The sequence below is a fragment of the Labrus bergylta genome, chromosome 19, assembly GCF_963930695.1.
Source record: "Labrus bergylta chromosome 19, fLabBer1.1, whole genome shotgun sequence".
Lineage (NCBI taxonomy): Eukaryota > Metazoa > Chordata > Actinopteri > Labriformes > Labridae > Labrus > Labrus bergylta.
Window position 1 is genome coordinate 1,766,144 of NC_089213.1, and position 65,393 is coordinate 1,831,536.

The 65,393-nt window shown below is 41.6% G+C and overlaps 5 protein-coding genes and 1 non-coding gene across 10 annotated transcripts in view; 4 read left to right on the forward strand and 2 right to left on the reverse strand.

Annotated features, from left to right (window-relative positions):
• LOC109980478 (major histocompatibility complex class I-related gene protein-like) overlaps positions 1–814 on the reverse strand; it is a 9,081-nt gene extending 8,267 nt beyond the window's left edge. The window contains exon 1 of the mRNA XM_065948061.1: positions 656–814. Coding sequence (XP_065804133.1) covers positions 656–713 — 58 coding nt within the window. The 5' untranslated portion in view covers positions 714–814. The remainder of the gene's footprint in view (positions 1–655) is intronic.
• Positions 815–6,793: 5,979 nt separating this feature from the next.
• Positions 6,794–14,288, forward strand: LOC109979531 (tapasin-like). Its single transcript, XM_065948296.1, has 8 exons — positions 6,794–6,992; positions 9,121–9,306; positions 10,097–10,345; positions 10,437–10,796; positions 11,565–11,888; positions 12,284–12,385; positions 12,609–12,637; positions 12,796–14,288. The coding sequence occupies exons 1-8, from the start codon at positions 6,932–6,934 to the stop codon at positions 12,805–12,807; spliced, it is 1,323 nt and encodes a 440-aa protein (XP_065804368.1). The 5' UTR covers positions 6,794–6,931; the 3' UTR covers positions 12,808–14,288.
• Positions 14,289–17,155: 2,867 nt separating this feature from the next.
• daxx (death-domain associated protein) lies at positions 17,156–27,882 on the forward strand. 4 transcript variants are annotated; one of them, XM_020661299.3, is made up of 11 exons: positions 17,156–17,494; positions 19,686–19,931; positions 20,675–21,151; positions 21,331–21,462; positions 22,318–22,434; positions 22,762–22,993; positions 23,119–23,288; positions 24,616–24,790; positions 25,055–25,607; positions 25,834–25,969; positions 26,410–27,882. In XM_020661299.3, exons 2-11 carry the CDS (start codon positions 19,707–19,709, stop codon positions 26,467–26,469), a joined length of 2,277 nt encoding a protein of 758 aa, XP_020516955.1. In that variant the 5' UTR covers positions 17,156–17,494; positions 19,686–19,706; the 3' UTR covers positions 26,470–27,882. The 4 variants fall into 4 exon arrangements, with proteins under 4 accessions (XP_020516955.1, XP_065804067.1, XP_020516956.1 ...); XM_065947995.1 differs by having other exon boundaries at positions 19,689–19,931; XM_020661300.3 differs by having other exon boundaries at positions 17,156–17,490.
• A 2,371-nt stretch (positions 27,883–30,253) lies between these two features.
• On the reverse strand, positions 30,254–45,207 carry zbtb22b (zinc finger and BTB domain containing 22b). Of its 2 annotated transcripts, none has more exons than XM_065947994.1 (5): positions 45,060–45,207; positions 41,000–41,230; positions 39,399–40,133; positions 38,710–38,931; positions 30,254–36,205 (listed from the first exon to the last, which is right to left on the reverse strand). In XM_065947994.1, the coding sequence occupies exons 2-5, from the start codon at positions 41,228–41,230 to the stop codon at positions 35,123–35,125; spliced, it is 2,271 nt and encodes a 756-aa protein (XP_065804066.1). In that variant the 5' UTR covers positions 45,060–45,207; the 3' UTR covers positions 30,254–35,122. The 2 variants fall into 2 exon arrangements, with proteins under 2 accessions (XP_065804066.1, XP_020514697.3); XM_020659041.3 differs by having other exon boundaries at positions 38,653–38,931.
• Positions 45,208–48,121: 2,914 nt separating this feature from the next.
• On the forward strand, positions 48,122–52,313 carry nrm (nurim). Its single transcript, XM_065948198.1, has 4 exons — positions 48,122–48,314; positions 49,738–49,931; positions 50,105–50,281; positions 51,249–52,313. Exons 1-4 carry the CDS (start codon positions 48,164–48,166, stop codon positions 51,564–51,566), a joined length of 840 nt encoding a protein of 279 aa, XP_065804270.1. The 5' UTR covers positions 48,122–48,163; the 3' UTR covers positions 51,567–52,313.
• Positions 48,613–48,685, forward strand: trnak-cuu (transfer RNA lysine (anticodon CUU)). The gene has a single exon. It is a non-coding gene; the product is annotated as a tRNA-Lys (tRNA).
• Positions 52,314–65,393: the final 13,080 nt, after the last annotated feature.

Sequence of the window (65,393 nt, forward strand, 5' to 3'; positions counted from 1 at the left end):
ATTAACTTCATTTTGAGGGTCAGGAGGTTGATTATGTTTCTGATTCTTTGAGCACATATTTGAGTTTGATCCTCACAAAATGAACTTTAATGACTGTGACACTCTGATTATATGTTAATTATCACAATTCATTCAAGTGAAATAAGTATTTATACCACATTAATTATACTACATTAATAACAAAACACTTTTTCTAACATTAAAGTGTCATGAAGGACTTAAAGAGTCCATTTAAATGCTCTGTTAATGGTTTTAGAGGTGAAACACTTTGAAGGCATTTAGTTCCTTTTTCTTTCTGAATCAGAGTCTATCTGCTGTGTTCACTGTAGTTATGCTGCTATTTTAACATTCATGGTCCTGTTCATATGAACCGGGCCTTCATCATTTCTCGGCTTGTCTTTTGGAAAAGATAACTAGCAGACACTTTTTATAGCCTTTCTCACAACAACACTTTTCTTGTAAGTATCAGGGTGTGAGGACGTGAACAAACAGGATTTACTAACGTCAAATTAAATGTTCACTTTTCACATTTCAACAAGCTGCTTCAGTCCTGAGAACAAACATCAAATGAAGCTTTCATTTCTACCAACAGTTTATAAAGACATGCGACATTTCCCTCTTTCCATTAAATCGTCTTCAATGAATCTGAACTCACCTGCCGTCGTGTCGTGGAGGAATAATCCCACGAGAGACACAAACACCAGAGTCTTCATTGTGACCTGTGAAGTCTTCAGCTTCGTCCAACTTTCAACTTCTTGAGAATCTGCGTGTTTCGAGCTCTGAGGGTGAAATGAGGTGAGGAGAAAAAAGAGAGCTGACTTCAACCTCTGTCTCAGCCAATAGGAATTCAGCCTGAGCACCGACGTCACTAGTAACTAGGTCACATTGACTCAGACAGGTTCTGAACATAGACTGTTAATGTTACTGTTGTGAATGAAAGTGAAAGTTAACTCCGCTTGTTTGAGCCCATGACAGAGCATTGGGAGACACGCAGGACTTTATTTATTTATCACAGTAGTGTTAAACCTTCAGATGATCAGATTATTTTTATATATTTTGTTGGTTAATGTGAAGTTTTAAGAACAAGTGTATACATTTGTGAGAGTTCAAAGGTCAGATACAGGAATAATCTGGAGTTTGTAGGGATGTAGTTGAGTCTTGTTGTGCTTTTGTTCTGTATGGCTGCTCTGGGATTTAATAAAAAGTCCTAATCCAGATATAAATATAGTTTAATATAAGTTATAGTGAGTAAATGTGGTGAGGTGCTCTCCTGTCCTGCAGTAACTCAATGTGCTCTGTGATTATCAGATATTTAAATACACGTGTGCACAATCATAACATTGAATAATGTTATTAAATCAGATGAAGGAGGACGTCTTATACCTTTTTGAAGTACTTCAAAAACTCCTGAACTAGTTTGGAGCTTTGTACGCTGAAAACTGCTTGAACAAGAGAAATGTGACACCTTTGTTGATGTTTGAACACCTGATGCTGTGTTTCATTTTGCTCTGCTTTTTGTGTAAACTCAGTCCAAACCTCACACAGGCATATTGTTTTTAATCTATTTAACTTTTATTTTACCAGAAAAATATTCTCATTGAGATACAAGATTTCTTATTTCAAGAGAGCTCTGGCCAAGACAGCAGCATCAAAGTTTCGCACAGAGAGAAAAAGACTGACAATGAACAGAAATAACACGAATCACCACATCAGAAATGTTATACTGCCATAAAGATGGCGAGGATGAACTTTTGTCATCATTGGGGGGAAACATAAAAGCTTCAAATGTACAAAACGAGACTTGTGGAGAATGCAACCTGAACTAAAGTTAAATTAATTTCAGTGTTTACACATAATCATAAAATATGCAGGATGAGCTCTGTGTAATATAATGATGAGATACCTTTAATTAAAGGATTTGATCTATACTTTATGGTGATGTTCAAAAAATCTGTTCCTTTTAAATAAAACTACAAATCACATTCAAATAATGGAGATGGGACGTAACAATTACCACATATGCAATGGAACGATATGAGAAATAATATTCAATAACGATAACATTGTTCAATATTTCAATAACGATATGGATTGAAATAAATTAACAAAAATAAAGTTTCCTCAAAAGCTGGCTGCTGTTCTTCATGTCTAACAGAGCACATGTTTTTGCAACATGTCACTTCTAGATTAATTTTGTTTTTCTCCACTAATTAAGCTGATAGTTTGTTCAGCTTCATCCGACTGCATCCAAAAGGTGTGACATGGCCGTAATCCACAGGCCTCCCTACAGCTGGTAAGTTGAACATTGAGTGGGAAAGCATTTCTGGACCACATTAAAGGAAGGCATGTGTGACATTGGACACATAAATATCTCATAAATCAAGTATGTCCTGTGTAAATGTGTCTCTGAGTCCTGACTGTCTACAATGAGGGAGAAGCTCGAGTCCCGCTGGCTGTGTTGTTGTCAGAGCCGTGTTTACATGGACGGGACGGCCGGCTCCTCCCCTTGTGTATAAAAGCTGTTTTAGTCAAGAACTAGAGAGAAGAAGAAGAACATACTCACTGATTATGAAATGTGAAGCTACACGCTAACTAAAGAGCGCTAACATTAGCATGCTAACACAACAATGCAGGAAACAGGTGATTGCAGCTCGAGCTAAGGACAATTTTGTTCCGCCACTAGCAGTAAACTCCTTCGTGTGAATGCGAGAGGAGGGGGGTTGGAGGTGTGTCGAGTTTGTTTTGGTTTCATGCTGGAGCTCAAGGGCGACATCTAGTGGATCAAAAAGTCGCACATTCTTCCTTTAAATCCTAATAATCTTACCCTGAAACACTGTCCTTATTCTTCCTGCCTTGTTCTTCACAGATTTATTCCGTCACAAATATCCACGGGCAATTGCAGCTTTAGGCGAGGACAGTTTTGCGGTACGATACACTTTATTGTTACCTTGGGGTAATTTGTCTGTCGTTTGCGCTTGACTGTTTCGTGTGAAAGTGAGTAGAGGGGGGTTGGAGGTGTGACGCTGGAGGAAAGTGAAGGCTTTGGTATGGAGGAGGTGTGGCCTAACAGCAGTTTGTCGTGTTTTCATGCTGGTGCTCGAGGGCGACATCTACTGGATCAAAACGTCACACATTCTACCTTTAAGTGTTTTTTCAATCCATTGCAATAAAATCGAATTTTTGCTATGTATTTATTACGAATGCTCATATGTGATAACGATAAAATCACAATTCATTGTGCAGCCTGAATGGCACCGAGTGGTTAAATTTCCGCCAATCTCATTAAAGAGGACATATTATCCTCCTTTTACACCTTTTTTTCCTGTGGTCTAAATGAAACATCTGTGCTGTGCTTTGGTCAAAATATAACATGAATCAAGCACCAGAGGAGGTTTGTGACCCTGTATAAACCAGCTCTCTCAGAACGCTCCGTTTTGGTGTGTGTGTCTCTTTAAATGCAATGACCCCCCCCCTGAGTTTTCCCAGTAGACATCACTCCTCTGTAGCGAGAATAATAATGGCCGACCTGCACAAAAGTTTTTCTCTAGGCTGGAGGTGGAGTCCATGGGTGGAGATACCAGGGAAGGGAGGGGATATTCTTTAACCAGAATCCCACTGTGACATCACAAGGAGAGCACATTTGAAACAGAGCATTTTTCTCTGTGTTGTAAGACTTATGCAGACCACAAACAAAGGACTGGATGGGTTTATTTCACATGTTGTGGGTCAGTAGACTCTCAGGTTACACAAATAAATGTTCAGAAACACTGAAGAAGTGGATCTTTCATAATATCTCCCCTTTAAGTGATTATCAGCACAGTCATTTGGTGTGTAACACTATAGACTGTAACGTTGCATCTTATATCGCAATCACAACTTTGTGTCATCATCTTCTTTTTAAGGAATCATTGTGATTTTATGAACTTTGTCTGCAGTTTAAACCTTCCTCACTGAGCACGAGCTTTGCCTGCAGTTTCTTTAAAAGTCACTGATTCCGTTTGTTGCACTAAAAAGTTTCATCAAAGCCAAACCAAGCTCAGATGCAACACAGTCTGCACTCTGCATACATGCGAGCACATGTGGCCACACCCATCACTGTGAGAACGCTGCATGGTGCCATTTTGTGTCTTCGCTTGTTGTTGTTTATTTGAAATGGCAGACACACAAACACGGTCTCTGTTGGAGGTCACTGCAGGGCAAACATGTCGTCAACATCTGATTCCTCGCACTCAGCGTTTGTTTTGTTGTCACTATAAAGCAAAGGGGATGAATTATGTTTTAACTCTGGGCTCAGAATTGTTTCATAAAAGCAGGAAATGAAAGTAGATAACCAGATATGATACGCTAACAAGAGCTGAGTCACACTGATCCGGGCCAGAATGCAACGCCTTCCTCATGTCTCTGTGCCAAGCTGCTGCTCCTATCTAAAGCAGGAAGCAGATCAACAAAGTAAACCTGTTTTTTTTTTAAACACAGCCACACTATTCCAGTTGTTGTTTGAGGAGTGGAGTACAGTCTTAGAGCTCCTCCAGTGGACAAACACGGCACAACCCCTCTGAGCTGTTTCTGGGAAATCACCTGACCAGTGTGATAAGTTTCGTTTTGATGTGACTGAGACTGAGCTCTGACAAGAGTTGAACATTTTGGAGGGAAGAGAAGGGAAACAGTTTTATGACCTCATGTGCTCCTCTTGTTCCGCCTGCTTTACCACATTCAAATAATAAGACAAATAATCAGAGGAACATCAGTGAAATGATGTAAGAGGGAAAAAACACAGATGTCCTGTGCTAATTTGACCTTAATTGTTTATCTTAATAGAAAAGAGAAAAACACATCTGGTGAATATGGTGGATGGGATTTCCTGAAACTGAATTAAAACTTCAACAAGCCTGTGTTTGTAAGTTGAGTAAACTCATGGCCTGAGAGCCTAAAGGCAAATTTAACATCCCAAAACATTATAAAGAGTATATGAGGATAAACAGCATGAACCACTTGGGGTTTTATTTTAGGGGGACGGGGCAGACAAAGGTGGTGTTTTGATATTAAAACTCTGGCTCTTAAAGGGTTAAAACATGATGCCTTATTGATCTCTGCAGGGCGTCTCCAGTAATATCCGGTCCCCATGAAAATATATCACACTGGAGCCCTCCACCACAGCCACCCTGCTAAATAACCTCCTCCATTAACAACTTTAAATTAAGGTCGTCACATTTGTCTCCCCTCAACACTTCTCTACACCCCACATTCAGAAAGGAACATTCCCTTTTGTTGTCATGATCGATACGATATCAAAGTTCTTCACTGTGTTTTTATATAAGAAAGGTGCATGAGGGAGGAACTCCTACACACTCTCGACGATTTAAAGAGTCTGTAGGAGTTTGTCTGCAAGCTTTACAGAAGAAGAAATTACTAAATATGTGGTGCTTTGGACTTTGTTGTCGATATCATTTGATTTTTTCCACAATCATTTAGGCCCACGTTTAAAATTCTGGTATTGTGATTACTGTAAATATCTATTACTTTGTGTTCCATCATTAAAAAGCTTGATTGCAGTTTTAATTCAACAATAACAATGACGGGCAGCAGATGGCTTAGCGGTTAGGTCACGCCCCATGTACAGAGCTTATAGTCCTCCAAGCGGGTGGGCCAGGTTCAAGTCCAACCTGCAGCTCTCTTCCCTCATGTCATTCCAAAATCTCTCTTCTCTATCTCTCTCTGGATTTTCTACTCTGCCCACTGTCCCGTCAAACAAAGACACAAAACCTGAAAATAACAACAATAACATTAAAGCATGTGATAATGCATCTTTATGGCATTTTAATAGTTTCTAAGCATCTAAAGGTTTTAACAGCATTTTGTTTTGAGAGTTAAGAAAGACTTCAGAATAACGTTCATTATTCCGTCAGTTCAACCTTTCTTATGATCATGGACTTAGAAACAAACAATGGCGATTGTAGAGTCTGTTGTGGCCCGAGCTGTTTTCACTCCCATGATTCCTCTTCATTTTCCTTTAGTGGTTTTCACAGGAATCATTTATGATAAGCGTTGTGGGGCAACAAGAGTGAGTGCTGTCAGATGGGGCCCCCTTAGGAAGGTTTCCCACTGTCATTGCAAAATTGGCACAGTTTGAACTACTGCTGTGGTTTAAGGTTATTCAGGCCTCAGGGGACGGATCTCTGAGGGTCATGAACTTCAAACTTCATATTTAGTTCAAAATAATAACAACATGGAAGTGTTTGTAAAGGAGCGCTCTTTGGAGGATTTTAATGATGATCACTCATTAAAAACAAAGGTTATAAGTGAAAATCTACCCTTGTGTTTCCAGACTTTTTTATTACTATTGTCCTCAAGTGACCTCTAACAGTCTGGATTCTAATCTTAAACACTTGAGTCTCAATAATATCACGTTTTAAGAATAAGTTTGGCCCTCAGACCAGTTGTTCACTGACTCTTCACCAACCTAAATTATGATTAATCTCACCTACATGGCGTTTGTGTATACAAAGAGATCATGGAGGCAGAGGTGTGAAGTGGGACACGTCCGGTTCAAATCCTGTTGCATTATTGCCTGGCAGATGGCGCCATCTACTGGTAGGATTTAACACTTTCTCATTGTACAGTTTTTAATTTAGGCAGTATTTGAGTTAAAGTTAAAGTACATGGTTTGTCTATCAGTCTCCAAACAGTTATTATCACCCCTGATTTATTCATCCTAACCCGTACGAGGTCACTCGACGTTAATTAAACCGATTTTATTTTGAAATTATGACCGACATTTGTCTTTCTTTATGAAAACTTGACTTGGAGTTGTAGGTGAAAGTGAAACTAACGTGAAGCCGGAGTTTAAGGGGAAAACCGTCCATCTAAGTGTACTTTCTTCGTGAGGACACATCACAACAAAGAGCTGAGCACAGACAGAAATCATCCCAACATGACTGAGTTCTCTACGATCTACAAACTGAGCCTGGTGGCTGTTTTCTGCCTGGTCCAAGGTAACGAACTGTTAGGATCATATCTGTCCATTTATTTCATAATATGTCATGAAGAGCTGCTTAGACATTATAAAGGAATCAATTTACACGTGTGCATTTTTAATTTCAGCAGTCTGGATGCATGTGTCGTCGTGTAATCAAACTACATTTAAGCAGTTTTTAACTTTACATTTCAGCCCTTTAACATTAAGTATGTTATGGTTATTCGTGAGGATTATGGGCCGACTTTGACCTTTGACCCAGCTACAGTGTAACATATTTAGATTTGTTTTGTATTCAGCATATTTTCTATTTTACAATCGATACTCTAAGTTGTGGCATATTTCTTTAATGACGTTTGGCGTGAGGCGCCTGCGCAGTAGCACCCTCTTGTGGCCAGACTTGATAGCGCACCATCGTGTCCACAGACTTATTAATGATTTAATCGTTGAAACAGCTGAAATACTCACAAAATAGTCAAACAGAAATTGTACTTTTTGCGACTATCAAATTGAAACAGTAGAATAAATATTTATGTTGTATTTTTGTAAATGCATTTTGGGGTGACTTTCTTTTCTTGACTTAAATGTGCCCTTATTTCCAATTTAAGCAACACAAAGTGTGGCGTTTTTATGCAACACAGATTTTATGATTTGGCCATTAACGTGCCCATAATGCCTGGGAAATGTATTATTTATAACAGTAAATATCCTAAGACCAAACTTATTATCAATGTTTTCAAAAGAAGCTATGCAACTACTTTCATACACTTACATGTTGGTAGTAGAAGAAGAAGAATTGCTTAAAGCTTTTCAATTTAGTCGAGAAATTGGCACCTGCTGTAAAATCCCATGTGATTGTATTTGTTTTTGTTTATGTTGTCTCACTACTCCCTCCTATCATTTTTTTGTGATCTTTGTTTACCTGTCTGTACAGATGATGAAGTCTGGATTTCTGTGCCAAGCCACTCATCTTATTGTTACGTCATGTTTTGTCTTTGTATTCTGATGGAATGAGTTTTCAAGTATAAATACATAAAGTAGTATAAATAAAAATCAGGTGAAATCACTTAAAAAGGGTTGGAAACAGAGGAGGCACCAGACACCCTTTTGCTGGAGATTTTGGGTTGCTCAAGTTCAAGTGATGGTGCTCTCAAAAAGAAGATTTTCTGATGCTTAAACACACCTATAGACATAAACATACAAGCGTGCACTTACACCTGCCCTGCAACATTTGAAAGGTCTTCATTTTAAACAAATGGTGAAATATTCATCTGATGGAGAAATGTTCAAGCCTGCCTACATGCTCACTGCTGACTGTAAAATTAAACCAGACTTAGGCAGTAACGTAATATTTACAGTCTATGGCCTGCACACACACAGCCAGCATCACAGATCAGACAAACTCAGCTGGATCACCAACATGTCAGCGTATTCATTAACTTTACTCCAGGTTCAGAAAAACACTTTGTTTTTTATGTTTTCTTTAAAATTACAATTTGCAGGACTCACAGTCACATGTGAATAAATTAGATAAGAAAATATGATTTAGCCACAGGGGGTGCTTTAGGTTTGGTTATCCGAGGGGAGCCCCTCCCTGGAGCCGCCTGTGTACAGGAACAAGAAAACAGTCATCTAGAACATTTCTTTACCCCAAACAAGATCAGGGCTCTTACAGGTGTACAGTTTAGTCTAGGTGGGTCAATGTGACCCTGATAACGATGATGTCTTTTAGGATATATGCGATGCCTTTCGAGAAGTTCGGCAGATGTGATTGAGCAAGACACGAGTACAGAAGTGTGATGTTGAATCATGTCTCCTCATGAGTATTCATCTGATGTATAAACTTTCATCAACGTAAGCCATCACTCTCTGATGTACATCGCTTTGGATAAAAGCGTCTGCTAAGTGAATTGTAGAATCTGAGTCAACTGAGTCTTATTGTATAGAATCAAGTCTTTCTTCAACAGCAGGGTCTTGTTTTCTGCATGTTACACTCATAGCTAAAGTTGGGACTAACTGCTCATATTCTGAGTTTCACTGGGCAGTAACTTCTGCAACATGCAGTGTCACTACAGAATATAAATCCATAATGCTCAGGCCTTACTGTGTTTTTAAATAAATTAATCATATTTTTCTGTCGTCTGAAGCGTGCAGCAGCAGCTGTCCGGTGTTGGAGTGCTGGTTTGTGCACGAGAAGGGTCGAGGAGGTTTAACTTCAGGTGGAAACCAGGAGAAAACCCTGCTTTACATCTCTACTGACGAACACGGACACCCTGCAGAGTCTCAGAGAGCTCCATCCGACGCCAACCCCGACAGAGTCTTCTTCATTACAGGCGAGTGCAAAATGATACCCTGAACAGGATGTGTAACCGGACAATTATCTACATTATTACATTCAAATTTCTGATGTTAAGATGTACAACTCTGCACGTACTGTATGCTTGAATTTGGTTCCACAGAATCCTCAAACAGTGCACCTTATATTAGTTCAGTTAGCTCATAAAATCCAGTTTTACCTGACTTCATCATGCTCTATATCTATATGTGACGTGTGTGCATGGCGACCTGTTTGTTCCCCAGTATGACTTCTGGAACGGACGCCATTGTTAGAATCTCTGTAAAAGTGTCTGCGATACAGTTTACTGAGCTTCTGATTAATCTGAACCCTTGAATGAAGCTGAATGAATCATATTTGATACAAGATTGTTTGACACCTCTTCATTCTCACTGAAATATTTTATTGCTCCTACAATGATCTTTCCCTGACAGAAGTTAAAATCTTCTAGTGACTCAACAGCTGACGATGTATTTATCAGAAACTACTTTGTAAAAGATATTTTAATTATAAAAATAAGGTTCTGTGATTTTGGTTTTCTCTGTCTCTTCTGTTTTGTATCAAACTTTCTCTTTTCAATTTCCAGTTCACAGTTAATGGACTTCAGCTGGTTCAGCTCTTTTCTGGTCTTCTGAATACTCAAAGTACTTTTTAGAGGGGGCAATTTTGTGTGTTGTGATCGAAAACCCGACCTTCCACTTGATACGTCTGACTCTACCACTGAGCCACAGCCGGCCCTAAAGTAACCATTTTAAAGTATACTATCTATCTGACTCATCTTCCCTCAGACCCTGCCGGCACTCTCTGCCAGCCCCCTCTGAACCGGCCCAGCGGCTCGGCCAAGAAGCCCCAGTGTGAGATCAACCCCTTCCTGCCGCACCCCTCCGACCTCAAATGGGTCGCTGCACTCACAGAATCCACCCTGAGCCCTTTATACCTGCAAGCTGATTGGTTTACAACCTCTCATCAGGACTCCAAACAACAGCGGACCATTTCCAGCATCATGCGTGCTCCCCCAGGAGCCAAAGAGCACAATGGTAATGACTTATGACGCAGAAGAGAAGTGGACATGAAGGTGTTATCTTGTGCCAGTTTGACTCTTGTCTTCCTCTCTGTCTGTCTCCTCAGTGATCCTGAGCGTGACCAGTACAACCATCGACGTTCAGGCCAGACTTGGGGAACCGGTGCAGCTGGACTGCAGCTTCTGGGTGGACCCCTCCTCTCCGCTGTCCGGGTCCGGTTTCGCCGTAGAATGGCGATACCAGTTCAGAGGGGATGGGCGACTGGTCCTGGCATACGACGGCAAAATGGACCGCGTGGCTGACATACAAGAAGAGGGCGCCACGCTGGACTTTGAGGGTTTGCACGAGAAGGGAAATGCTTCCCTGATCCTGCAGGAGGCTAAAGTGCGTCACTCGGGGATGTACATCTGCACAGTGTACCTGCCGTACCTCGTGGCCCAGGTGGCGGTGGAGCTTGAGATTGTTGGTGAGGAAAAGATTTTCCTTCAAATGGAACATAGGACCTTTCCTCAGGAGTGTGATGTCTCCTGTGACAGACTGAAGGTTGATCCAGGGTGAAACAATGATTTAAAGGGACAGTTTGTTGTTTCTTTAAATGGGGTGAATAAGGTCCTCATTAATAGTCAGTGTATTAGTCCACAGGAGATGAACTCCTCCCCTTTAATGTGAAACCAGTTGGAGCGAGGCAGTTCATCGCTGCTTACAGGGTCATTTTAGCTCCTTTTAAGAAAAGCTAACCCGCTAGCTAACCAGCAACTATGCAAGTGTAAAACATTTTTAGCCATGTTTCTGTGCTTTACTTTGCCGATAACAGGCCACTTTGATAAACACTGTCTGAGCACCACACACGTCTTTTGAGCTAAGCTAAATGGTACAAATGGTTCAGTCTGCAGCGATGTATAGCCTAGCCTATCTGCTGTCTGGTTTCTCAGTAAAGGGGCCGAGCTGTCCAGTATCTCCTGTAGCTTATACACTTACAGTACTATTAAGAAGTGTCTCATACAACCCTACTTCAAAAAACCTGAACTATCCCTTTAAGTCTTTATGTAAAACAGAAAAACAAATCAGTGTGTGTCATGAATGTGTCCATGTGGCATTCTGTCACAGCCTGTTTTTTATTATCACACAGCTCTGAAACAAACTGAAGAATCTGTTTTTGATGCACAAGGAAGAAGATTATGATCAATACTCGTCTTTCATTGTCTTTAATCCACTGTATTCGACTTCTACCCAGAACCTCCGACCCTCTCCATCTACCCCTCGCCTCTGCCCCTCACTGTTCCCGGCCAGACTTTGATCGTTCAGTGTGAGGCGTCCGGTTTTGCCCCCCTCTCTCTGGAGCTGAGCTGGGAGTTTAAAGGTACAGACGGGAAGTCCAGGCCTCTGGGATCAGGCAGTGTAACGGGGCACAGGCAGGCCTGGGATGGCACCTTCAGCCAGAGCACCCGGCTGGAGCTCGACACCACTAACCTGGACCTGGGCAGAGGAGGGGAGGTCACCTGTGTGGGCGTTCATCCTGGAGGCACACGACGAGCCAGCGTGACCCTCAATGTCATCGGTAAAGTGGACACATGATGAAGATGGTTATCAAGCTCTTCTGGTGACGGTTCAATGAAGTAGTCAAAGACAGATTTCCATCTTTCTTCAACAGGTTTTGAAATGTCTGAGCTCAATAACAAAGAAGAAGAATTAAACTGCTTGGCAAGATAATAATTGATGAATCAGGAAAGACAGTTTTATGTGATATAAGACCAGATATCGTTTGGGTTTAGGTTGTTATCACACCGTATTATTATATACTTTTTACTATTATTGTATCCAAGTTTGAAATTCTGCTTTCCTGAAAACCTAGTTGTTGGTTAAATTTAATATTTTCTTTGTGCTTAATTAAAGAAGAAGCAAAACATTAAGACGAGAATAAATTAAGGCTTGATTTCTGTTTTTGACTTACAGGGTTCAGTACTCCCTCCGTTGAGGACTCGATGGCGATGGTTGGTGTAGCACTGGTGCTCTACGGCCTCATCAAGTTGGTCTCCTGGACCTTCACCAGCTCAGGTAGCAAAAAAAAAAAACTTCATAGTTTGTAGGAGAGCGGAGGCCTCAGTATGGTGCAGCAGTTTGTTTTGGTTTTAATGCTGGTGCTCAAGGGCGACACCTACTGGATCAAAAAGTCTCACATTCTTCCTTTAATGCTTCGAGTGTTTAAAATAAAATATGTAGAGATGTTTCAGTTTCATTTCAGCGTATGACTTTGTGTGTTTTATTTTACTGTTCATAGGACCAGATGAGGCTGATGAACAACACAAGGTAATGTTACTTTTCAAACAATTACACACAACATATATCATTCTGAATGTCTTTACATAAATGTTCATCTTGTCCACTTCTCATGAATAACTCTGGATCTGCTCCTGTGTTGAAGTGTCTCTAAGTGTAAACAACAACTGTCCACTTTTTCCTCTCAGAAAAAAAATTAAAGAAGAATGAAGTCTTCTGCTGGTGAAACGACAAACCTGCTTGTTTTTCATTTCTTGGAGGAGGTTTCTAAAGTAACTGCTTCATGCCGGCAGCTGCATCTTTTTTTTTTTTCTTGAGCTAGCATTGTGATGAATAAATGTTCTCAAAGAGTTGTTTTGTTATCAGATCCAGACAGGGATGGGCCCATAGACTGTTTAAAGAATGGACGGCAGAATACCTCGCCTCAAGTGAAGCCAAGAGATTTAGAGCTCCCCCTGCTGACTGGCCGCAGTATAGGTCATAAACCCCGCCTCCTCCATGTTCACAGATAGCACATGATCAAACTATTAAATATAAATACTCTTCAATAAACATTTATCAAACCTGTTTTCATCATGACAGTGAAAGTCAAGCCGATTTGTTTTCAGATCGTCTTTAGTTTTTTTTTTAAATTAGTCGTTTGATTTTATAAAACGGTATAAATTTGGTTTCTGCTAAAGGTTAGCAGAGTACAGAAGAAACAGCGAGAGAAAACGTAGCAAACACCAACACGAGTTATTGATTATTTATTCCTGTTGCCCACACTTCCTCGCGTTGAGGTGGAGGTCGCAGCAGGCCGTGGAGGTCGCAGCAGGCCGTGGTGGTTGCTGCGCTTCAGGGACGCCGGGTGGTAGTCGTGCCAGATCACCTCGCTGAAGGTTGGGGGAGCTCCGTCTGCTGGCCTCCATCCTGTTCAGCAGGAAGAGGCCGAGGCAGGCCGTCCATTTACAGTCTATGATTGGGTTCATTCAGTTCTGTGTCATTTGTTTCTTTCTCTCTCCTTCATAAATAGAAATAATGTTTAGGATAAGACAAACTGTGATTCTAAGATGCAGGGGAACATTTTTGTAAAGACCCTCTACTCAGTTTAAACATGCCTGTTATAATTCTTCAATCGTCCACATACAGAGATACATCTGTTATCTCTTACTGCTCATGGCCTCACACAGTTTACCTGCTGTGTTGTTATATGTTGTTTGTCTCAAGCACTGGAAAAGAACAAGAAACCTGCAGGAGGGTTCAGATAACAGCTTCAGTTTGAATATGGTACTGATGACATGATATTCTCCAACATGTTTGTAGCTGTCATCACTGAGGGATTAAAGATGTGTGTGTGTGTGTGTGTGTGTGTGTGTGTGTGTGTGTGTGTGTGCGGGGGCGGGGGCGGGGGCGGGGGCGGGTGCGTGCGTGCGTGTGCGTGTTTTCTCTATAGAAATAGAAAATTTTAAAATGAGGTCATTATAATTGATATATGACCACGTGGTCAAAACCTTCAACAGGAACCCTGTGATTGTAAATGAAGAGAAAATAATGTATGTTCTGAAATTGTTAATATTGGTGGGTTTTTTCACGGCTGTGACACTTGATGGTAATAATTATGCTTCAGCTCTGAGGAAACGCCACATCTGCAGCTCCCCACTCGACTAAGTGGAAATAAAATGATGTGTTGAAGTTTCTTGTATTTATGACAATTCTGTTTTTCATTGATCAACAACCTTCTCTGGAACTTTCTCTTGTCATCGGAGTCGATATAAAACCGGGCAGAACACAATTACACCATAATTGATATACGCTTTCACTTTTTGAATAAATAGTTAAAAGACATTTTGAGATAATTCAGAAAACTTAATTAATCAGCATGAATAACAGATTAGTTTTGACGAATTGTTCAGGAGGACACAAACTTACCAAATCATGCCTCTGCGAACATTATTCACACACATATAATATATATATATATATGTGTGTGTGTGTATATATATATGAGCACAGATGAAGAGTCCATTTCAAAAAGAAAATGTTTAACTGGTTTATCTGGTAACAATGGGAAAAAGTAACCAAGATAGATCAATCACAGGAACTTTATCATAAAACAATATCCGGTATTCTAAAAACTTCTCCAAATCTGCTACTAAATTAATACACAGAATAACTCATAAACTATTTAAGGGCAACTCACATATTTTGTAATAAGTAAAACTTTAAACAATATGATAAATTATATGATATTGAAGGTTAAATGAAAACAAATGGAGGTTATGAAATATAAAAGGTAAAACAAAAGAACAGATGTAAAATAATATATAAAATCAAGTTTAACAATAACATGTGTATAAACGGTGTTTTGTCTTGACTCGACTTCAGTGCAGTAACGTCCTGTGGCCACATGAGGGCGGTGTTGTTTTAACGGCTCACTCAGCAACATTCAATCACCTGTAAAACTCGTACAGAACAGCAAACGAGTGCTTCCGGTCAACGGGTTTTAAAAAGAGCTTTCTTGTAGATAATGTGAACAAATCGACAAACAAGATTCACAAGGAAACTTTAAAAACTATCGGCCTCCAAGCCAAAACAAAAACAAAGATATAAAATGATTTGTGTCGACTTTTGTATTGTGTTGTTGTAGGGTTTGAAAATGTTTTATTTTGACGGCAGTGACCGGAAGTGTCACACTGTGATTTCATCTGACTTGATAATGTTGTAGTAACTGACTGTGACCACTAGAGGGCATAAACAACATGATTCTAATAGAGATACTTCACAACCTACCGAAGTTTAGTATCATGTGGATTTAATTATAAATCTGTGGCATTGCTACATTAATATTTGATATCTTTAGTAGTTTAAAATTCAAAGGATATCTGTGGTTTCTTTATTTGCCGAATAGGTTTGACAGTAGGACTATCTATAAAACGACAGGAGACAATCTGATAAACATTTTGTTATAAACCGATTTGATTTGTTTGGATTCAAATTAAAAATCAATAATTTTTGGTACAAGCAGAAAATGTGAAGAATGATTAGTAATGCTCCACTTTATGTTTACACTGACATAAATGCGCCTGTTGAAAATGTTTTATTTTGACAGCACTGACCGGAAGTATCATACTGTAGAGTCTTCTGAAAACTTTCGGATTCAGTGAGCCACATACACAATCACACAACTTAATACCACAAAATATCATATGGCATATGTTTTTTTACAAACCCCAATTCCAATAAAGTTAATAAAACAGAATACAATGAATACAATACAATTCATTTGAATACACTACAAAGATAAGATATTTCATGTTCAAACTGATCAACTTTATTGCTTTTTTGCAAATATTAATTCATTTTGAATTTGAGGCCTGCAGCAGGTTATGGGTATTGGGTTAACTGGGATGAGTGGGAGCACAAAAGATAACCACAGCACCACGTCATCTCTTATGCCAACTGTATGTGTTCTTATCTTCTGTGCAAACCAATAAAGAGATTTAGAAAAATTATATTATGTATTTAATATACCCCTGGAGGTGCTAACATTGGACTGATTGGGCCCAATGGTCCCAACCCCCACTTTGGAGACCACTGAACAACAAGCTCCAGATACAAGATAGAGAGATAGAGAGAGAGAGAGATAGAGATAGATAGATAGAGAGAGAGAGAGAGAGAGAGAGAGAGAGAGAGAGATAGATAGATAGATAGATAGATAGATAGATAGATAGATAGAGATAGATAGAGAGAGAGAGAGAGAGAGAGAGAGAGAGAGAGATAGATAGTTACTTTATTGATCCAGAGGGAAATTCAAAGCATCCAGCAGCAGGTTACAAAGACATGACATGAAACATTTGTTACAAATTAAACCACAAAACTGCCCCCCCCTCCCCATACATATATATTAACCTGAAAAAAAGATTTAAAGAATACCCCTAAATGAGTCAAACTTAAACTGTGCAATTAAAAATAGACTTACACAAGAACTGTAGAGATCAAAATAAATGTGTAATTTAAAACAAGAACCTAAAAACAGTTGAGGACAAACTCTGTAATTAGACCTGAATATATAAAAAAAAGTGTTGACCCACTGAAGTTGTGTTGTTTATATATGTACAGCAATGTTTAAAAAAGCAGATAGTGCAGAGTTATCAAAAACAGACATTAAATAATGCAAACATTAAATTAAAGGTGCAAAGATGTAATAAATATGTTTCTTATCAAAGAGATAACTACCTTCGTATTCAATATGAATTTTTAACATAATATTTTTGCTGTTGATAAAGGATTTTTAATTGTATTTATTTCATTTCATTTCATTTCATTTCATTTCATTTCATTTCATTTTATTTTATTTTATTTTATTTTATTTTATTTTATTTTATTTTATTTTATTTTATTTTATTTTATTTCATTTCATTTTATTTTATTGGATTTTTCAGAAAATGCAGAATCGATGTTTTTATTTTAAATAAAACTCACCCGAGTGTCGATGAGTCGGTTAACGTTAAGAAAAGTCGTCCAATAGCTATCGACATTACTGACTGACAAAGCGATCTACGAACCAATCAGAGGCGTCGATACAGTCCCGTCTTTAGCGGGTAGACTTTCGAGCTGAAGCCGACAGAATATCGAAGTTGACGCGCTTTGTTTTGGTTATCGGGAAGTCTTCGGGATTTAAAATACGAGTTTCAGAACAATCTCTGAATCTGAACCCGACAAATGATGTCATAAAAACTAAAGACCCCGGATGTTGTTTTACTCCTTTCTCTCACTCAGTGTTCACAGTCACAATGCTAACTAGCTAGCTAATGCTAACGTAAGCTAACTCGACAGAAGAACGATGAATCGCGATGAAACAGTTTCCTCTTCTGTCGTCACGTCAGTCAGCTCGTAAACAAGAGGTCGGTAAGTGTGACTTTATAACAATATGACACAGTTCACCCTCTTTATGTCTCACTGTCACAGTTTCTCTTGAAGTGTTTCCGGTTTGTTTGCTGTTGTTTTGGGAGCTCAGACTAAACTCTGCTTCTCTTCACTGACTCCTCTCTTGCTCATGAGTGATGGATCAGTCCTCAGGTCAGAAGCAGCTCGTTTACAAGCACATGGTGTGGTGGGATAAAGCAGGGGCGTGAGGACGACCTGTGGAGGGGGGGGGGGGGCAAGGTTCAGGAGGGACCCCCCTTAAATATACAGTTCACTTAGCAGACGCTTTTATCCAAAGCGACGTACATCAGAGAGTAAGAACAACACAAGCAAGGATCTAGAAAAAAGGGAACAATGTCAGTAAGAGCAAACGATCAGCTTTGAGTCTGATTGGACACACAGGTGCTGACAGGAAGTGACCAGAGGCAAAGCACAACATTGAGGGCAGTTCTTGAGAGCTCTAATCAGTATAGAAACCATCTTATAAGTCGTCGTTATCAAACAAAAACCATCGTCATTACCATCATCATCATCAATAATATGGAGACCATCATCATTAAATTAGTAGGTATTCATAAAGAGCTGGCTCTTTAGCTTTTTCTTAAAGGTGCAGAGGGACTCTGCAGATCTAATGGAGTTTGGAAGTTCGTTCCACCACCGGGGGGCGACAGAGGAGAAGAGTCTAGTCAGAGACTTAGGACCCTGTTGTGAAGGTTGGATCAGACGGCTTTCATTGGCAGAGCGTAGAGGGCGGGAGGGAGTGTAGACCTGATGAGAGAGTTAAAGTAAGGAGGAGACGTTTCTGTGTCTGTTTTGTAAGTGAGCAGCAGAGTTTTAAATTTGATGCGAGCAGTAACTGGGAGCCAGTGTAAGCAGATGAACAGCCGAGTGTACTTTAATTTAGTACTTCTGCCTACAATCATGTTCTTAATTAATCAAACACATTCACTGATCTTATAGAAATATATTTATATATCAAAAGAAAATATTCAAAAAGTGTTCTTTAATGGAGAAGGGAGTTATAATGTAATCATATTGGATATCGTTTAACTCAAGATCTTTGGCACTAAATGTTGTGTGTTTATATTTAAAAAGAAAGCTGGTTTTAAAATGATCAACCAGTGACAGATAGAGAAGAGGTGTGATTTATTAACTTTAGACTTCTTCCCTTTCTGAAGTGGAAACACTCGGGATGTAAAGAGTCATCGTGATAAATCGATTCAAAGGCGTCAAGATTCACGTCGGTACTCTGAAAAATGAATCGCAGTAACCTGGTGAGCGTCAGCAGCTGTAGAGAGAGAAGATTTAGAAATTGAGGACGCACCACCTTTTAAATCGGAGGTGTGGAAACAGAAAATGAAAGAGGCGAGGCGATAACAGACGAGACAAAAACTGAAAATATTACAAGAAGACAGAGAACTACACAAATTTAATCCACACCACAATGAGAAGCTCCAAGGATTTTGGTTTCACTTTGAAAATGTTTTTCAAACACGCCTAAAGTGTTGAGCAGCATGGTGGTTCTCCTACATTTACTCACTCGTCTATTTGAAGACTCACTCCATCGCTCTGCTTAGAAATCTTTTCCTGGTTCTTCCAGATCTGAGTAATTATGAGTCTATGAGTCCCTTCTCCAGGCCTTTGGTTGGCAGCAGGTTACTGATCTGCCGGGGTCTGAATATACAGATTAGCTCTAAGATAACTCTGGTACAATGCCTCAATGGTATTTCTGTTTCATATTGTACATGGTGCCTCCACAAATAAAACAGATTAAAATAAATCTCACATTTTCCTAAAACACTGCTGCTTTGAACAGAGTGGCAGTAGCTCAGTCTGCAGGGACTTGGGAACCGGTCTGGAGGGTCGCTGGTTCAAGTTCTGGACCAAATTCCAGTTCAATTCCTGAGCACTGCCGAGGTGCCCTTGAGCACGACATGTCCACAGGATCCTGTTTGTGCGTGTGTGTGTGTGTAGCATCAGAATCGTTTTTTATTGCCAAGTACATACGAGGAATTTGACTTGGTGTTTTGGTGCGAAACAGTTAACAGAGGACTAAAGATAAAATTGTCCAAATCTGTAACAACAGAATGTAAAATTGAACTTCCCCTCGCAGGATTGATTAAGTTTATCTTCTTCTATAGCCAACATTCTCCTGGTTTGAATTTTCTCTCAGCAGAAACAATAAACATTTTTGATGGCGGTGGCTCCCGCCTCGATGGCGGATAAGATCATAGTCCTTGATGATGATGAAGAGGATTCTCCTCCGCAGTCCCGCTCTGCCTCCACCCTGTCCTCGCCTCATGTCACGACCCTCAGAGTTCAGCAGCCGGCCCCTACCCACATCACCAAGTCACCGTTTGCCTCAGCGAAGAAGGACGCACACGTCCTGCAGGCGGAGAATCAGAGACTGTTCACTGAGGTAAGCACAGTTTTTATTCCACGAGGCTTGTCATTTCTGACGGTGACAAATCGTGTAGCCTGGCCATAAATATGACCAGAACATGGTGAGATATCTGCTTGAACAACAGCAGTGTAACTTTCAACAGATGTAAAGGTCCAGTCCAGATCATAGAAGCATGTGGTCATGTGACATCGGTGATATTTTGTGAAATGGGAATAAATACAAGTGCTCTAAAACCCTTAGCTTTATGTCACATTGATGTGAAGATCAAGCACCTGATCCACAGAAGTTTAGCAATATGAACAAGCAAAGACATTATATAATAATGGAATAACAATGTAACATGCACTCTGTGAAAAAGAGTAACAAAGACATTTAAAAAAAAGCAGACAGATCACAGCAAAGAGGAGGAAACCAGCAACAAGTCGAAACATGAGGAGAAGCTGGACAGGCCAAAACCTTTAAGGGAATGAAGATTAAAATGAGATGACTGGATAACTCACTAACGTGTTGTTGGTGTGTCTGTGTGTGTTTGATGAGCGGGTGTGGTCAGGGGAGTAGAAACAAACATCTGAATGACAAACGTTAGTTTGGGAGTTGTGACTATGTCAATGTTTTAAATGTGAGTGTGAACTGAAGAAACCTGAATCTCACTGCGCTGATACTTTGTGTTTGATTACTTTTGTGTCCTCCTCCCTCCATGTTCCCTTCCTCTGTTCCCTTGACTCCTTCTTATAGTTTGCTTTACTTTCTTCTCCTAGTTTGTGGAGCACTGTTCAGTTCTCACTAAGGACTGCCCTGAGGTCTTGACCTTCCTCCAAGCCAAACATTCAAAATCCTCTCCCGACTTTCTGTCGTCCGTGGAGTTCAGGAACACCTTAGGACGATGTTTAACTCGCGCTCAGGCCCACCGCTCCAAAACCTTCGTCTACATCAATGAACTGTGCACTGTGCTCAAGCAGCATGCAGCTAAGAAGAGGCAGACCCTCTCCAAGGTCGAGCCTGGGCCTTGTACCTCAACGTGGAATTCTCTCCAGACTACCTCTGCTCTCCATAAAGGTAAAAACAAGACTAAAGATGAGAGAGGGGAAGAGGAGGGGGAGGAGGAAAAAGAAGGGGGCGCACTGACCTCAGAGGATAAACAGCCGTCCACCTCAGGGCTGCAGGAGGGCACCGAGGTCGACAAACAGGAGCAACAGGACGCAGAGAGAAAGGCAAACAGGGCATCCAGGAAACAGGTTTGTGTCTGAACACTACGAGGCTTGACTTATTGAATATTATAACGATGGTGAACTTGAACTTATTCAGCTGTGGCCTGTTGCTGCAGCTCTGAAGAAGTTCTATCTTAAGTTACATTGGTAAGTCCAAACTGAACCGTACCCTGGCTCCTCATCTTTGTCTTTTATCTGTCTCTCAGATAGCGTACCTGGAGAAACTACTGAAGGTGTACAACGATGAGATCTGCCGCCTGCAGAGGGCTGAGCTGAATTTGGACGACATGGGAACAGAAGACTCTTCGTACATCCAGGAGCACAAACTCAAACGCAAGGTCAGGATGCAGTTTAATGCAGAGTGGAGTTATAAAAGGATTGTTCATATTTATGAATATTGACGATCATATCGAGACTTGTTAAGGATGTGAATCTTAATTGATACTACTATCGATTCTTTTCTATTATTAGGTAGAAAGACGAGACGACAGTCTGGTTTTGTTTTTTTCTCTTAAAAATCTGTTTCATATTGTTTGAAAAAACAAACAAATTTCTCCTCCAAACAAATGTATTTATTCAAGTTTCTCGCCAAACCAAAATGTTCTTCTTTTTCTTTCTTTTTATGTTACATTTGAACACATCATGCTGATTGACCTTTGCCCTCTAGTCTTGACGGAGCCGACCTTGAACACATCATAAGACGTTAAGTCAGCGAACTAGCTTTGATCCCGTCGATATCAACATTAAATGAATATCTTTGATTAACGGGACTTGCTACAGAGTTTGGATGTGTTTACCACGGCTGCTCTGATTGGAGGAGGAGGATTGACCTGCAGCAGCAGCTGGAGTTGATAGTTGAGTTTTTTAAACCAAACAGTCAAAGTAGCATTTTGGTTGAATTTGATCCACAATGCTGATGTGTTGTTGGATGGCTATTACTCTTATGACAATGGATGTATGATCGTGCACCAGTGATTGATTCAGTGATGTGACTCGAGCTTTAACGTTACGCTACATGACCCAGTATACGGTATTAATAAGATGAAACATTATTGTCCGTTAACCTGGTCCTTAATGGAACTGAGTTTTGATCCCCATCCTCAATGAAAATGCTGCTGAAAGCTGAAAACAAAAGAGCCATCACACCAGGTTGTGTCACAATTAGTCACACCTGTCTCCTTCTTCTCTTCCAGATGATGAAGATTTATGAGAAGCTGTGTGAGCTGAAGTGCTGCAACACACTAACAGGCCGAGTCATCGAGCAGAAGATCTCCTACAAAAGCACTCGTTACCCAGAGATCAACAGGAAGGTAAGAGTACAGTGAATTACACAGCAGGAAAGTCAGATGTGTCATGCTGCTTTCACAAAACTCCTGAGGGTGAGCTGCATGTGTGAAGTCAGTAGACCTTCAGTCTGCTGGCAAAGCTCACAAAAAGCAATATGCCAAATGTTCAAGTCCACAGCTGTATAAACCTTTAAGTAAACAAAACAGTTAAGATTGAACTTGTTGCAGACACAGATTAGGACCCGGGCCAACATATATATATAAAATAATCATGAATCATTTTTGTAAAAGTCAACAAAAAAACCTTATGAAGAATGAATCTGTTCCTAATCCTTTCTCTCCTCCTGTCAGATTGAACGTTTCATCAACAGTCCCGAGGCACTAAGGAACCCTCCGGATTACCAAGACATCCTCCAGCAGGTTCTGCGTGCCAACGAGCGCCACAACCTGTGCCTGAGCCGGAAACAGCTGAACCAGATGGCCCAGGACGCTTTCAGAGAGACCGGGAGCCGCATGCAGGAGAGACGTCACCTGGACCTGGTGTACAACTTCGGCTCGCCCCTCACTGACCCCTACAAACCTGGTAAGGCTTCAGGCAGGGATAAAATCATTAATGTGGACTGACCCCAGTGACCGACTGACTGTCTGACTTCACTGGCAAAAAGACATTCTCTTCATTCTCCACCTTTTCTCCACCCCTCTATAAAGCCACAGACCCGGCTCTGTCAGACCCCACACTGCTGCGGAAGCTGCGCTCCAACAGAGAGGTGGCTCTGACCCGTCTGGAGGAGGTCATCACCAAGTACGCCGTCAAACAAGAAGACACGGAGGAGCAGGAGAGGATCCGTCGACAGGAGAAAGACCGCAAGGACAAAGAGGTATGAGAGCTCGGGCCTTTCTCAAACCTCTCCCAGCACACTCTCCCTCTCACTCTCCCTCTCACTCTCACTCTCACTCTCCCTCGCCCTCGCCCTCGCCCTCGCCCTCTCCCTCTCCCTCTCACTCTCACTCTCCCTCGCCCTCTCCCTCTCCCTCTCACTCCCCCTCTCACTCCCCCTCTCCCTCTCCCTCGCCCTCTCCCTCGCCCTCTCCCTCGCCCTCTCCCTCTCCCTCTCCCTCGCCCTCTCCCTCTCCCTCTCCCTCTCCCTCTCCCTCTCCCTCTCCCTCTCCCTCTCACTCCCCCTCTCCCTCTCCCTCGCCCTCTCCCTCTCCCTCTCCCTCTCCCTCTCACTCCCCCTCTCACTCTCCCTCCCCCTCTCACTCTCCCTCCCCCTCTCCCTCTCACTCCCCCTCTCCCTCGCCCTCTCCCTCTCCCTCTCACTCTCCCTCTCCCTCTCCCTCTCACTCTCCCTCTCCCTCTCACTCGCCCTCTCCCTCTCACTCGCCCTCTCCCTCTCCCTCTCCCTCACTTTCACTCCATGTGAGCACTGGTGTGGAGGGTCTGCCACACTGAGTGTTGTCCAAAACCTCTGAGGGTGGAGTGAGGGTGGAGCAGCATGTCTACACAGAAGCTGGCTTACTGAACAGGGAAGTTATGCGACGTCAGATGACATTTTCAGTTGAAATGTCAAAGCAGGACGCATTAAGAATACATTTAGATTCTTCTTCTCACCCACTCTGACTGAGTTTGGGATCAATAAACTACATCTCTCCATTTCAGATTAGCGCTCACAGCGTCGGCTGTTTTAGGTCGCTGCGCTCTCAATTCAACTTTTGGAACAGCGCTGCGCTCCTCCATGGCCCTTCTCCCTAACTGACCAATCAGGATCAAGACAGGGCGGAACTTCTGATATCAGCTTTGTAAACAACAACAATGATGTTTAAAGTAATCGGACTCGTCGTTTTTTCATGTTTACTTGGTGATATTTAATTGAATCAAAGCGATTCTTAAACAAACTGAGCTATTGAAGCTGACCTAACCAACCTACCGAGGGAAGCAGAAGTTAATTTTCGTAACCTAGCAACAATGAGCGCGGGTGAGAAGCACTCTGACTCTGAGGTTGTGGACGTTGCCAGCGCGAAAAATAAATAAAACGTTATTAACGGACACAGGCCCTGAAGCAGCCACTGCTGACGGAGAGCTGGAGAAATAAAACATGATTACTCTGTAATGCACTACAATGAGATTCTGATTTTGACTGTTTTCTTTTTCTTTTTCGCTCCCTGGCTCTTCCGTCCCCTCTGACCCCCACACCTTTTTTTCAGGGCCATAAATCAGAAAAGGAAGAGGAAAAAAACGAGGCCAACGGAGTGAAAGGGGAAGAAGAAGACGAGGAGGAGGAGGAGGAGGAGGAAGAGGAAGAGGATGAAGAAGATGATGAATCTTCAGATCCAGACATTGAGGAAGAGATTCAGGCCAGCACTCAGCAGGAAGGACCAGGTAAACACAGTTGAATCTGTTTGAAATTCAGAAGAATCCTGCAGCGTTTTGTCAAAGTGGAGTACAAAAAAACAGTTTGTATCCGACTTCTTTTCTTTTTTAATCTTCTTTTTATTCCGTTGTTTCTTATCAAAAGAGTTGGAGTTTAATTCAAGAGTTGACCGCTAATAGATTTGATTGTTGCACCTCCAGTACGGATCACCAGGACCTTGAATGGCTCATGAGGCGGTTTAATATTTCATCACACTATTTCCTCTTTTGTAGACGATGAGAACGAGGAGGACGACAGCAACGAGGCGGAGAACGCAGGTGACGAAACCAACAAGGACGATCAGACGGACGTGCTGTCAGGGAGCGTTTCTCCAGGGGACGAAGAAAACACAAAAGATGAGGATGAGGATCCTGTCACAAGTGGACTCAGTCCTCTGTCTGATGACAGCGCGTCCCAAATCTCTCCGCTGTCCGACATGCCCTCCCCCAGACACAGCCCCAGCCAATCAGAGCCAAGGCAGTCTCATGACCACGTGCCCCTGTCCAACGGTAACCTCACAGGAGTAAACGAGCCCGTGGATTCCTCCAATCATGTTTCAGTTGTGCTGGTTAGCACAAGCAAAGTCACTACAAACCCCTCGGAAGGCTCCCCTGTAGCAGCCAATGGGGTGTCTCCGTCACAGGATGTCATGATAGAAAGTTGTGACACACAGACAACGACCGGCACATCGCCGCCGCCCAGCCCCAGAGCCATGAGGAGCCAGAAGAGGAAGAGAGAGGATTCACCATCAGAGAACTCCAAGAAGCACATCATCGTCCATGACAGGTACGGTGAGGCTGAGATAGTGATTAAGATTGAAGGTATATAATGTTTCCTATAGTTGACGTAGTGCAGATCATTAGTGCTGGATTTTGAAGCCTGCATTCAGCTTGATTTGACAGACTTTAGTCCCAGATATGAAGTCAAAGCTCTTTGTTACATTTGTTTCTGCAGCCCTACCTCTGTGTCTCTAATGTCTCTGTCTCTCACCCCTCCGTGTTTCCCTCCTCAGTGAGGTAGACATCCCTCTGGACATGGGCGTTTTTAGCTGCAATTCTCCGCAGCAGGCCGAGTCCACCCGAGCAGACACTCCAACCCAGGAAATGGTCACCAGCTCACAGATGACACCGCCTCCCAAGAAAAACAAGGTGGGGGCACACACAGGGTGGTAAATGAGACTTTTGGGTTTGTTTGTTCAATGGAGGTCAGAGTGATCATATCTGATGTGTTTAAGGTAGGCTGGGAATCTAAACGCTCATTGGCTGTCGCGATACAGCGCCAAGAAGATTTGTCGCTCAAGTTGAAATGATAGATCAATATTCGATAGTGGGCTGCACCTTTATGCAGATATCTGTTTATAAAGAGAAATACACCATCGTCAGATCTCTGCAGATGTATGTCATTCAACACTGTTGTTCCTGCACACACCAACGCCTGCTGGTACACGATTGGTCGACGCAGCTCGGACTACAAATGCACTAAAAAGGAAGAAAGAACACTTCCCGTGCTGAAACTCCAGAGCCACAGATGTAGGATCTGTAAATGGAGATAACACATTTCCTAACTGTTCCTGTGTTTGTGTTTGCAGGTCAACGTGGCCACGCAGTGTGACCCCGAGGAGACCATCGTCCTCTCAGACTCAGACTGACCTCTCACTCTCCTGCAGGACTCCTCCCCCTCTCACCTGGATATATTTTTTTGAAACTACTTTTATATAGACCGTCTTTGTCTGCTGGCTCGTGAAGACTTGTTAAAGCTCAATCAGTGTTTTCCAATTCAAGACGTGAAGATGAAGTTTCTTCAATGACAGCAGCCTTTCACTCGCTGTGAGCGACGGGGGATCACTCTGAGTTTAGTACCTCGTGTCACTTGATTACATTCTACCAAACAGAAGCCCAGACGAGTTTTTGACTCGTGTTTTGACTCAAATAAAATGATCAATTTTGAAAGAAAGCTGCTTTAACTGGATGCTTTTTTTTGGGGAGACATAGATATCAGGGTTTTGGCGCTCTTTCTTGGATGATTAATTGTTGGAACTTAAGGTTGTGTGGTTTGGGAAAGATACCAGTGCCTGGAACTGTGCAGCGGGATGCGTGGCTTCGATGAGGGAGTTTTGTTTTCTCGGACACTCGACTGGCGAGGCCTGTGAAGCCTGGCTGCCTGTTTGTTTACATTTTTATATCTCAATCCAGTTTATTTCTCTAAAGGGGGGAGGGGAGTGGTTGTTTGTATGGGAATACATTTGATATTTGTAGAGTTTTATTTGCTGTAGGTATTTATGCATTGAATTAGTCTGCTGCATTGACATGTTGAACTTTACCTTTAAGTTCCTCCTCCAAACACTTTTCTGGTTTTTAGGTTTGTAATAAAAGTGAGTCATTATTTTTATTCAGAGATTTTTCTGCTGAAGGTCAGGTGAAAGGTTTCCTGATGGTTTTTGGTTTGAATCAAAGACTGTATTTACAAACGGACAGCGAGCCTCAGACTCCTGTTGAACAGGATGAAGCCAAAATGTCATTCATCCAACCAGAGTGTGCAGCAGGGACTAGCCGGAAGAGCTGCTCTATTGACACTTCTGCTGATTAATACACGCTTACTGTTAAAACAGCAAAGCCCCCTCAGGTCAGTACGGTCCACAGCAGAGCAGATTCTTCTCGGGCTGAAGGAGACACTCACGGTTGTGTAAGTTCTAGGACTCTTTTGTTTCTAAGATTTCCTGCTGTACTCTGCTAATCCGCTGCACACAGTACCGCAGGAGCCTCATTCGATAATAGAGCTGTCAATCATAACATGGTGTACTGTTTGATAGCATCAACTGCATAACTGAAATCGAGCATATGCAAACTGAAAACGATCATGTTATAGAAAAATGTATGACGTGCATTTTCATTTCTAAATCAGCTCTAAATCTCTTGGCTTCACTCGAGGCGACGCGTTCCGCTGTCCGTTCTTTTTACAGTCTATGGTTCGAATGAGATGCAGAAGACTTGCAAACTTTTCAAAAGTAAATCAAAATTTCTCCTGTCATCAATAAATCCACTGAACTATTTTGTTAGGCGTATATATTTGTTCTTTCTCTGTGCCAAAGGGATCAATGTTTTCCACAAACTCTTAAACGCATCAATGAGCCGCTTCATTTCAATATATGTTCCCATATTATGATCAACATAAATAAACTTTGATTTCTTTCTTTGTCAGAAACTATAGAGATCTCTTGTTAGACTGAAAAGCGGATCATTTTTGACCCTATTTTCCAGATTTGTGTTTTTTTAGGAATAGTGATGTTGGAACGTTTTTTTGTTTTGTTTTGTTTTGTCATCATGAGAAACGTGTAAAACAATCCCGCCTTGTCCTTTGAGAAGCTAAGAGAGAGTCCTCATTGTGACTCTGATTGTTTCTACCTGAACTGCTTCCTGTGGCTTCATTAACATTTACTCACCTGCTTCTCACAGTTTGAGCCCTCCACATAGACAGAGACGGCTCTTTTGATTTCTTTTTGTATTTATTTGAACCGTCTTTGACAAATTAAGGATCCTAAACATCCGACTACGATGGAGATCTCAACATATTGTCCTGATCCTGACTCTGAATTGTCATCAACAATCTGAAAGCAGATCTGTCTTCCCGACACACGAGGTGATTCTGTTTCCTCTAAATTCTCATTATGAAGCAGAGATGTGATTGCAGATGTTTCCTCCTGTTAATACACTGGGTTTTCAGATACATTCATGTTTTTGTGATTTGCTGTTACAGGCCGTGTTGAATTTGAGATTTTATTACGACCTGTGTGTGTGTGTGTGTGTGTGTGTGTGTGTATGGTGTCCCCTGATGAAACTTGGGTCTTACAGCATTGACTTTGTATATCTGTTCCTCACCACGTTATTTCTTTTTTCCCCTCTCTGAGTCTCATTTAAATATGTTTTGACGAGCAGGTGAAATTGCATTTTGGGGCTAATTCTCTTTAGAGTAACTAGAATGTAGACCTGGGATGTAGTTGTTGTAGCTACGACCCGTCAGGCCTCGTTTATTCAGAGGAGTGATCCATCGTCCACTGTGAACTTTTTCTTTTTTTGATAATAAATGATACTTTTTTACAAACGGCCTGTGTGTGTGTTGCATCCAAACAATCCGATCTCAGAGAGCGAAAAGCCTGATCCCCCTCTGTACACAGATTAGTCCTGGTGGGATTTGGATGGTGTTTCTACAGTGGAGGTTTCTTGTGGTTTGTGGGGAGAGCAGATCCTCAAGTTTGGATTCTGTATTGAACACGTAGTTGGATGGGAAGCCGGTGACGTGGTGTTTTGGATGTGTTTCTATAAGCTCTGAGGGATCCCGATAAGGAGTGTGTTACAGTAACGCAGCCTGGAGGAGACAAAGGCGTGGAAAAGTTTTTTCAGGGTCTCAAGAGAGTGAGCGACGACTGGAGTTTAGTAACGTTTCTGGGATGGTAGAATGAGGTCTTGTACAGATGTTTGATCTGGGCCTCAAAGGTCAAATGAAGGTCAAGTTTTACACCCAGATGAGAAGTGGATGTGTGGCCAAAGAAGGTTATGCTGATTATGTGAAACTTAAACTTATGGAAGTGATACTGAAAGATCAACAGTTTACAAAACATTTAAATATGTCAACAACCTCATCAGATCCAACTTCCCTCTTTACTGCAGAAAAGGTCCGTCATAGATTATAGTGTTTTACTCGGTCTTGGTCTCGAGAACACTTTTTGAAGGTCACTTTTTGAAGGTCTCGTTTCGTCATCGAAAGCATTTTCACTTTGGTCTCGGACTTGGATTTTAAATCAAGAACACCACTGACAGACTATTTGTCCCCGTCATTACTTTGATATAACAAATAACTTCAGTTCATTTGTAGTTCGATTTGTATCCCCCGGTTACGGCCTCAACCTTCCTGCCTGTTTTCATATTTGCTGTCCTTGTAAAGCACTTTGTAACTTGTTTTTGAAAAGTGCTCTATAAATAAAGATTATTATTATAGATTATTACAGTCTAAGTGAGTGATGCCCCCTGCACACAAGATGATGATTTATCTGTGATATTTATGGTCTTGGTCTTGACTCGGTCTCAATCCCTAAATGTCTCGCTCTTGGCCTCAGACTGTTCTGGTCTCGGTTAGTGTGGTCTTGACTACAACAGTAACAGATTATGGACATATCATTACAGACAATGCGTCTGCTTCCAGACTCACTTTTTGTCACTCCTTTATCTCCTCCAGGCAGGCAGTGAGTGTGGACGGTGATGGTGTGGCTGCAGCGGAGGTTGTGTGAGTTTTCAGGTAGAGTTGTGTGTCATCAGCGTAACGGGGGAAGGATATCCCGCGCTGGTCGATGATGTGGCTGCAGGGGGAACGTGTACTGGGCCAAGGACAGATCCTTTAAATGTCCAGAGACTTTAAAAGAGATTAAAAACAGACAAAGATGATTTTTCTCACCAAATAATTTATTAATCTGTTATTTTGATACCGGGTCGAGGTGAACATCGATGTACTGTAGTTTGTTACATTTAATAAGCACACAGGATTTACATTAACTGTGTTTTCACAACTGTCCCTTCCTGTTCAACAATCAACTGGTCATCAGAGGTCATGAAAGAAGTCGTGAAACATTTCAGGAATGTACAAATTTAACAACAAAATACATGAATGTCGTTTACAGCAGCATCGTGTAGCTCTGATTCTTTCATCTTTACATTCTCCTCACACACAGGAGTGTTGAGCGCTCTTTTTAAAGGCAGGGTTGGTCATTTTCGAAAACTAGCATGATTTTGAAAGTAGCATTCCCTCAGTGCTGCGTCTGCACCCCCTCCCCTCTGTGCTCCCTCTAAAGCCACGCCCCCTCACTTACATACACGAGCGCCGTCCCTCCAGAAGTGGACCTCAGCTTTTGCATTGTGTAGAAACTACGTCGTCTCATGTCTCATTCAGCGGTCAGTTAACTCTCAGTATAAACTCCTAAAGTCATCGGTGACGAGCTTTGAGTGTGAGCTAGAGCAGGTAAGAGGTAGAGAGCGAGCAGGGAGACAGGGAGGCGTCTGATTGGTTCATCAGATTGGTACCTCGTGGCAGACATTAGTTGAAGTTTTTACAGACTTACAAACTGATACAGATGACGGATTTTCTTTGTTCCTTTTTCAGAGAACATGAGTCATTAATGTCTGTCAGGACCTAAAGACAACTTACACCAAAGTCTTTAAAAGTGGATCTGGAGAAAATGACCAACCCTGCCTTTAAGGAACCAATTCTGATGATCGCTTTCACAGAACCTGACTGATTGGGCCTAAAACAACAAACAAAAAAACTCTCTTTGGTTTTGAGTCTGCAGAGCTCCTGAAGTCCTAAAGAGTTAAATGTTGAATGTTGTTCACACAATATAAATATCCTGTGGGAACAAGTCATCATCTTCTGGATCAAGATAACATTTTTACCTTTTTGGAACTTCTTGTTCTCCGTCATGTCTAAGTCGTTAACTTCATCTTCTTATTTAAACAGACATCTCCTGGTTTAGGGCATTTTAACTCCTGATAAAACTAAACTTTATTTATAGATTTGAAGGTTTAGTTACATCAGACTTGTTTAGGAAACCGAGATGCACATTAGCAACTGCTTGTGCAAATTTGCACTGCAGGAAATTATTGTTAAGGTTTTTAATCCCGTCAAATAATCAATTAAACCTCAAACACATGGTCTGTTCACGGCTAAAGTTACCTGTCGATGTAGTTAGCATCAGCTCTGTTGCTATGGTTACAGTACATCTTCTGCACTAATATGTATGACTGTGCTGAAACAAGATACTAATTCTTTACAGTACAAGTATTTAACATTAATCACACTGTGAGATCAAATGCTTAGTAACAGAATGAATTTGTGTTAAACGAGTAAATGAAAATGCTGATAAGGCACATAAACACATGATAACGTCCCACTTTGAAGAAAGTTAGCAAGACGACAAATAAACAACCTCTTTACAAACAAACCCAACATTTGAAATGACTAACACAAGGAAGAACATTGGAATAACGTGCACAATCTGAAGTACCACACCCCTCCCTGTCTGTGTGTCCTTTAAGTACCTTTTCAGTTTGGTCCCTGAATGCATCACACAGCTCTCACATTACTCTGAAGTAACAAGAGTCCCAGTAAATATATATCTACAGCACAGAGCTAAAAGTGTGTTAACCTCAGCAGAGGTCCAGGAGAGACGACACACGACCAGAGAAAAATAAACTTTGAGGATTAAATGTACGAGATAAAAAGTAAACAACCTGATGTGTGTTTCAATCTGCTAAATTTAAGTTCTTTTTCTGTTTCATCCTGAGTGAGCAATGAAGAAGGAACCCAAGAGAAACTAATATAATCTACGAGTCAGCCGTTTTAAAACATATTACACTCAGCTGAGGTTTCCATGATTATTATTACTTAAAGCTCCTGTGAGGAACTGGCACCCTGTTTGGATTATGTTTGGTTAGTTCGATTTATCACACACAGTAATAAGTAATGTATGCGGGGGGTACTGTAAAAAAAAGAAAAAGCCTCTTTCCACAGCGTGCTGTAAATCTTCCAATCTGAAACCGTGCAGCAGTTACAGGCAGAACAAAAACTCAACAAATTCAGGCCAGTTTAAAAACTCCTCACAGGAGTTTTAAAAGAACAAAAGACTCACCGGCTCTAATGAGAACAAGATTATCAGATAGTCGTTTGGGAATTGTCCTTTAAAGGTGACATATTCTCCTCCTTTTCAACTAGTCTCAGAGTTCCTTAAAACATGTGTGTCAAGTTTCTTGTTCTAAATCCACTCTGATCCTGTATGTGATCATGTCTATAAACCCCTCTATTTCAGCCCTGCTCAGAACAGGCTGTTTCTGTGTCTGTACCTTTAAATATGTAAATGAGCTGTGTCTGACCACGCCCCCTCTCTGGAAGGGGCTTGGGTGTACTCGGTCTTTCTCGCTCCATGTCCTATTGTTTACGGTGAGAAGGCAGACTCAGAGGGCAGAACAAACACCTAGCTGTGGGAGTGTCACCCAGCTGGGGGAGGGGCTACTGCCCTTTGTGATGTCATGAAGGGACAGTTTTTACGTGAACTACCCCAGTAGTTAATCATGTTAAACAATCAAAGGAAATATCCTGACCATCAGTAGGACAGGTTTTCTTTTAATACAGGTTTTATTTACTTTGTTCCAAAAGCTGAAATCCAAACATGGCCTTCGCTCTACTTAACAGGAAGCGTTTTGCGTTCACATCTAAAAATCTGCTCAGTTTGTCTGAATTAACGAGGTGATTATCTCTGGAATAAGAAAAAGGTGGAGTAACAAGACACCAGTATCCTTCAGATCCACCAGAAGCTCTCATTTTGACCACTCGAGTGTTTCATTAACATCCAGTTTTATTTGGGAGTTACTTTTCAGTAACGTAGATAATGTTAATCAGTTTATTGACTTTGTGCAGACACATCAGATCTTTGCTGTTGAGACTCAAAACAAGCTCTGCTCCGCTTGCTGGACGTTGCAGAGTTTCTGCAGGATCACCTCAGCTGATACGACATGCTCCATGGACATAAGATGATGCATCTGAAATCCATTCAGGCTGGTGACTCGAGAGACACGCAGAGACATGCATTGCTGAATTACTGGATCCCAAATGTGCAGCTGAGGCGTCGACCTTGTTAATTCAGACGAACAGCAGATTTTTGTGTGCCTCCTAACATCTTTATCAAAGTTTACTTCTTAGGAAACTTACATTTAAGGACTCTTAAGCTTATCTTTCAAACTGGTGCCTTCTGCATAACAAGTGACCTGGACTACAACTACATTCACACCAAGAAACCAAACAGGAAGACTACTTCAAAATAAGATAAAGCGTTGAAATTAAAACGTCCACAAATATCTGAGAGGTCAGGGTCTGTAACTGTTGAAAATTGTTGCAGAAAAAACAAACACAATGTAGGCTTTTTTCAATAATAAAATGTTACTGTATGAAAAAAAGAAAAGACTTCTTTGTGTGTGTGCCAGCTTCTGAAAAGTGAGGATTTCTTTAAAATGAGGTCCCTAACTTGTTTCAGGTGAGGTATGCTTGTAAACACACTATACACTGTATAGCTTAGATAGGACAACATCTACCATCAGGAGGTTTCAATAACAAGGAAACCCTGTGCAGAACACTTTCTCTACAGCTGATTAAGTGGATCAGATGGACCCGAGCGCTTCAGAATGACAGGTTAGTATGTGTTCATACGACGTATATACTCTTTATATTTACAGTAATAATAAACTTCTCCTCACTACAAGTAAACTCTGTGAACAACGAGACAGTGAAGGCCGAACACAGAGGCTGAGAAGACGAGTCGCCTCCTGCTTTTCAAGATGTTTATGTTTAGAAAGGATGGACCATATCGGACAACAGATTTAAAACTTCACTTCTGACTTTTGTTTCTTTAAAAAACAAACAAAGTCATCAGAGTGAGTCTGGAGTTCAAGCCAAAAGACCAGATAGTTAGTGTCAGGTGAAAACTCCTCTCTGTACACGTGTGGATATTTCTTTGTCCTCTTGTTAAGAAGATAAATAATTATTTAACTGTTCAACTGGATAACCTTTAAGCAAAGCAGCCATGACGTAACTTCCAAATCCACACGGCAGGAGAAGACACACCGCTGTCAATTCAGAAACACAAACCTGCAACGTTTGCTTCTTCTCTTCAAACACTGAACCATGGGTATGTGCAGATTTGTGTTAACTTATTATATTTATAAAGTACAATACGTTACGATAGAACAGCCTTGTATCTACTCTACTGATACTATAATGTTGCCACAGAAGAAGGTAAGAGTCTGTTCACTTTTTGGTCTCCTCTCAACATAAACAACACTCTGACACAGAACAAAAAAAAACAACCTTTAACAACGTTTCTGATACTGAAAACTAAACCCCTCTCACTGAGAGTGAAGGTCCATTTTACTGAGGCCACTTTTTGGAGGCAGGTTCCCTAAAAGTCTTTGTGGCGTGACGATTGGAGGATAGTTAGAGACGCCATCAGAACGACCACTATTTCACTTACTTTACGGCACAATGGTCAACAGTGGAATCTTAGAATGGCGTTGATTTATAAACACGTACAGGTTCTTCAGTTTTTGTCCAACAGAAGCGTTGTCTTCCTTCACAAAGATTATCACTGCTTGTTGTGAGTGTTGGCGGGTAAAAGTGCTTCACTTGCTCCAAGTTTACAACATTGTAAAATCAGCCGCAGGAACCAGGAACACGACAGCCCCCTGGTGGACAAAACACACACTTTTGGTTTAAGTCACACTACTATCATTGGCACTAACCTCACACACATCTTCATCACACACACTTCGTCCCAGCCCCAGTCCACCAAACATCCCTGATCCCTGACCTGGACTTGAAACGACCCCTAGAAGCGCCCCTGTGGCGGCCATGTTGTTGCTCAGGGCAGCACTGCTGCTGTTGCTCACGCTGTTGTTGCTGATGCTTCCTGCGGCTGAGACACCGCCGTGCTGCGGCGACAGAACAGAGCCCGAGAGATGTGGGGAAGTAACAGACACGCCTCCTCTTCCTCCCAGAATTCCTCCATGTCCTCCTTCGCCTGCAGACAGGAGGAGTTGAGGAGGTGACATCAAATCTTGCCCGTCATCACTTCCTCTTCTCCCTCCTTCACTGCTGCTCCCTCCTTCGCCGCTCTCTCCCAGCCCGCCGCGCCTCTCGCAGTGTGAGCGGTGCCTCATGAAGCTGTCTCGCCACATGAACTTCTTGCCACAGCTGAGGCAGTCGTACGGCTTGAGGCCCGTGTGCGTCTTCATGTGCTCCGTCAGGTGATGCTTCATCTTGAACTTCTTGGAACAGACTGGGCAGTGGAAGGGCCGCAGGTCCAGGTGCATGTTGATGTGGCGGTCCCGCATGCTCTTGTGAGTGAACGTCTTCCCACAGTGGCACATAAATACTTTCCCTGAACCCCCAGTGCTGTTGGCACCGCCCCCACTCCCGATCCCCCCGCTGTCCAAGCCGTCCACTCCCAAACCGCCCTGCACAGACAGGTGCACCGCACCGTGCTCCAGACCGGGTCCTTTAAAAGAGGCTCCTCCCATCATACCACCAGTCAGACCCAGGGGCGGGGCCGAAGAGTCCAGAGAGAGACCGGAGGCCTGGCTGTAGAGGAGGATCTGGTTCCCCTGCATGTCAAGGGGGAAGAGCTGAGTCCGGGCTGAGGCTGCAGACTGGACCTGGCCCAGCAGCGCTGACACGGCACGGTTGGCGCTCTGGCTCTGACCGGCTCCACTGTCATGAAGGTGCTGAGCCAAAGTCTGGTCCATCAAACTGCCTTCAAACTTGAGGTAGTCCTCTGAAGACTGACAGTAGTCCACCTGCAGAGGGACGGGAAAAGGGTTTTAGATTTGTGATGAACTGTAAATTGTAATCTGCTGTTACAACAAATGGATGGAATGAATTAGCATCTGAAGGTTTTATAAACGTGAGTCCCAGTTTTTCTAGATTAGCTCGAGTTGACTGCCTGAACTAGCTCACAGGCGTTTCTTTGCACATCACGTAGCTTCAGTCAGCTGTTTGTCTGTTTGACCTGCAGAAAGAAGGTACCAAAATCTGAACTTCTGATATTAACTTTTAAACCAGTGCTGGAGAAATGTGTTTTTGGAGCTTTCTTTAACATTTATTTTGGGGCTTTTAATGTCTTTATAAGAGAGACAGGACGAAGCATAGAGTCAGAAATAGGGAACAGAGAGAGAAAGTGGGAAATGACACGCAGCAAGGAAGCCACAGGTCAGATTCAAACCAGGGCTGTCTCCTTTAAAGGGCTGCAAACTTAACTGCTAGGCCACCAGTGAGTGTTTATTTAGAGCTTTCTACCAGAAATCAAACTCTGTAACCGAGCAGATAAAAGACAACTGCTGTTTCCACCTTCATCACTTCACACCTTCAGAATTAAAGTTTCAAACTTCTGAGTATTTCTTTTAAACATTACTCCTCTTCTCTGTAATCCATTCATGCATGTCATCGTTTGCCTAAAACATCCCTGAAACTTTGTAAAAACATTCAGTTCCTTCATAGATTCATTATGGTAAATGCCAGGATGTTGACATCAGTGCGATGAGATGTAATCATTCGGGGTCCGAGAGTTCAAGAAACACTTCATGTGGTCAGGCGGATTATCCTGGTCAGAGAAACATGCAGACAATGTCATCACTGTCGTCGTGAAAGGTGTGGCCACTGAAACTATGACATCACAATGACATGGTTATTGTCAAAGCAGTGAAAACAGGAAAACACGTACAAAACTTTGTGCAGAGAAGACTTTAAAGCTTTACTAAGAAAGAAAGGATCAAGATGACTTCTATCGGTTAACATTATTAACACGATGAAAAGAAACATACAAATAGTGTCTGAATATATATAAACACAAAACAGAGACAAGAAGGACATGATGAAACTCTTTAATCATCAATGTTCATTTTACAGATTCAGGACTGATTTAACTTATTTTCAAAGACAGGAATGAAAAGAGAGGAAACAAGAACAAAGGTGAAGGTTAACAGAGATTAATAAAGGTGAAGTTAGGAGTGTCTTTAGGTTTGAAGAACATTTATCTTTCAGTGTGTTCAACGAAGGAGTTACAGTCATAAAATAGAATATAAATGATTCACCTTTTGAAAGTTTTTTTTTTTACCATAATACTGATAAAAGTTTCCTCTTGTCTGAAAATAAAAACTTGAAAGAAAACATCAGCTACTAAACTGTAAGATCAAATTTAACAATCTGCTGGGAAACCTTCCAGCTCAGTATTTATACGTGGAACAGATCTCTGATTTGTTTTCAAATACAGTCGATCACGTCCAACACTCTGGACATGAAGCCGTGTGAGTCCTCTCTCATGTCTGTCATGGTATCCCTCAGAATGAACCTGGAAGAGAAATACACAGTGATGAGAAGGGTTGTGTAGAATAAAATATGTCTCTGTATACATTTTTATACATTTTCCTATCCTGAATCATTCAGATAGATGTAGGAATGTGCTGTACTTAATGTTGTCTCTCTGCTATTTTTAATCAAATACAGAGTTTAAATGTTGCTGCTTTTATTTACATGTTACACAACGTTCCAACTTTGTATAAATAGCTCTGATTGAGATGTGATTATATTAGTCATTAGTCAGTCAGAAGGAAACCTGGTATTTTTAGAAACGGTAGCTGTGATACATGCATCAGCCTTTCTCACAGAAACATGGTGTACTGTATTTATACTGTGTTTATCTCCCAGACACAAAGAAGTTATAAAGAGCGACACTTCTAACAAAGACTGATATTTTTTACAGTCATGAGATAAAACAACTCATCAGAAAGGTTCAACATTTAAATCAATTTGCATTTATTTAGCGAGGTGATAACATTAACACAAAGTTCTCATTTTCTATCAAATACAGACTGTATGACTTAGGTTTAGGTTTTTGGCGGAGCTACAAAATACAAATTTTATAACAATCAACATTCAAAATCATCAATAATTTCAATACTTACTGATGAAGAAAGCTTCAGATTGTTGGTCTGAGGCGGGATATGAGGTGAAAATGAAAGAGCAGGTCATTTGCTGCAGCCTTGTGTGATTGTAATTGCTGCTGAAGAAAGAAGGGGGTCGGGTCTCTGGCAGAAAGCCTCGACTACTTTTCCTCCCTGTTGCGTTGGCATCCATTCTAACTTTCTAACTTTCCCCAAACTAAAACTCTTGCCTCCAGCTTTTTAAAAAACACACTATAACCACATGAACACACAGCATTGTGTCTTCAAAGTGAGTCTCAGTTCACCTGTGAGTCCATGTCACTCTCAGCTCGCCCCCCCAGCTCGGCTGAAAGACTCCTTACGTTGGAGATGTTGAAGTCACTTCTCTCCCTCTGTCTGGCCAGCTCCATCTCCCTCTCATCCTCGTCCTCCTCATCTTCTCCTCCTTCTTCTCCAGACACTACGATGAGGTCGTCGTCCTCCAATCGCTCGGTTTTCACGACCACCCACTGTTTACGAGGCATGATGCTGGGCTGGCTGTATGTAGGACGCTTCTGAGGTGGCATCGCTGTTTCCTCCCCATCCTTTAAATCAAGATATTCCATGTTACAATACAGCACTGAGGGATATTTCATATTTGTTGTCTGTTAAAGATCTGAATAATCGAAACATCATGTTAGAATCAAGGTAAAGCAGCATGACAAACGGGCAGTTTTAGTCTTTCAAAGTGTCTGATCAGCCTTATTGTAGATAATCATTCTCCTTCTGTTTATATTTGCACAGTCAGATTCATATTGCTAATGATCACAAAGCTAAATATATTTAAAATAGTAACGAGAGCTTCTTAAGAAACTGTTTCATGACTGTGGGACAAAGAGAAACTATGTTCTTCCCGTGACAAATACTTCACATCTATTCAGAAATGATGACATTTGTTTTGATCATTGTCTGACAAAAATACAAAAACAACGCTGAAACAAAACAACTTTAAAACACGAGGTTTCAGGGTGCATTTAAAGATGTTCCACAGTGACGGAGCATCACCGCTCACCTGATAGGACGACACACCAAAGCTGTCGCTGACCCCGACTTCCTGCTCCGACAACGAGCTCATTTTCTTCCTCCTGCCACTCCCTCCTCCTCTTCCCCGCTTCCTTTGGTGGTACAACACCTCCTCCTCTTCCTCCTCTACTTCCTCCTCCTCTTCCTCAATAAGGAATCCTTCCTCTCCTCCAGAAGGGGTGCAGTAGCTTGGGGTGTTGCTAGCCCCGCCTCCGTCCACTGAAGCTCCTGCTGCGGCTGCACCGCTCCCGTCCCTGGGGCTGAAGTAGTTGGTGCTGCTGGGAGACTGGCTCTCGCTCACTGATGGCCGGCTGGGAGGCTGGGAGGCACGCTGGGCCTCGATGGACCCGACCACTTGGGCTTGTCCAGCACCAACCCCACCGTTTCTTACAGCTCTGTTACCTCCACCTGCGTCAGTGTCCCCATTGCTGCTGCTGCTACACCCGGGGTTAGCTGACCCTTCACCTCCTCTGATGCCCGCTCCGTCCTGCACGCCGCCACCTCCTCCACCGCTCCCTGCTACCGCACGGCCCTCCTTCAGCAGCTCGGTGCATTTGTCCACGATGTGCCACATCTGCAGCACGCTGCCCACCGTGAGGTAGTTGACTATGTCCTCTCGCAGCATCCTGAGCTGACCGGTGTAGGCGCAGCTCAGCACGCTCTCAAACGCCAACGGGTCCATTACAGCAGGGATGGAGACAGTAGACATGTTCTTCAGTAGTACCTGTGGATGGGAGAAGAATGATTGAATGAATAGAAGCAGGTCTGTTTTCAAAAAGACGACATGCCTCTCGAACATAAACACTGATGATCACAGAAAAACAGATCCTCCATTGATTTTTGTTTTTACTGCTCTTTTGTAAATAAATACAATGAGCTGCGGATTATTCACCACTAACATATTCTAATTTTACAACAAACACTGACAGTGAAGTGAAAAAGAACAACTGGCCACCGGAGACAAACCACCAGGCACACTCACAGGCAGTTTTAGAGTCACTCATTATAAGCTAACGAGCATGTGGACTGTGGAGGGAAAGTGATGCACGGAGAGAACCTGCAAACTCCACACAGAGAGGCACCTGTCCAGTTGGGATTCGAACCAGGCAACAGCGCTAACCACTGCGCCACCATACAGTCCTCGCCTCGCTCTTTTTACAACACAAATGGTTACATCATCAGCTGATCTATTTTTTGTTTTTTAGTATATTCTTAATTTCTATTTTTTTCTTTAAATTGTACTGTGTTCACTTTTTGTCTGCAGTCTTTGCTCTTTGCTGCTGTAACAATGTAAATTTCCCCGCTGTGGGATAAATAAAGGATTCTCTTATCTTATCATAGACTGAGTGTTGACTGAAGTGCGTCACATGCCTCCTCCACGATTTTAACCTAAAGGTTTTCAAATGTAGACAAGTGCATCAAAATCCAAAATTCTGTATCTGCATTCATGAAAGGAAGCGTGCCTCTTAGAGACAAAAAAAACAACCTATGTTCTCAATCAGAAAGAGACTATGACTCTAAGAAGTGTTCATATGTTCTTACTGGTTACATAACAGCTGTGGCATACAAGTGACAACACAGCACTCCCACCTGGTCATGGAAATAGGGTGAGGAGGCGGCCAGGACGCAGCGGTGAGCTTTGAACACTTGTCCCTGGACGTGGATGGAGAGGTCACAGAGCCGGCCTTCTTCTCTCTGTCGGTTCAGACTCTCGAGCACCGAGGCCTGAGCGCCGGGAAAGCACACCTGCACCGCCGAGCCAGATGTGTCGCTGGGAGCTGAGCTGCTGCTGCTTCCCACTTCCATGGACAAGGACTGCATCTGAAGAGGAAAATAAACGTTCATGACTTTTAAACGTTCAAAGTTTCTGATCAGGTTCAACTCCTGATAAAATGATAATTCCCTCTTGTTTTGTTATTGCTGTTTATCTGTAGAGTTCTACTTGATAACTTGAGATTGTGATTCTCATCTAGTCAAAGAACTCCAAGATGAATATAGCCGTTAGGTCTTTACGTCAATCACTTGGCAGTATGTGTGGGACCCTGAGGGCACAGAGACGTTTCATGCAGAGGGAACAGAAGCCAATCAAGGAAGCAGTTGAATTGATTTGCCACTGTTGTTTCCAAGGAAAGACTTTTGATTTACCCAGAATACATTGCAATAGAGTCCTATACTTGAGACAGCCTTGTGCAACTGGAAACCTTTAAGTGTTTAATTGACGTATTTGTGAGATGTCAGCCACAGTCACAGTGCGTCTTTGTGCAGCCGGCTCCTCCTGCAGCACTGTCAACAACATGCACAGTATTTATATTTACAGCCCGACCTTGTGCCTCATTTGTATATCACCAGTTTGTCACTTTATTGCACTTAAAAAAATATATATATTTACAGCCCGATAAAAGGCTTTTACTGTAAAACTTCAAATAAAAGCCTATCCCAATCAAAGACCTACTACGTTTTACTAGCCTGGCGTTCCCAAACCAATAATTGTGTTATTCATTATGTGTATTGCTAAACTCATATTGCGATTAAATGTGCAGTCCGATTATGAAATGGCATCGTCGTATATTTATTTCTTATATGGACACACATATTCTTTTCTGAAATGTATGAAGTTTGTCTCTGCTCCTGCAAAGCACTTTGAATAATCTGATACGGTGGCTGGGAAGTGAACAAAACACATTTTTTTGCAAAGCTTGAGACAGATTGACATTTTTTTGGTAAAATGTTTTATAATTTTTTTAAAACAAAATAACGAAGGACAAAATACATTTACATTTTATTAAATACATTTACAAAATGCGATATACGAGCGCTGATGCAACTGAGACAAATTTACAAGAGACAGAAAACTTTTACAAGTCACCACACACATGTACAAACGACAGCATCCATCCAGAAAGAGAACGTACCAGAAAACTAGAAGTGACTCAGAAGTGAGCGGTCAATTCCTACGTTTTAGCAGAAAGATTCAGATAACAGTCTCAAACTGACAAACATCACTCGGTCACCTGAAACTCTGTATAACAAATTTGCACAGTCTTGCTTTTGCTTTTGTTTTTTAAAGACAATGAGAAAGGCATCCTCACACAGTCTCACTTATTACTGATACATTTGATCATACAACGTTTCAGTTTAACTGACCTTCATCAAGTATAATGGCAGCAACAAACCATTTCTATGTACATATACACCAAAGAGACTGCCTCAGTTTTCAATCACCCAATCAGACAGCCACTCAGATTGACACTTATGCTGCATTCATGTGCTCCTCGGATGGTCCCAGTTTCCGAGAAATGGTTCTCAAACTTCAGAGCAAACACAGCAACAAACATCGTGGATGCTACGAAGAAAATGTATGAAATGTCTCTATTAAAGTTAAATTAAAGCAAAAAGTTCATGTGCAAGTATCTTAACATTAACAAAACATCGTTTTCTGAGATGTTGTTCCGACTTGAGCAGGCTGTCACGACCCGGCCTGACAAAACCACAGGAAAGTTTATAACCAGAATACAACAAAACATGTTGCAGTTCAGGAGCTGTGGTGATGGTGTGATGCTGAGAATGGATGAGAGACGGAATGAGAGGCTGACAGCCTGATCTTAAACAGCCTACACCTGGGAGACTGATCATGTCTGTCCAGGTGTGACAGAACACCGCCCACCAGCAACCTGCGGAGACATGAACACACAGACACAAGGGCAAAACACAATAGCAGGCCCTGCTGGTGGGAGGGCCATCATCACAAAGCGTTCACGTGCATTTTACAACTCGGAACCTAGTTTTTACGATGTGCCCGACACCACATGAATGCACCACAAGTCCATCATCAGCCAGGGAAGAGTTCAAAGGTCACAATTAAGCACAATAAATGTTGAACATTCAGGTAACCTTCTACCCAATGAATTCATATTAATTAAAAAAAAAAAAAAGTTAAATATATTTTCCAAAATGTAAATTTGTCTCAAGCTTTGTCAAAGTGTTTCACACACTTAAATTTTGTTTTGTTCTTCCCAGATATTTGAAAGGTAGATAGATAGGTAGATAGATAAATAGATAGATAGATACTTTATTGATCCCGAGGGAAATTCAAAGCATCCAGTAGCAGGTTACAAAGACATGACATGAAACATTTGTTACAAATTAAGCCGCAAAAAGAGCTGCAAAACCGACCCCCCCCCTCCCATACATATATATTAACCCCAAAAAAGATTTAAAGAATACCCTTACATTAGGGGTGGGCAACTGGCGGCCCGGAGGCCACATGCGGCCCTCGTCAACCCTTAATGTGGCCCTCAGGTCAATTTTTTTGCTCATTTCAGTGTTTGGTTTCAACACAATAAAACACAACAAAAAATATTTTCTTATAATGCTGAAACGCTGTTCGTGAGCAAACAGGAGCAGGAAGAGGAAAACTTATAATACCTGCCCCCCCTTTTCCTAATAACACAAGAGACTGTTTAACAGAATAAGATGGCTAACCTGTTGTTTTCTCTTTCTTTCACAAAACAAAAAATAGATCAAAAATATAGAAACATCAAATACAATCAGTTAGATTAACTCAATACATTCATCATTTCCCAGAACCTTTTCTTTATACATTATTTTAAATTGAATGATACTTGAGCAGCATTTTAAATGAGTATCGAGAGAATTCCATAATTTAACTGAGATACACATTTTGTTTTAATGTACTGCGTGCAAATGGACTTTTAAAATTAAACCTCCGTCTATGATCCTCCTCATTAGATGTAAATATAATCTCCAAATATATCAAAACATGAAGAAAACATGATAAAATCTGCCATGAAATCATGAAAAACAAAAATATTTCCATAATAATATTTGATCACTGGTATATGTTGAGTTAAATTTGAGACATAATTGACTGTAATCATTTTTGTATTCTACAATTTGGCCCCCTGACAGTCAGAATTAAATGAATGTGGCCCCTTGCTGTGACCAAAGTTTCCCCTCCCTGCCCTCGAAGAAACAAACTTAAACTGTGCAATTAAAAAGTAGACTTCTACAATAACCCATGCAGGGATACAAATAAATGTGTAATTTAAAGCAAGAACTTTTAAACAGTTGAGGGGAAAAAATCTGTAATTAGACCTGAATATAAAAAATAAAGAAGTGTTGACCTTCTGAAGTTGTGTTGTTTATACATGTACAGCAATGTTAGGTACTATATAAATTAACTTGCAGTGCCTTAACTGTATTTATGATCCACATGAGTTAAAGCCTATCACACTGTTCTTAAATTAATTATAATTTAAGAAATAAAGGTCTGTGAGGCTCAAATCAACAGCACAGTTTTCCACGTTACAGAGTACCTGAACGCATCATGCTGACAGTTAATGAACATGACGAGCCAGCGGCAGTTTGTGTGTTAACAATCAACAGCTGGAGTGCAAACACTTTGAGTGGACAAGCTGAGAAAGCAAAGTAGTGTGTTGACAAAGAGGCCAGCTTAGTTGTGGACACGTTTTTACCCCGCAGGTCTCCTCTACTTCCAGAGAAACGTTTCCAAACCGTCCCCGCTTCAGGCTCTCATCACACCGTCAAGCTGTGACGTTAGCATGCGAGCTAACGTTAGCGCAGACGGCTGGCTTCGCACACCGGCAGCCCCTGCGGACGGTACACTCACCGTGCTTAGTTGACACTGCAGCCTTCAACGGTACAGTCTGTGACCGAGCTGCCGGCCCGGTGTCCCGCCGGTTCGTCCAGGCTCTGAAGTTTGAGAACCATTTCTCCAAAATGTTCTTCCCATCGGAGCTCTCCTGCAGCGGCAGACAGCGACGCGTCCCCTTTAAGAGGATTCCAGACAGACGAGGCAGACTTCGGCCGACAGGAAATACATTAAATAAATAATTAAAAAAAACATTTACAAACAACGATTTATCTTATGAAAGCAATATTAAAAACTGAAGATTCATTAAAAGTAAGGAAGTAGTGCATGAAAACTTCATCAGCAGTCGCAAAAGAACTTTATTTCACATGTCAGTTTTGTTTGTGTTTTAAAATACTCGTTTTTCTTTTTATGTATTTAGATTTTTTTTGGATAACTTTTTTATTCACTACGTGAGGACAAAATTTGTTTAATTCAAACCATCAAGAGTTTTATCTCTAAAGTATTTGTTTCTGACTTATTCAATCATAAAAATAAATCATAAAATAAATGTATTATTATTCAGTCTTTGTCTTCTCGTTGTAATGTAAACATCGTCCATTTCTCTTAAAGTGAGTCCTCATTCTGTTTTATCATTCACCATGTTTGAATTTTCTATTTTTTATTAAAAATGCCTTGAATCTGTTTTATAGGCTAATGCCACGACTTCTGTGGCTTTGTATTCTTGTCCATATTTGTTTGCATTGGTTTCAATGTACAAGCACAAAAGTAAAAAATGAGACTTGATTGTACAAATGACATTTGTACAAAAAGTTACTTGGAGAAATATCCAAATATAAACCAGAGTTTCCTCTCAAGACATTCAGAACTTAAGTTTGAGCAGAAAATAACATGTCCCTTGTATTATTGACATTATTATTGACATTGGAACATGCTGCAAAAAGACTGGAAAATAACTGAACTGAATGCTTTTAAATCCAGGCTGAGAGCACTTGAGTCGACCTCCTTTACTTGTAACTGTTTTTTATCATTTGAATTGCTGTCTGTATGTTGTGAGTGTGACTGTGTAACTTTTGCTGCCTCTTGGCCAGGACTCCCTTGAAAAAGAGGTTTTTAATCTCAATGAGACTGTTCTGGATAAATAAAGGTTAAATAAAAATAAAATAAAAAACATTATTTATCTAAAACTGAACATTTAACGGTTTCGTTACCTGAAACATTTCAAACTAATCATTAAATATTCTTTAATTCTTCTGTAAGTCCGACCTCCATGGGCTTCAACAGCACTACCAGCTCAGCTAAAACTTCCAAAGTGTCTGCATCCTGTACCCAGCATGAAGAGGCACTTGTTAAGTTAAAGGCCACTTTTCTACTGATTCTTTCTCTCCACTTGTCCCACTCTCAAATCACCTAATTTAACACACACACACACACACACACACACACATTTTATCTCACTCTCACAGCAATACTCAGCGAATCACACACACACACACACACACACTCACACGCACACGCACACACACACACACACACACTCACTCACACGCACACTCACACACACACACACACACACACTCACACACACACACACTCACTCATACGCACACTCACACACACACACACACTCACTCACACACACACACACACACACACACACACTCACTCACACGCACACTCACACTCACACACACACACACTCACACACACACACACACACACACACACACACACACACACACACACACACACTCACTCATACGCACACTCTCACACACACACACACTCACACGCGCACACACACACACACACACACACACACACACACTCACTCATACGCACACTCACACACACACACACACTCACTCACTCACACGCACACTCACACTCACACACACACACACTCACACACACACACACACACACACACACACACACACACTCACTCATACGCACACTCTCACACACACACACACACACACACACACACACACACACACTCACTCACACGCACACTCACACTCACACACACACACACTCACACACACACTCACACACACACACACACACACACACACACACTCACTCACACGCACACTCACACTCACACACACACACACTCACACACACACTCACACACACACACACACACACACACACACACTCACTCATACGCACACTCTCACACACACACACACTCACACGCACACACACACACACACACACACACACACACTCACTCATACGCACACACACACACACACACACACTCACACACACACTCACACACACACTCACACACACTCACACACACACACACACACACACTCAGATTTCACACATTTTTTTTTATATTCAGGTCTAATTACAGATTTCTTTCCTCAACTGTTTTTAGGTTCTTGTTTAAATGTCACATATATTTTTATCCCTGTACAGGTTATGTACATTTCTTGTATAAGTCTTTTTTTAATTGCACAGTTTAAGTTTGATTCATCTCGGGGGATTCTTTAAATCTTTTTCTCAGGTTAATATATATGTATGGGAGGGGGGGGCGTCGGTTTTGTGGTTAATTTGTAACAAATGTTTCATGTCATGTCTTTGTAACCTGCTACTGGATGCTTTGAATTTCCCTCAGGATCAATAAAGTATCTATCTATCTATCTATCTCTATATCTATCTCTCTATCTACCTATCTCTATATCTACCTATCTCTATATCTATCTATCTATCTCTATATCTATCTCTCTATCTACCTATCTCTATATCTATCTACCTATCTCTATATCTATCTCTCTATCTACCTATCTCTATATCTATCTACCTATCTCTATATCTATCTCTCTATCTACCTATCTCTATATCTATCTCTCTATCTACCTATCTCTATATCTATCTACCTATCTCTATATCTATCTCTCTATCTACCTATCTCTATATCTATCTATCTATCTATCTATCTATCTATCTATCTATCTATCTATCTATCTATCTATCTATCGGTCTATCTATCTATCTACAGTACAGCAGCGCCACCGTGTGGTAATATTGAGTACTACCAGAAACTCCTCTCCCGGAAGACACCACTTTTGGAAGTTACTAAATGAACATGAACACTGATTGAAATGGCGTCAGTGACGGTACGGGGCTCGGCTCTCTGCACCGCGTCTCTGCTAAACTTTGCATTTGTTTTCATTTCCGGTGCAGACTTTGTTCGGTTCATTTCTTTTCGAGCAATTTACCACAACATTACCGGGGAGACGACCCTGTGCCAAGGTGAGCTTTCCACACGCCGCTGGCAGGCGACCAGGAAAAGTTAGCTAACGTTAATGGAGGAGTTATCAGCTGATAGCAGAATGCTTCATTACTATAATCTAGTTATACTATGGCTGCACAATATATAGTGTTTGATTAAAATAATGTTTAATGAAGAATCAATGTGTTTTAAGTAGCTCAGGTATATACACCTTTTCCTGTACCTAAGGGGGGGCGGTAGTAAAACAGCAGCAAGTATTGGATCCATATAAATAGTTGATCTACTTGATATTACACCTTCTGGCCACTAGAGGTCAGCGCCCGGCTAGCTCAGTCGGTAGAGCATGAGACTCTTAATCTCAGGGTCGTGGGTTCGAGCCCCACGTTGGGCGAAATTCCTTTTCCTCAAACGTGGGAATTACTGTTAGGATCAAAATATAGGAATTTAAACACATTTATTGTTGAACATTTTAAACCTCTCTACTCAAGTAGAAACTTAGAAACGGGATTAACCGTCCTGTTAGTCCTCCTTTCACTACCGAACTAATGAAACGAATAAAACGAACTTCGATTTGAGTTGGTTCAGAGCGTTTGTTTTGTCGGTTCGAGCCGAACAAAGGGAAGACAATAAGAAAATAAAGGGGGTAGAAAAAAAAAAAAAGATTTAAGGAAAAATATCATTGTATACGATTAATTTCTTTGAATTTCTCTGTTCAGAGGTAGGGGCTTCGTGAGACAGAAAAAGAGGTCTAGGTGTAGGCTGAAGGTGTAGAGGGTCCAGGTTATGTAGCCTATCATGAAGGTTTCTGTGGCATGTTTAATGCTTGAATGCTGCTGGACAGTAGGCTATTTGTGTGTCCTTCAGTATTAGGCAGAGGCTTGTTGCATTGTCCAAAAAGGACAAACCAGCACATCATTTATTCATTTATATGCTGAATACAACTTTGAATACAACCTTTGGTTTTATTTGAGTAGGCCTACTTTATTTATTCTGTTCTAAAAATGTAAAATCTACTGAACATAATAAGTTGAGCATTTACAGGCTTGTAAGGCTTAAAAGATAAAAGATGAATTCACTGTGTTAGTGGCCTTTTGCTGTCAAAATCTACACCTCAAGTTTTAGAAACTCAAACTCCATCGGCATACAGAGGAAGGAAGTAAATTTAAACAGAACCAGAGCCATGCTATCTTGTGGTCAAATGTAAAGCTTATCAAGCAGTTCAACACTGACAAAGCAGACAAAGCAACCTGTTCTTGTCATATCCTATTGTGATTTTCTTGTGATTCCCACTCCTAAATGTATTGCTTATTTTAACAGGGACAGCTCACAATTACATGCAATTGCACCAGCGTTTTTTTTTTTCTTCAAATTATTCTGATTTAAACTCTACAATAAAGTGACCTTTCTTCTCTTGTTCACATCATTTGCATTCACATTTTTCAGACTCTGTACCTTGGTCAGAGGCCCTGCAGGACAGCTCTGTGCTCTGGTCTCTTGTTGTGGATTTGGGGCTGCTGGCTCTCTTCACCACACAGCACAGTCTGCTGGCCTGGTCTCCTGTCAAACAGGCCCTGCAGTCAGTGCTGGGAGCCCTAAACAGGACGGCATACTGCTTCACCACTGCACTGACCCTCCAGGTACAGCAACACACACTCTCAAAGTTTATAAAATGCTGCTTTTATCTGCTGCTGTTGTGGAAGACAAGTTAACTTGTTATATAAAGTTACTTTAACTGCTTTGTTGACTTAACATTGGACATGTTGTTTCTTTACACCACTCTGCATCATTATTCTTTTTCCTCTCATATCAGATTTTAATGCGTTACTGGCAGCCTGTGACCAGCGCCCCCTGTCTTTGGTCGGTACGTCATGCACCCTGGAATATCTGGTTTCCTCTGCTCTGCTTCACTCTGCACTTCCTCTGCTGGACAATCATCTGCAGCATCCTCATGATCTTTGATTGCCCAGAACTGCTGGGCGTCAAGCAGGTAAACAGGTATTCATTAGTGGGCTGTTCTTTGTCTACATAACAGGAAACAGTAAACACCAGGTTCAGTTGAATTCTCTATTTTGTGAATATAAAACCTAGATTATGTATCCTAAACACAAGGCCACCAGACTTCTTATTAACAATCTTACAACAAACTTTTAACAGTTTACATTTTTAAGCTTATCTCAATTATTTTAGGCTAATCTACGGTGGCTGGGAAGTGTAAAACAAAAGTACAAAGTGTAAAAACACTTTTACAAAGCTAGAGACAAATTTACATTTTTGGAAAACATTTTTAACTTTTTATTAAACATCTCCTTTGTAATCTGCAGCGTTACTGTAATAGTAGCGTAAAATCTACATTATTATAAGTGAATACAAATACAGTCCTTTTTAAAAGTTTATAAAAAAATAACCACATTAAGTCCGAGCTCTGATTTTGTAAATTTTTGATGTGATGGAAACATTATTATAAGATTTTTATTTTGTTGCTGATTAAAATGTATCAAGCATCATCTTCTATATTAAGTAATTTATTATCATTTTAATTTACTTGGAGAATGCTGGGCCGTCAGTGAGGTTTAACTGTGTGTCACAAAAAGTGCAAAATCAGGAATTTTAATTAAAAAGAACACAACCGGAGAACAGCTAATAACATTGAAATAAATATTGATCATAATGTCTTTATTAAAGAACAAACTGAGTGTGACAGGGATTGTGTTGTCTGTGGGAGTAATTCAGTGAACCTCTAGAAGTTACATGAATAGATAAAGATAAACTTTATTGATCCCCATGGGGGAATTTTTTTCATTACAACAGCTCAAGAAAACAGGAAACAGGAATATAATTATTAAAAATAACAAGAAGTTAAAACTCAAACATACGTACATCAGTTAAATAAAGGGAGAAAATTGACACATGATTGGTGCAGTTTCTTAATCTAACGCGTCCCTCTGTTCTCTCAGGTGTATTATGAGTGTCTCGGTTTAGGCGACCCCTTGTCTCAAAAGTCACCGGGTGCTCAGCGCTTCTTGTCTCACCTCCGTCACCCTGTGTGTCTTGAGCTGGGCGTGGTGCTGTGGCTCTTGCCCTGTTTGTCCCTGGATAGACTCCTGCTGGCGGGGACTCTGTCAACCTACCTGGCTTTCGCACACTCCCTGGACACACAGGATTTAGCGTACATGTGTGCTCACTTCAACAGTAAGATGCAGATCTTAACTGAGCCGCAGCGGGGCAGCGCTGACACCTCAGAGCGGGACAACGGCAACCACACGGAGAAGTGAAAGTCCTGTCACTGCTGTGATGAGAAGCTGAATGCTGTCTAACTATTGACCTGAAATGTTGAGTCTGGTAATCTGCTGTGCTGAATAAGAACAACAAACAACAAACGTGCTCAGGTTATTTACTGCAAATAATATATGACCACAAGCCGCTAAACACTGTATTTACTGTTTTTAATTGCATGTGTGGAGATTTTATTTTAATTTTATCAAACAGTTATTGCACTACATTCTGAAATGAACCCTCAACATATAACTTTAAAATTGAATTATAATTTACCATGTCATATATTGTCATAAACTGTTACATTCAATGTGCTACTGCAGGGATGATGTGAGGTTTTTCTCTCCATAAGTGAATATGGAAATAGAATTGCACATAATTAAAAACATGAAATGCAGATTTGAATTTTAGAAAAATGCAGCTACAGTTTAAAAACAACCCTTTTTGAATGTCTGAGGTATTGAATGTATTTCTTAACTTGCTTTTGATTGTGTTTTGGAAACACAAACATTATAATGTCTTTTTTTCCCAATCTATCTGTTACAATTCATCTTACTTTCTAACCCGAGTAACTTCATTGAAAAGTGTTTTCCTGAATGTTTGTGTGTGAGTGTCTTGACTTTAAAGTAGTGTAATATTTGATTTGTACGTTGAATGTGAGTGTTAGTTCACCTGTCTCTACATGGGGGATTCACTTCATGCAGCATTTTCAAGACCATGTTGAATAAATGTAGTACATGCTCGTGTCACAGCGTATTATGTCTGTTTATTCCACTTGTCAGGTCTTGTTTAGCATACATTAGTTCAGTTTTGTGGTTAGTTAGGTACACCCAGTTCAATTCAAAAACGTCATTTGCAATTCAAAGCTGCAGGTAGACAAAATATTTAAACCAAAAATGTGAAGTGTCCATTTAAAGACAAAAGGTAAATAACAAAGTAGATAAAAAGAGTAGATATGTGTGGCCAGTGATCGGACTAACACATGTAAACAGAACTATATGCTGTCAATGGGAATTAAATAAATATATAGCCTGCTGTATATTTTGTCTTAATGAGGGTTTAAATGGGTAAGGCAGGGGACATTAATGTTAGTCCTGTTAAAACTCATTTTATCAGGACTTGGCGGTATTGGAAGCACGCTACATAACGTCTGATCAGGTCTGCTGAACGCCTGTAGCTGTGACATCACAGCACGTTTCCCCCTCAACCTTAACCTCCACCTCTTTTCCAATTAGCGCAGCGGGACGGAGGGATGAGACGAGGGAAGGGGGGAGGGGCTGGGTGGGGGATTGGTGGTGGTGGTGCCCGGGCAGACGGCTGTGTACTTTAAACGCCTTTTCTTAGGTCCGACAATATGGTGTGTGCCACTAAACTCTCCTGACGGAATTTAATGTAATTATCGGATTACAGTGCTGCCGCTCTGAGGCTGGAAATATTTACTACTATTCTGACGACGGAGGCGTTTTCCATCTCTGTTGTTTCGTCAGGTTGGGAAGTGATTTGACTGGGCCGGACAGCGTTTTTAAACCCTTAGGGTTGACAACATAGATACATCTATTAGTTATTGGCACAGGGGAGTGTTCATCGAGGAGTGGAGCGCCTTACGCACAGCCAAGACGCACAAGTGGAAATGATACAGTGAGGTCTTTTGGGTGAGTTTGATTCAACACTTTCATCACAAATATTTCACTAAAGTAGAGAACACGTTCACAATGTTCTGTTTAGTTCATTTGAGGAACCTTGAGTTTGTGTAAAGTAGTAAACCACAGGTAAAACAGAACTGAAGGTTATTGGTAAAATAATAAATAAAACAAAATTGACAGTAAAGTTAACATGAAAGTTGTGGGGTTGATGGGTTTTTAGTGTTTTATGACTTCAAAGGTCACTATAGGTGGTGTAAATATGTTTATACGTTGTTATTTTGTTTTATAGAGAACTCATACTTAATTTCCTCTTACGCAGAACATTCCCAGAGGCTGTGAAGACCGTCCCCGCCCACCTTGTCCAAAAGCGATTTCTGTTATGTCTGTCTCCTCTCTGCCGGAATGGAAGCAACTCCTGCTGGAGAAAAAGAGGAGAGAGGAGGAGGAGCGCGAGAGGAGAGAGAAAGAGGAGGAGGCCAAGTTTGCCAGCATGCCTGCCTGGAAGCGAGGGATCATCCAGAGGAGGAAGGCGAAGCAGGACAGTTTGGGCGACAAAGAGAAGGACAGGGATGTCTGTCTGCTGCAGGTGGATGCAAGGTGTCCCTCCGATTGTCTGAGTGACACAGACAGCTTCATAACGGTCAATTTTGGAAGTGATTTGTCACTTAGTCCAGATCCAGGGCAGTGGCTGGAGGCAGAGCTTAAACCAGCGAGTCAGGTGTCTGTAGAAACAATAGTTCCAGTCCATGAAAATCCATTTATACGCACGCAGAGTGCAAAGAGGAAGGGGAGAGACGCAGAAGCAGGGACTGAGCAGGAAGCTAAGGAGAGGGACAAAGACAAATCGAGCCCCAGGAGTCAAGAAGTGGAGTCAGGAAGAGGGAGAGATATAGAGATAAAGAAAGAGAGATTCAGAGATTTAAGTGAGGGACGGGAAATGGAGAGGAGCCGGGACAGGAGTCAGGGGAGGGAACAAGAGAAACCCAGGGAGGGATGGGAGAAAGATAAAAGTCAATGGAAAGACTCGGCTAAAGATCAAGCCAGGGAGCAGGAATTACTCAAAGTCAGAAAAGAGGAAACAGAAACCGATCCCCTGAATAGTTCATCGTCTGCTCTTGTCCCTTGTCTTCGGACCATCCGAGCAGACAATATCATCATCATCGAGCAGGACAGGAAAGGTAACGAGGAGAGAAGGGGAAGGTGGAGGGAGGCAGAGAGTGAAAGACCTGAGGAGGACAACCAGGGCAAGAGAGGGATGAAGATGAACCTCAGGGAGATCCTGTCAGTAGGCGGATGTGTCACTGAGATCCGAGCGTCTGAGGTTCTGATCATAAAGCCCTCGTCAAGTCCTGAAGAGAGGAACCCAGGAGGAGGAGGAGGGAATAAAAGTTTGGGCAGAGAGGATGGAGAGATTAAGGGCAGCGTGGATGGAAGGAGGGAGAGTATGTGCAGGGAGCTCAGAACAGACATGTCCTGGCTACGAGAAAAAGAAAGAGAAAAAGAAAAACCGTGGGGTCAGGCAACGGTCATTAAAGATGACACGAAGGACAGTGTGGACGATAACGTGTTTGTTGAAAGAGGAGGGAGGGTGAGCCAGCTGCTGAGTAAATTCGGGGAGCACCCCAAGCCCCCGTCTCGATCCAAAAGCTCGGATAATTTCCTCCGGCCCGGAAGAAGAAAATTGTCAGAGGAGGACAATGACCAACAATCTGAGGAGAGGAGGGCAGATGGGCGGAATACATCGTTGAAAGGTGTGCCAAAGCGCTCTTTTAGCTTTTCTGATCGGGTCATTTCTGCAAAGGAGAATGGTTTGGATGACGATGGGTATTATGAGAGGAATGTGCGCGAGAGGATACTTTCAGACAAGAGTATGCAACCGTGGGTCGACCAAGCAGGGAAGGAGATCAAACTGGGGTACACACGTTTTTTAGATAAAGACCGGTTCAGAAAAGACAGAGACAAACATTGTAAAAATAAAGAGGAAAAAGGAGGTCCTGTGCAGAGGAAAAATGACTCAGAAGTCAACATCAAACACAGGAGTGAGGTCAAGAAAGTCGAGGCTTTTGACATTAGGGCTGCGGAAAAAGATGGCGATGTAGATGGAGATGAGGGGTTCACGGTGGCTTCTGTTAAAAACACGGAGGGAATCTCATTTGCCAGGAGATTGCCAATCAGGCAGGATGGGAGGACAAGAGCTGAAAGAGAAACAAAGCAAGTCAAGGGTCAAACAAGTTCAGAGAAGGAGCTGATTGGGGAAAAAGATTCAGGATTTGAAAGACAGGCTGAAAAGGTGTCCGACTTAGGGAGAGAAGACGGATTTGAAAGCTTCATCCAAACTGAAAGTTTGCAGAAGAGTAATGTGGCCGCATCAGCAGAGCAGGCTATTCCAGGGCATGTTCAGTACAGACATGAGTCGGCTTTCAAAGACTGCACAAATCTTCTCTGTGCAGTCACAGACAGGGCAAGAGACAACCATGCAGGGTCAGAGTGGAGTGGTGTAGGGCCACAAGGATCTTACCTTTCACACAGTGTTTTGTCCAAACAAACAGAGGAACTTCTCAGTAAAATAGAAAGAATTGGAGAAACAACAGTTTATCACACTGAGAAGGGAGAAAGGGCATGTAAAGCTGCTAATGAAATGCCTAAAGAAAGCAAACAGGAGGGGCAAACGTCCAGTGATAATGACTCTGAGAACCCTGTTCATCATATTACCCCTAGATCTCCAAAAAGGATTGCATCCACGGTGATTCCCCCAGGTCCCCTTGAGATTCAAATCCCCAGAAGTGTGTTTTATGTCGCGCAAGAAATGGACGAGAAAAACAAGGGTGAAGGTCAAGGCGACGAGGGGAAAGACTGGGAAGCAGGTAGAGGTGTTGAGAGGAGGGATAGCTGGAGGATAGGAAAACCGCTAAGTCGCATCGAGTCCTTGCGAGAGAAAATAAGACAAAGAGAGCTGGAGGGGCTGAGGCAAAAAGAGGCACAAGATGGAGGCGAAGTTGCAGAGAGAAACGACACAGCTGGGGACAGTTGTGACGAGAGGGGAAATGAGATAGAGAAAGAGGGTGAAGCTGCAACTCGTATGCGGAAGAGGTCGGTTGAAGCAGAGAGGGGACAGGAAGATACAGCACCGCAGACATCCATGACGGCATTTGACGTCAAACAGGAAGTCGATGTGTTGAAAACCAACCCCCAACTTCCCGTTTCTGTCCCACACTCGCAAGCAGCCAGAGAGGAGGAAGTAACAAGTGGGTATGCTGCCACCGAAGGTACTTCTGACAGCTTCCAGACGACTGAAGATGAGGACGACCCCATAAAACATGTGGAGGAACAGCTGAGGCGCCACAGAAGCCAACAGGAACAGAACAAAGAAATAGAAAGGGCAGAGGAGGGAAAGGAACTCGCAGAGGTGAAAGCGGAGGATTATCCATCGCCTCTGGATTCTGTACAATCAAACTCCTCTCTGCAACCACATCCCAACTCCATTCCAGCCATGAGCCGGATCTACAACATAGAAACCGTTGGCTCAAGGTCGGGCTTGTGTCTGAAGGAGAGGACTGTCGAGATCTCACCAGTACACCTCATTAAAGTTAAGCCCCTCATTTCAAATGCACAGCAATCGGACAGCAAGGAATCATCAGGTGAAGACGCTTGTGGATTTCAGACTATTCAACAACAGATAGAGCAGTTTCAGCTGAAAGAGCAGGAAGCGCTGAAGTCGTGTACATCGACAAATAATCCTTTTGATGTGAGAGGGACAAAGGGACAGCAAAGTTCCAGAGGAGGGTTGAAGCACCTGGTAAAGGACAATGTCAAGACCCAGGAAGAAGATCAAGAAACGTCTGAATCCAACCCCCCTCATCGTGCTTGTTCTCCAAGTTCTCGGCTAAAACCAACAAACCAAACCATTACTGTCAAGGCATCGCTTATCAGGAGCCAATCCCCAGACAATACGCTGAAACCCTCGGGCTGCACCCCGACCCCGGCCTGCTCCCCGAGCTCCCAATCTCCTGCCCAGTCTCCTAGTGTGTCTCCTTCTACCACCCCATCCCCCACGCTCTTCTCTATCAGGAGTGCCTCTGGTGGCCAAGTAAAGAGAGGTGCCACCATCACTATATCTGCAAGAAAAACTACTGGGGCGACGGGGTCCACGGCAGGGTCCACCGCAGCAGGGTCCACTGCTGCAGGGTCCACTGCTGCAAAGACCTCATCCCATCAGGCCCAGACGACCTCTGCTGTGGCAGAGCCAGTGAAAAAGAAATACCCCACTGTAGAGGAGATTGAGGTGATTGGTGGATATCAGAATCTGGACAAGTCCTGTCTGGTGAAGATCAGAGGCACCCCAAAAAGGGTAAGTGGAAACTGTGTTATTTTGTTGTCCTTCAACTAAGATCAAGTCATAATAGATGATTGGCGTTTTAACCGGAAGAAAAAGGCACCAAAACATGAATCTCTCGATAATTCTACCATATCATGCTGCACAAATCAAAATGGTGGGCAAACAAAGCCAGATTTCTGAGGGAAGTTAAGTCCCGCCTTGCTTTCTAAAATTCAAGAGGTGGTCTGGAGTGCATCACCTTAGGTCACCTGCTTTACGGCCCCTCGTTGTCAAGCAGAATCCCCTTTCACTGGGAGAACATCCACTTTGATTGAGAAGTGCGATCACAGAGACTGACCTAAGCCGGTTAAAGCCTTATTAAGCACGACATCTTGATTCTTGACCATAATGTCCTGGAGTTATCTGCTTTGCTCCTTGCTTCTGTGGTCAAATTCTCTGCTGGCTTTTTTTTTTAGCCAAATCTGTTTCGACAACATTAAAAACACTATTTTAAATTAATGTGACGGTTATTATTGGTTCATTTATTTTGTGCTTTTTTTTTTTGCATATTTGAGTTTCTGTAAATGCAAAATTAAAGTGTTTGGTTTATTTGAACCTTCAATGAAGACAGAAAAGTCAAAGTAGGGAACCTCATTTGCTGACAGCCAGGTCCCTTTTTTTTGTTTTTTTTTGCTTTTGGCTTTCTACCTAAGGTCACATGCTTGTCTTTGTGAATGCTTGCAAAGCCACACTGTTACAGCAATTCAGTATGGCTGTCTCAGCTCACACTTCTGGGGAAGTCAAAGTTCAAATTACTACCGTCTGTTTCTTCCTCCTTTTTTAAAAAACTTTTCCTGAATCTAGTCTGTGTTTGTGAAAGAGTTGCAGATGAGCTCTCGTGTAGTAAAGGAAAAGACTCGATGACAAAGTTGTTCAGGACTGCAGAAATAAACTGTCTGTCCTACATGACATCATCTTTGGATGAGACTCTATTTATGAGTTTCACTGCACCTGACTGAATCTTTGAGGCTTGTTGTTTATTGAAGCCTTTTCTATTTAACAGTTGTTAATCTAATGGTTATTCCTCCTCAGCCTGCAAACTGTAAGTGTGTTGCGGACGTCTTCCTTGTTCCCTCTCACCAATTCTGCCATTTCTGTCGAGTCAGCCCTTCAGTCCCATCAGACAAATCTCTCTTTGTATCATCTTGGCTGTCTCCTAGCGGGGTTTTTTTTTTTGTTAGACCAGAGTCTTGGCAAACAGTCTCTGACCACGATGACCCTCCATGGCTGAGTGCTACTGACAGCAGGCTGCCAACCCTCAGTCTGACGTGGGTGAGATGGAAAGAGAAAGGAGACAGGGTGCTGCAGAAAGATGTCAGAAAAACTGCCAACAAAGAGCACGAGCGATGAAAGGCGAATCCGACAGTCATACAGAGAGGGTTAAGTTTATTTGATGTAACAGAAACTCCCTGTCACGCTGCATGTTTTTGCTCACTTCTCTGTTTCAAACTTAGCTTCCTCCAAAATGAGAGGCTCAGATCCACACAAGGAAGTGACACTGTGATCATTTTTAAATCGCTACTTAAGACTTCATTTTTTTTAGGGTCATCTGTTTCAAAAACTGTACTCTACACTCAAGACTTCAAATTAAAACTTGATTTTATTCTCTCGATAAGACCTTCTCCCGTTCTAAATCAGCCCAGTACTGTGACTTCTGATTAGACAAACAAACATTTATCCACAGGCGCAGTCCTCTTTTAGCGGCGGCGACTGATTCTCTGACCACCTGTCGCTTTCTCTGAGACGCCCTTCAGACTGTCTGACGTAAGGACTCCTTCCCTCCCCCATCTGACCCATGCCATCTTTGTCACAGAGGGGGGTGACCGGCTTGCTCTTCAACTTCATCCTCCCCTTTATTGCTCCTTTTTTTTTTTTAAACGACTCAGCCCCTTCTGGCTTTGATTGTGACCCTGCAGTACAAATGATTTCCTTTTTGCATGTTTATAATTTAAGAATTGGTCTGAATCTACTTATTTAAACATCCTGTTTGAAAATGTGGTATTCATTTTCTTTAACCTTAACAATCTCATACATGCCTGTAAGTAGCACTGGACAGTCTTCTTGAATTATGAAGAACTATGAAGTACCCAAACGCACCAATTTTTGCACTTTTTGCCCTTGCATTGTCTTTCATTTTCTGTCTCAAACCTGTTGCCTCTGCCGTCCTGCTGCGTTAGCTCTGGTTAATCGGGTTCAGGGAGGAGGGGATTAGCCTCTTGTGCCTCAACATGATTCGTCCAGCCTCTCTAATGCAGAGCTATTATTTACTCTCTTCTGCAGACAGACACTATTAGAGTGAAGCAACAGTAGCCGGCGCAGTGTGTGCAGCGTGCTGTTCTGCGCAGACTGCGTCTTTACCTCTTGAGTGTGTTAACTACTGTGCAAGCCAAGGCGTCTGCGTTGAGCTGCTGTTATTATTGCCAGACACAAAGTGGATGTGCAGCGCTGACCAATCGGTTTGTCTCATGTCTGGTCTGTTTACACCGCTCTGACTGTGGAGAAAACAACCCCTACGCAAATATCCATCAAACGGGGACAACTTGAAGACAAAAAGCCTGATTTCCCTCTTCTACTCTAAATCCAAACTTCTGCTTCGGCTGCCTCATATATGTTGTTTAACCTTCTGATATTCCTACCCTAAATATTCAGTAAGTTAGTTTGTGTTCAGTCAGTAAGTACTCCACAGAGAGAGTATTTCTGCGGTGTTAAGCCTCGTCCTGTCAGTTAACATTACACTGACAGATTACAAACATCTCACAGGGGCGGACTGAGTCAGTCAGTTCAGTGTCTCAAAGCTGTGTTTACATCCAACATCCAACCAAGACATACGGAAGAGACGCCCTACCCTACTCAAGAGGAAAAATATTTTAAAATTTGTGTTCCTTTTAAATGCAATGTTTTGTTTCATGAAATAACTCTTTGTGTTAAAAATGCAAAGGGGGTTCAAAACCACTAGCAAACTTGCTTTTTCTTAAACCCTCTGTATTATGTGTAAAGTAAAACAGACTTGTTTTCTTTCAACTTGTGTTTCCCAGTCAAATAATATGTGATTCTAAAAAAAAGAGAGACAACAGGAGCGCTTGTAGTATCACTCACACCATCAGTGCTCATTAGCGCAAAAAAAGATGGAGGAAAACTTAAGACCAAAAAACAGTGGTATAAACGATCTAGGTCTAGACCCTCTGGATTATTCCAAAAGTATAAAAGGCCTTTGAGTCATAGGGCTAGGAACATTTAAAAAGCAGAATATGAATATAAAACAACACACAACAGAGAGACAGGGTTTACACTAAAACATCTCAAAATTATAAACACAAATGAAAATCTGTTCAAGCAAACTGAAATTGAAATAATCCCGTCTGCATTCATGTTTACAGGGAAAGGTTTATTTCGATGAGGACCAGCTGGAGCAGCTGTGTGAGTACCCATCAGAGACCTCCATGCTGGCTAGTACCCCCTTCCCGCACGACCTGTGGCGGACTGAGAAGCCGCAGGGTGAGGAGGTGCAGGAAGAGGAGGCGGAAGTGGAGGGAGGTGCGATGGTGTCCAAAAGCACAAGGAACGTGGGGATTTCAACAGGACGGGGACTAATAGTGGGTCAGTGTCACCCCTTCCTCAAAAAACATAAAGTGTAGTCAATTAGATCATAGATGTACTGTATTTAGATATTCATGGTGTCCACAGACCCCCCTCCCCCCCTCCTCCCACTCCCAGGATTGTGCTGTAGCTTAGATGGCAATTTTGTTGTCTGTTTATTTTCACTATGTTGTCACCACAGAACCGGGCTGGAGTGTCTAAACTTTCCTTAAATGATATGTTTGGAAATCATAAATTGTGGGTTTTTCTTACCATCAACAAATCTGAAGAAAGACCAAAATCAACAACGACTTTATCCTACTTATTCTTTCCCTGAGGGCCAAACCCCTGATACTGTTAATTTCCATGAACCATGGAGCTTCATTGTGTCATAAAAACATACATAGGCCATGCTGTATGCTAATTGACATGGTCTTTCTTTACAAAAAAAGCTTTCGTAACCACAGTTTATCTCGATTCAGTCCTAGGATTCATGGCTTCTCTCTAACCCACCAAATGTGTATTAATCCATAAGTAGGATATTCAGGAAAAAGTTCCTCACATTTGCACCCATAGGCGTTTGTTTGAGGAACGTTAAGCTAAAAACTTCCCCCGAGTCTAAAAATAATTAATTTGAAGAGGTAATGAATTAGCCAGGCATTATTCAGATAAAATAAAGAACTATTTAACAGCCTCTAACAGGTAGCACGCTTGCTAAGTGTCTCAAAGTAAAACGTTAGCAAGCTAATTTGTCCCATAGCAAGTTTATTAGCTTGGTAGCTTTTCACGTAGTTTATTCAGCAAAGGTTTATGTAGCTCTGTCTCAAGGCCATAATGCAAATCATTAATATTTAGGGGAGTTTTGTATGTTTGAAAGAAGAAATGTTTTGTGGTGCATCAAAGCTAATAAACTACAATAACTTTCTCAACAGTAGACTCACAAGATCTAAAGCCACTGAAAACCTCTGACAAAAAAAAATCCAGTTTTTGACAAGTGCTAATGTTAGCATTCAACGGGAGCGTGCCTATGTTCCCACATTTTCTTTTTCATAAATTTGTATCAGATTTTTTTCCCCCTTTCTCCCAATTTGGTAGCCAACCTGTTATCCAGTAGCAATGGACTACGTACTATGTAAGTGCACATTGTCATTTTAAATAAACAAACTAAACTAAGTAGCACAGAGGCCTCACATCGACTAGCTTCCGGTCAGATTAGTCGAGTGAAGCGCAGCAACTGGACGCAAAACCATAGTTTGCGGTGCATCAATACCTCTGGAGAGCCGGGTTGGCATGTGGGAACATAGGGCCGACCCCCATTCAACCACATCCTAGCTAATATACTGTTTAATGTTGTTAGACATTACAACAGGAAAGGCATAGCTAGCAAATTAGTTTTTAAGGTACGGCATTAGTTGAATGCTCATGTTAGCTGCTTAGACGTAGCTTTTGGTAGCTAATGAGTAATCAGTTGTGTTGTTTTAACTTGAAATGTGGCCTGATGTCCGAGTTTATTGTCTATCACTTGCCTATAAGTCAATAAGCGGTGGAGTAATAATGAGATTCACTTTATTCACCCCCCCAGGTAAATTACATTAAAATAACATTTGTGCTTCCCACATCAAGTAAAAATAATGTCGGACGCATTTTCATGTCAAGAATAACAAAGATCTGGCCTAACAGCAGTATTTATTTCAAACAACAACTGACTACATTTTCCAAGTGTCAGTGTTAGTGTTAGTGTCAGTGTTAGTGTTAGCATCATTCTCAGCGTGGTGAAAAATTAAAGACTAATAAAGTTCCAACACATGCAGCAGTGGTTTTAAATATAGCCACGGGAATCAGAGACACAGAAATCTAAAACCCCACTTCGGGAGCAGGTCGTTGACGTTGACGTTCGTGGCATGCTAGCCTAACAGCAACATGGGCGCTTAGATTTCTGACATGACACAGGAAGTTCAGTGACATCTGACATGGACGATGGGGAGTGCCCCACTGGTCCCCCACACCGGTCCATCTTTCACCACACTGATGCATTTTCAATTTCACATCAGTGGTCTTGCTCTATGGCTTAAAGTGATGTTTATAGGGAGCAAATAGAATTTAATTTATGCATTTATAGCCAACAGAAAGCCACAAATGAAACTCTTGGGGAATGTAAAGATGTGACCCTAAACCATATAGAATATAGCTGAGTACAACACAACACGTGTGTTCACTTACCTTCGATCTCCATCTCTCTGTCTTCCAGATGAGTCTCAGTAGAAGCCAGGCCCCCTCGCCAAAATTGCGCATTCCATGAGATCTCCGACATTTTGTTAAACAATGTCTCGTTGTTTTTATTATTTGAATTGATTTGAGTTGAAGAGAGTGTTTGTAATCCGTTGGTGGTGTTTTGTTGTTGTTGTCTCAACTAGCATCAGAATGAATGAGTGTTGTTGTAGAAATGTGCAGAAACAGTTTGGTTTGTGCAGAGGAAAATAAGAAAATCATTTTGTTTGCTGAATAAAAAAAACATTTTAGTTTTATTTACAGGGAAAAAGGACAAATGTGAATGTATACGTCTGGTACATATAACAAAAGACCCTCAGGTGTGCTCTGTAGGTCAATGAAAGATCACTTGTCTATGCAATTTAATGATCAAATTGTATTTTTTAGTTAGTTTATTTGATGTACATACTTTTCTTATTTAAAGTAAGCACTGCCTGAGCACTGAAGAGTGATGTTTATATCATGTGGTTCATGTGCCTGCTGGATTAGCCCAGATGATATGAAGATACATTTATATAAAATAAAAACTGATTTTTCTTTTTTGTTGTTTTTGGACTGAAGCCTTTTAGAATAACCTCCTCTCAGCAGGCGTTGTGTTGAACGTTGCAGAATTTTGGGGCGGTGCAATGTGGGATGGTCGTGTGTTCTGTGTTGTTTTGTTGAGCCTTACTGTTCACAATAACAACTCTGGAAACAGCTCAGTGAATGTGTGTGGATGTAAATAAAAGTATTTTCATGTTATTCTTCATTATGTGGACGAGTACGAGCGAGTTGTGTGAGTGAGAGTCCCTAAGAGGAAGTTGAAATGACAAATAAACTTCAATATATCACAGCCACTATCAGACGTGTTGGTTGTATAAACTGTATAATAACATACGAGAGAGTTGCTTATCTGTACATGAATGTTTAATTGGTTGAAGATAAAGTAATGCAAATTCCATGCAAAACTTTTTTTGTTGTTTTGTTGCAATGATGGTTTAAAAAAAAAAAAAAATCAAATAAATATCTCTGAAAGCAGTTTGTCTCTTCTGGGTTTTCTGCTTTGTCTTCCTTTAATCACAACGAGGATTCTCATCATTTAAAATCTCACTGCTAACACAGAGCAAGTCAATGAAACTCACTACCTGAAATGCATGCTGTGAAGTTGCATCTTATGAGTAAAGAAAACAGTTAATAATACATTTAAGTTTTTTTTTTTAATGCACTTCAAAATAAGACAATATACCGTCCATTATAGTGTTTTTGCTGGATAATCTGAAATCATTTGAACACATTTTCCACATGTAACTGTAGTAAAAGCGGGTATATGTTTATATTCTGCATTAAAATATTTAAATCCATACATCCGCTACAGCAGGGGTGGGCAACTTTGGTCACGGCAAGGGCCACATTCAATTAATTCTCCCTGCTAAAGGGCCAAAAAAAATCAATTATGTCTCAAATTTAACTCAACATATACCAGTGATCAAATATTATTATGGACATATTTCTGGTTTTCATGATTTGATGGCAGATTTTGTCACGTTTTCTTCATGTTTCCAATTAATTGATGTGTAAAAATTGACCTGAAGGCCACACTGAGGGTTGATGGGGGCCGCATGTGGCCCCCAGGCCGCCAGTTGCCCACCCTTGCTCTACAGTGTTCGTCATGTTCACAGTAAGTTTGACTTTTCTTTTGTTCCTTATTCATTTTATTTTATGACTTCACAATGAAGTGGCCAGGAGTAAATTTAACTGAATATTATTTCTGCTTAAAGAATCAGTTTTTCTTCTCCATCGCTGCTTAACAGCTTAGTGATGGTTTAATTTAATAACTTATCTTGAATTGCATCTTATTGCCTATCTGGTGTTGCTAAAAAAAAAAAAAAAAAAGGTTTATATTGATTACTTGTTTGTTAAGATCATCGCCTCGGCGCCGAGATGTGACAGCGACGCGCTGCGGACAGATGCGGTACTGCACATCA

Bases quoted from the DNA above. Each gene is read 5' to 3' on its own strand.
- nrm (XM_065948198.1), top strand. From the start codon at position 48,164: ATGGCGTCAGTGACGGTACGGGGCTCGGCTCTCTGCACCGCGTCTCTG. The intron at 48,315-49,737 runs GTGAGCTTTCCA...CACATTTTTCAG, and splicing joins GGAGACGACCCTGTGCCAAG to ACTCTGTACCTTGGTCAGAG. The intron at 50,282-51,248 runs GTAAACAGGTAT...CTGTTCTCTCAG, and splicing joins AACTGCTGGGCGTCAAGCAG to GTGTATTATGAGTGTCTCGG.
- zbtb22b (XM_020659041.3), bottom strand. From the start codon at position 41,230: ATGCAGTCCTTGTCCATGGAAGTGGGAAGCAGCAGCAGCTCAGCTCCC. The intron at 40,134-40,999 runs GTGGGAGTGCTG...TCCCATCCACAG, and splicing joins CACCCTATTTCCATGACCAG to GTACTACTGAAGAACATGTC. The intron at 38,932-39,398 runs GTGAGCGGTGAT...CTTGATTTAAAG, and splicing joins TTGGTGTGTCGTCCTATCAG to GATGGGGAGGAAACAGCGAT.
- LOC109979531 (XM_065948296.1), top strand. From the start codon at position 6,932: ATGACTGAGTTCTCTACGATCTACAAACTGAGCCTGGTGGCTGTTTTC. The intron at 6,993-9,120 runs GTAACGAACTGT...TGTCGTCTGAAG, and splicing joins TGTTTTCTGCCTGGTCCAAG to CGTGCAGCAGCAGCTGTCCG. The intron at 9,307-10,096 runs GCGAGTGCAAAA...ATCTTCCCTCAG, and splicing joins CAGAGTCTTCTTCATTACAG to ACCCTGCCGGCACTCTCTGC.
- daxx (XM_020661299.3), top strand. From the start codon at position 19,707: ATGGCGGTGGCTCCCGCCTCGATGGCGGATAAGATCATAGTCCTTGAT. The intron at 23,289-24,615 runs GTATGAGAGCTC...CCTTTTTTTCAG, and splicing joins AAGACCGCAAGGACAAAGAG to GGCCATAAATCAGAAAAGGA. The intron at 24,791-25,054 runs GTAAACACAGTT...CCTCTTTTGTAG, and splicing joins CACTCAGCAGGAAGGACCAG to ACGATGAGAACGAGGAGGAC.